Source organism: Maylandia zebra, linkage group LG6 (assembly GCF_041146795.1).
Source record: "Maylandia zebra isolate NMK-2024a linkage group LG6, Mzebra_GT3a, whole genome shotgun sequence".
In the NCBI taxonomy this organism is placed as follows: domain Eukaryota; kingdom Metazoa; phylum Chordata; class Actinopteri; order Cichliformes; family Cichlidae; genus Maylandia; species Maylandia zebra.
This window is the reverse complement of record NC_135172.1, coordinates 10,075,206-10,137,147: the sequence shown is the minus strand read 5'-3', so window position 1 is coordinate 10,137,147 and position 61,942 is coordinate 10,075,206. Positions and strand designations below refer to the sequence as shown.

The window sequence follows — 61,942 nt, the reverse complement described above, 5'->3', positions numbered from 1 at the left end:
AGAAAAGGTGAATGGATGGTCGCTACATGCATGGTTCTCACTGTGAAGCACAGAGGAGGAGGTGTGATGGTGTGGTGGTACTTTGCTGGTGACACTGTTGGAGATTTATTCAAAACTGAAGGCACACTGAACCACCATGGCTACTACAGCGTCCTGCAGCCACATGCCATCCCATCTGGTTCACATTTAGTTGGATCATCATAAAATATTCAACAGGACAATGACCCCAAACACACTTCCAGGCTGTGTAAGGACTATGTGACCAAGAAGGAAAGTGATGGAGTGCTGCACCAGATGGCCTGGCCTTCATAGTCACCAATTGAGATGGGTTTGGAAGAGATGGACCGCAGAGTGAAGGCAAAAGGGCCAACAAGTGTTCAGCATCTCTGGGAACTCCTTCAAGACTGTTGGAAAACCATTTCAGGTGACTCATCGAGCTTATTGAGAGAATGCCAAGAGTGTGCAAAGCAGTAATGAAAGCAAAGGGTGACTATTTTGAATAATGTATAACAGTCATTGTCAAACTGTGGTACGGGCTCCCTCTAGTGGTACGTGGGGAGTCTCCAGAAATTATTTTTAAGATGAAATAATACACCATGTTCTGACTAAGGTATTTCTGAAAATTTAAAAGGTACTTTTCTGCTATCACGTCTGACATAAATGAAGACAGACAACTAAACAGCAGTGACGTTTGTAGGGTTACTGAAGTTGGGCTAGCTGGTATATAATGATGTGCTGTGTGGTGGTTCATACGTCGTCACTTAAAGACCGGATATCCCGCCTGCTGTGAATGTTTTAATACAGTACAGTTGTTATTATTATCATCACTTGTCACATCCTGTTTATGACAGTTAAAATAAATAACATTAATATAAGAAATAAAATTATCTGTGTAAACCGTATATGGTGTTAAATAGGCTTAAACTACTGTACTGTCATGGATCGCTGTGTGGCAAGCAGGAGGAGGACCCAAATGCAAAACTCACAGACACGGGGATGAACTCGAGAAACACAGCTTTAATGCTGGCACGGCAGAACACAGGAAATACAAAACTAAACTGGGGAAAGTAAACCAACACTCGCAGGTAGACACAGGAAGATCCACACAACATGAGGGAGAACGCGATACAGCACTGAGGGAGACGCAGACATAAATACACCAAGGGTTAACGAGCGGAGTGGGAGCACATGGGGAACACAGGTGACACTGATAATAATCACGAGACATGGCAGGAGTGAACACAACACTGGCGGGGAGACGGGCGAGGCGAAACAGGAAGTACAGAGGTTCAGACAGGAGGAGAGAGAGCACGAGTAGAACACCAACATAACGGGCAGGGGAGACACGGAATAAACACGAAAGGGGACGAGGGCTCATGAATACACAGAGGGGCACACAGGGGGTAGAGTCATAAAGGGAAAGCACTCAGGGAACACCACAACAGGGCAACTCAGGAAACAGAGCCTAAACAGGGAACTGAATACAAAGATACATGAGAACTAAGAATACTGGCCCAACATGGCCCAGGACCGTGACATGTACTTTAATGTCGGTCATAAGGGTGGTACTTCCAGAGCCATATATTTTATGAGGTGGTACTCATTGTGAAAAGTTTGAGAACCACTGATCTATAATATAAAACATGTTTTGAGTTATTTCACACTTTTTGTTTACTACATAATTCCATATGTGTTTATTCATAGTTTTGATTATTTCAGTGAGAATCTACAATAGTCATAAAAATAAAACCAGTGAATGAGAAGGTGTGTCCAGACTGGATGTGTATATAGATCTCATTCTATCTATCTATCTATCTATCTATCTATCTATCTATCTATCTATCTATCTATCTATCTATCTATCTATCTATCTATCTATCTATCTATCTATCTATCTATCGAGATACATATGTATATTGATCAATATCTAAGGATAGATATTGATAGAGAGAGAGACCCTACCTAGAAACCACTGTTTTAAGGGCATTAAGTTGCATGAACATTAGGAAATATAGAAAAATAAATCTGGGAAACTTACTGGTGGAGGTTGATATTCAAGCCGTTCCTGAAAAAAATAAACTTCCAGATATAAGTACTTCAAACACTGAATGAAACAAAATATGACGTTTATAACTCAGCTTATTCTATTACTGAGATGTGGCACATGGAGAAGATCTTACACTCTAATGATACTTTTTTTTCCCGTCAAGAAACACAGAGGACAGTATGTTGTCTGTGATGACAGTGAAGACTCAGTGGCAATGGGTGGGCAACTCCAGGCCTCGAGGGCCGGTCTCCTGCAGGTTTTAGATGTGTCCTTGAGCCAATACTGTAGCATCCCTGGCTGAATGATGGTCTCTTATACTGATGCTTCACAGAGGTTTTATTGGAAATGTTTTTATTGAAACATTCAGTGAAGACACCGTAAGAGCTAGAAACAAATTTCTCCTGCTCACATATAGCATATACATCAAATTTACATCACTCAATTCATTATATCACCTCACTAACTTACAACTACACATAAAGGTCAAGGTCAACAACATAAACTCTATTAAACGACATTTTGATTGCATGTAACTTATTCCGTTAAAGGAAACATTAACAAACATTGTGCCACTGTCAGCCAGGTACTAATTGGCAAAGTAAACGTACATATTTTTCACTTTAAGGCACACTATTTTACCATATCCTAAAAGAAAGGTTACTAGCAGCCCTTTAACGGTTTTGTGCCAGTTTCCTGTTTCAAAATAAAAGCATGGATTTAAAAATAAAACCGAAGTGCCTTTAAAACAAACATAAAAATATTTACCAAATTTAAAGGTCATTTACACTCCCACCAAATCATGAGTGTTTTAGCAAAAGGGAGAACTATAACACGAATGATTTTTAAAAACAAATGACCTTAACCACAAGGCCTTTTACATAACGAAAACAAAGAATTATCCATGCATGAGCCTGCAGGTAATGTCCACAAGTCTTCATACAATAAAGGGTATAGTCGTTGTCTTAGACAGCCTCTAAGAGCAAGATCAGTTTCTGAATGGGCCGTTCAACAATGGATGGCTTGCCAGAACATTGACCCTCCCTTTTCATTTTCTGGTCCCCAAGACGAATCTTAACTTTCCTCACAAGCCCATCTTTATCAGCGACTGTTTCTTCAACTCTGGCTAATCTCCACTCGTTCCGTGGCAGATCATCCATCCTTTCGATGACTATGTCACCAACTTTCAGATTCTTTCTAGAAATATGCCAACGTTGTCTAGTGGCAATATTAGAGAGATACTCTCTTCTCCAGCGGTTCCAGAATTGCTCTGCTAGATACTGGATATGACGCCATCTCTTACGAGCATACATGTCTTCTCTGATGAACGTCCCGGGAGGTGGTAAGGCTCCAGTGGGTTTCATAGTGAGTAGGTGATTAGGAGTCAGCGGTTCTGGACCATTTGGATCATTCAGGTTATCCACAGTGAGTGGACGGCTGTTCACAATAGACATTGCTTCGTAAAACAATGTCCTCAAACAGGCATCATCTAATCTTCCAGGTGAGAGTGAAAGAGTGGACCGAAGTACATTTCTTACTGTTCTGATCTGTCTCTCCCAGACACCTCCAACATGGCTTGAATGGGGAGCATTCATAATGAAGTCGCACTGCCTCTCAGCCAAGAATGCAGTCAGATGATTGACATCCATCTGTTTCAGCGCATTATACATTTCATTCTTAGCTCCAACAAAATTGCTTCCTTGGTCACATCTTATTTGTCGTACTGCTCCTCTTATGGAAACAAAACATCGGAGGCCATTAATGAAGGCATCTGCTGACATATCATTCACCATTTCAATGTGAATTGCTCTACAACAAAGGCATATGAAAAGCAGACCATAACGCTTATTCACCTTACGCCCTTGCTTTGTAAAAAAATGGCCCAAAACAGTCCATTCCGCAATAAGTGAAAGGTGGAGATGGATCCACCCGCTCAGATGGCAGGTCTGCCATTCGCTGCTCTTCCACTGATCCCCTGAGTTTCCTGCATTTGACACACTGATGCACATAAGATGCAACAGCTCTGTTCATTCCTGGGATCCAGTATCCATTTGATCTGATCTCGTTGATGGTTATACCCCTTCCTTGGTGTTTAACCTGTTCATGATGATGAGCTATTATCATCCTCGTTATGTGGTGGTCCTTTGGAATGATCATTGGATGTTTCTGAGAGGCAGGGAGAGATGCATTTTTCAGTCTTCCTCCCACCTTGAGGATTCCATCTTTGTCAAGAAAGGCATCCAATCGAAACAGTTTACTCTGCCGTGAAAGTTGTAAGCCATTACTAAGTAGCTGGATCTCATCTCGATACACTCGTCTCTGTAAATCTCTTATAATGATGCGCTGTGCATCCTCTCGCTCCTGAACTGTGCTGTGACTTGTTGACTTGTCACTCTTGGTTCGGCGAAGAAGTCGCGCAACAGCTTGTTTGACCTTACACCATGAAGAAAACTTTGACAAGCGGTCTGAAAGAGTCACTTGTTCTGCAGACTCCAAATTTAGTGCTTGAACCCCATGATAACAGGGTTCATGCTGATCGGCGTTGGCCTAGCCCTGCTTTATCAGAGAAATAAGAGAGCGGAACCGGCTGTTCAAACCCCCACATGGCTGCCCGCTGGATTCGAAGCGCCGGGACGAGGTGCGACCTCTCACAACGAACGTAATATGGTCAACACCTTGGAGACGCTTACTGCTGCTGTGAAGGCTCAAAACAACACCATTGAGCGTATGAGGGGAAACATCAGAGAGAGGCCTGCTCAAAATGACACCCTTGAGCGACAGCTGGAAAACATCGCGGAACGGATCACTGCAGTTGTGAAGTCTCAGAATCAAAAGACTGACAACACCTTGGAACTGAAGTTTGATACCATCATGGGGAGGCGGCTCTCCAACGCGAAGTTGAGGGACCAGTCTCAGAGTGCTAAAATTCGAGCTGCTCACAAAACAGAAATCAACAATATTCAACATTCGGACACCACGGCGCCAGCTGCAGGCCCAAGGCTGGAGCCCACCAAAACAACTCCCTGATAACGACTGTGTGATGACTATTCTTCCCGTCCCATGAAGGCCACCTGGGTTGGCTGGCAGACTGTTTACTTAGCCTGATAGTGCGAAGGACACTGTCTCCGCTGAACTCTGGACACACACACACACACACTTACACTGACAAGCACTCACTCATCCCCCTCCCTTTCCAATGCCTTCGATGCTTGTGCCCTACCGGGGAAGATAGCAGTCAACTGGACCAGCGCAGATGCTGCAGGACCGGATGCGCTGTCTACGCCGGCTCTCTCTTACCCTTTACCCGCCCCTGTTGCTTGTCTCGTGTTTCTATGGTGTATTGATAGTCATGTGCTTTTGTGCTGAGGTGTTTTTTCTGTTATCAAACTGTTCTCCCACCAGGAGCTCAGTCTGAGTGGAGTTTTTTTTCTCCTCCTCTTACCTCATGTAGTGTTTTTTCGTTGTTTTTTCCTATCAGCCTACCTTTCTGACATGTCTCCCCAATGTGATGTTTGTATAAAGTTGGTCAGAAGGTTCCTTTGTGAGTGTGCATGCGCCATTAGCGTGCTGCCTGCTGTAACCCCTAATTTCCCTCGGGATGAATAAAGTATTCTGATTCTGATTCTGATTCTGATTAACTTCAGGGTCCCCAACTGGGATTTCTGGGATTACCTCTACCTCTGGTGATACCTCTTTCTCCCATAAGAACTTGGGTCCAGTAAACCAGTTCGATGTCAGAAGCTTGCTTGCACTAGAACCTCACGAAGCAAGGTCTGCAGGATTCTTGTCAGTAGAAACATATCGCCACTGCTGAGGAGTTGTACTGAGATGTATTTTCTGAATCCTATTTGATACAAATGTGTGGAAGCGACGTGCCTCGTTGTTAATGTACCCCAGTACAACCTTGGAGTCTGTCCAGAAGTATTCGTCAATCCCTGAAATTCCCAGTTCTTCCTTTAGAGTATTGCTTGCTGCAACTGATACAACAGCAGCAGGCAGTTCTAACCTGGGGATGGTCACAGCTTTGATTGGAGCAACTCTGGACTTTGCCATAATCAGAGCACAATGAACAGTTCCATTTCCATTCACATGTCTCAAATATGAGCACTGGCCATAACCATACGTGCTTGCATCAGAGAAGTGATGTAGCTCTCTCTTTGTGACCTTTCCAAAGTCAGCTGGTACATAGCATCGGGGTATGGTGATTTTATCCAAATTTGCCAGATCACTCTTCCAGGATCTCCAGACTGGTTGCAGTTTACTGATGAGTGGGTCATCCCAACCTGTACCATGCCTACACATTTCTTGAAGAACCCTTTTCCCAGTTAGCAGGAAAGGAGCAATAAGCCCAAGTGGATCATAAAGAGAGGCAACAGTGGATAGTATACCACGCCTGGTTTCTGGTTGGTCTTTCAAATGGGCATGAAACCTGAAACTGTCTGACTCAATGTGCCAGTGGATTCCTAAGGCTCTTTCCAGCGATGAATCACTAAAGGCAAGATCAAGAGCCTTTACTTCAGTGGCACGCTCAGATGGTGCTATACTCTCAAGCACCTTCGCATTGTTACACACAAATTTGTGTAGTCGCAGACCACCCATAGCACAGAGCCTTTGGGCTTCTTTTGCAAGCTGAATAGCCTCATCTACATCTGCTATGCTTGTGACACCATCATCCACATAGAAGTCCCTCATAATGAATTGGGAGCCCAGAGGAAACAGGCTCTCGTTCTCCTTAGCGAGATGTTTCAACCCATAGTTGGCACATCCCGGTGAAGATGCAGCACCGAAAAGGTGAACTTTCATACGGAATTCCTGTGGCTCCACACTGAAGTTTCCATCCTTCCACCACAGGAAACGTAGGTAGTCTCTATCCGCTTCGCGCACATGAAACTGATGAAACATCCTTTCGATGTCGCACATCAGAGCAACATGGTTCTGTTGAAATCTGATAAGAACACCAGTTAGAGTATTTGTCAAATCTGGGCCCGACAGGAGATGATCATTTAGGCAAGTTCCCTTGTACTTAGCCGAGCAATCAAAAACCACTCTGAGCTTCTCTGGTTTTTTGGAATGATAAACTCCGTGGTGTGGAATATACCATGTTTCACCTTCCTTCTCTTCACAGAGAACTTCTTCAGCATCATTGTTTTTAATTACCTCATTCAAAAACGTTACGTAGTGAGTCTTGTAGTTCTTGTTGTTCAGCAGCTTTCGTTTGAGATGGTTGAGCCGGATGATAGCTAACTGCTTGTTGTTGGGAAGGTAGGGTCTCTCTTTAAAAGGGAGAGGCATCTCATAGTGACCATGGGCGTTCATGTAAATGCTTTCCTTTAGCATATTGAGGAAGAGGATGTCATCTTGAGACACTGTTCTGCTGTCCTTGCTGATGTCCTTAAAGTCAGACTCAAGTACTTTAATGGCATCGGATGGCGTCACTGGAGGAAGCTCTTTGACAGTTACTCTATGGCATATGTTGGCGACAGGAGGAGATTCAAGGTGAGGTGGTGAGCAGCCTATGATGCTCCATCCTAGGTCTGTGCGGACTGCATAAGGTTCATTATCTCTTCCTAGGATGACCTGTCTTGGTGCTAGTGCCTGTGAGCAGTTATAACCTATTAGAAGACCAACTTCACAGTCTAAATGTGGCGGAATATCATCTGCTATTGCTTTGAGATGATTCCAATGCCTCGCCGTTTCACTGGTAGGAATGTGCCTTCGATTCGCTGGTATGCAGTCTTTGGTATAGGCAGGAGGGAGATCAATGTGATTTGTGGAGGTATAGCCACGCACTCTGAGACCCGAGACTCTTTCACTGTGTGTTACTGTGTCCTTTCCGATCATGGTGGTTAGCTTTAGCCTTACAGGATAGGTCTTGGTTGTCAAGCTACGACTAACATCTTCATCAATAAACACAGTGTCCCTCTGGGTGTCAAGCAGAGCATAGACAAGCCTTTCTATTCCTGGGTTGTTGGAAGAGGAAACCCAGACTGGCAAAATCATGGATGTAGTCGTAGATGTGTGCTCAGTCTCTGTATTGAGAGACAATGTCGTAACTGCTTCGTCTGTATTCTGATTAGAGGCTAACACAGCATTCATGTTGGAATATCTGTCGTCATGAAGGCAAGTTGGGTGTCGTCCCTTACAGATATCACATAAGTGTCTGTGGCGGCAGTCTTTAACATTATGGCCTGGTTTCAGACAACCATAGCAGAGTTTGTTTTCCCTTACATACTTTCTTTTCTCTTCCAGAGGCATTCCTTTAAACTCTGGACAACTATGTAGGCGGTGTTTGTTATCATGACAGAATGTACAAGGGGGCTTTAAGCTTGTCTTGGATGGTACATTCTTCTCATTCTCTGTAAGTGTCTGTGTATGGAGAACAGTAGATTTATTTTTCCTTTCTTTCAGATGATGTTTCTCTGCAGGTAAGTCTGATAAACGTAATGCATGGAGGGAAGTTACTGGGTTACAGGCAATCTCTGCTTCTAATGACATGAAGTTGACAAAGTCCTGAAAGGCTGGAAATTCCTGTCTGTCCTTCATAAACTGGGTCACCTTGCGGTTCCACCTTGAAGCTGCCCACTCAGGTAACTTTTGGACCAGCTTTTGGTTCTCTTCACAGTCATTCAGAATGTCCAGCCCTTTAATATGAGGCATGGCTTGCTGACATGCATGTAGGAAGTCGGCGAATGCTCTGAGTTGTTCTGCATCCTTTGAGTGGATCTTTGGCCAGCTAGCTAGTTTTTCTCTGAAAGCTCTCTGCAAGACGAATGGTTGACCGTACCGTGCTATTAAGGCGATCCCATGCATCCTTATACGCTTCATCATCCTCCCTGTAAAAGACACCATCAAGTGTCTTTCGTGCAGGACCTCCCACATATCTTCTCAAGTAATGCAGTTTGTCAGCTGAACATATGTTCCTTTTATCTATGAGGGATATGAATGAAGATTTCCATTCAATGAACTGGATTGGGTCGCCGGTGAATACAGGTGGCTCTGGCATTGGAAGTCTGTTCATGGCTATGCTGTCTTGTACTGCTTGAGCTAAGTGGGACACATCTGTCTGTGGAGGTGAAGCTGGAAATCTTATGAGATGCTGAACTGGAGCCAGAGACACAGCTTGATGTGGGTGCATATGTTCCTGGTTCCTTAGTTTGCTGTTAGCAGAGCACAAGCTGCCCTCCTGCATTACATCTTGGTTGTAAATTGACAATCTTGCTCGTGCTGCTCTTATATCCTTTTCAGCCCTTAGTCTTTCTAGTTCATGTTTTTGAGCTTCAAGATCCCTTTTCTGTTGCTCTACTAAGAGCTGGATCCTTTCCTTTTGTTTTCCTTCCGCCAATAACAACTCATATTCTGCTTCCTTTGCTGCTAATTCTGCTGCAGCATCTGCTCTTTTTACTGCGACAATGGAGTCTATAGTGTGTTGACTTGGAGGTGAAACTGTGGATCCATATATGGAATGAGCATAGTCTCTGTTAAGGAGCTCACGAAGGCGTTCTTTGACTGCTTCACTATCATAGTCTTCGTCTATGCCTGATATTCTTTCATATGCAATTTTAATAATGTCCTTTGTTACGGCCTCACATGCATCAACACGACGTCTCGTTTCACTGGATGGTGTGAGGTGATCTCTGATTTGTACATAAATGTCCATAATATCATTCATGCATTTCTCTAAGATATCAATGAGAGCTGCGATTTCACTTTCTGGAATGTCTAGCTTTAGCTGATTTCTTGCCTTACGTGCCTGGATCTTCCATTGATCATAAAGGTGCATGAGCCGCTTCTCCCTTTTGTATGCCTCCTCTCTCTGAAATGTAAGCATCTTCTCCGTGGGATTTCTTGGGCGATCAGATCTGCGAAGTTCCTCATCCTTGCTTGCTTGACAGATGTCTTTTATTTGATCTGAGCCTTCTGCTTCTGCAGTTAATATCTGAGATGCTTCCATTTTGAGCGAGTGTCACATTTAGACCATCACAATGAATCCCTCTTCTTTCATCATAGACTTTGGCAGTCAGGTGAAACTCGTGAGGCTGAAGCTCTTACTGTAGCATCCCTGGCTGAATGATGGTCTCTTATACTGATGCTTCACAGAGGTTTTATTGGAAATGTTTTTATTGAAACATTCAGTGAAGACACCGTAAGAGCTAGGAGCAAAACAAAACCAGCAATATTAATACCATAAGATCAAAGGAAACAAATTTCTCCTGCTCACATATAGCATATACATCAAATTTACATCACTCAATTCATTATATCACCTCACTAACTTACAACTACACATAAAGGTCAAGGTCAAGGTTAACAACATAAACTCTATTAAACGACATTTTGATTGCATGTAACTTATTCCGTTAAAGGAAACATTAACAAACCTTGTGCCACTGTCAGCCAGGTACTAATTGGCAAAGTAAACGTACATATTTTTCACTTTAAGGCACACTATTTTACGAATTTGCGTGTCATCCTTGCGCAGGGGCCATGCTAATCTTCTCTGTATCGTATCCACACTATTTTACCATATCCTAAAAGAAAGGTTACTAACAGCCCTTTAACGGTTTTGTGCCAGTTTCCTGTTTCAAAATAAAAGCACGGATTTCAAAATAAAACCGAAGTGCCTTTCAAACAAACGTAAAAATATTTACCAAATTTAAAGGTCATTTACAAATACAGCTACAGATTCAAATGGCTAAATCACCTCCTCAACATTTCTTGTAGTTCTCCAGATGCCTTTTAATGAACATTGACTGTACAAATATAGATGTATTTATTAGTTGTTAATTATCTCACAAGTCGTTGTTGCTCCTTTTAGCCACCACACGAACAAGTTCTTTGTTTACAGATGAGTTATTCCAGGTTCGCCATCAGGATCGCTCAGCGTCTTCATTGTGAGAACTAATTAAAATAAAGGCAATTGCATTTAGAAACATCACCATAAAAATATAATGCTACTTTAGCTTTATATAACAAACCATCATGTGGCATGGTTTGCAATTACACTATTATCAAAATAAACCCAGCCAATAAAAGTGTAGAACCATAAATACCTGTTTATCAGGGTTTCATTGAAAACTCAAATTAACAGAGACACATTAAACGCACCTCACTGCCTGCCATAGCCAAGCGGGCAAGCATTTCATTGCATGGTGTTCTCTGTGTGATTGTGTATGTGACAAATAAAATAAAAACAGCTAGCCAAGCTTGCTAACAGCTATGCCAAAATCTATTTTGAAATCCTGTCAGGCTGAGTTAGCAAATCAACAGATATTTATGTAGCGAAAACGCCTTTTGTTATTTCTATCTTTTTATTTGTATAAATGCATTTGAACTCTTTTATTTTGAAAAATATTTATTTTGAAAAGAGGAAGTATGATCCTTTCTCTAACTTACCTTTAACATAACTATAACAGCATAAATCGAATTAAATCGGGACTTGATGAGACCGTCTGAGTATCACTAGAAATATTATAAACAGTCGTCTCGTACCAGTTTGCTATCGGTAAACACCGAGAGCATTCACTGTTAGCATAGCACATCCATGTTAGTAGTGTATAAACGATAGTTTATACACGCCGACAGCATTCACTGTTATAGCACATCCATGTTAGCAGTGTATAAACGATAGTTCATACACGCCGACAGCATTCACTGTTATAGCACATCCATGTTAGCAGTGTATAAACGATAGTTTATACACTGCTAACATGGATGTGCTATGCTATCAGTAAACGCCGACAGCATTCACTGTTAGCATAGCACATCCATGTTAGCAGTGTATAAATGGATGGTTTAGCATATATTAGCACAGGTATCAATAAACACTTTTACTAACCTCAGGCAGATGGACAGGCGCTCTGCAGGTGGGATTGAGCGCCTGTAATTGGTGTCTAGGCGGGCGATTCTGGGACCAACGCGGGAAAGCAGGCCCTCAAACTGGCCGAGTGACAGACGATGATATCGCTGGAATCTGCCGTCATCCAGGCGCAGCTCCTGGAGCAAATGGTGAAACTCACCAAACTGCTCACGCGTCTGGAGGACCTGATGGACCCAGGTACGGCGAGGACGTCTTTTACGCCGCTGCTCTGCTCTCCACAGTACATAGAGAAGGGAGACTCTCTCTTCAAGCGCTAGCTCGACAGCTGCCATCTTGCAAAGATACCGGTCTGGCACAACTCCCTCCCACATTCCTCCCACATTTCCGGTTCACGCCTGTCAAAATATCATATTTTGACCCGCGATGGATTTTTCTTGGACACGCGTTGAGACGCGAATGTACACGCGTCAAATTAGGGGCGTTTGGGGCGTTTTATTCGCATCCATCGCGTTCGGTGTGAACACACCGTTAGAAGCAGTCCCGCCTTCCAATCATCGGATGACCATCACGCATTACTGGGTCTTTCACACTTTGAAAGTAATTGAGACAAGCGACAGGTGGTCCGTGCTGAACTGTCAGTCGCTTTGGTGAGTTTTAATACAGAAAAAAGGTGTTATAAACAAGTGTTTGCACTGTCCGAAAGCTGACTTGAAAACTTTAATGTTTTAAGTTAACGGGAGCATGAGCTAGAAAGGCCATGTGGCTGTGTTCGTGCTGATACCCCATCTTGGTGAGTTGGGACCACGTGCTTGCTAAAGAAGTATGCTAGTCTCTTGCTAAAATTAGCATTTTGCTAACGATAATTTTTTGTGTTTAAAAGCAATAGAAATGATTTTTGTGTTAGAATCTGTTTTTACCAGATTTGAATTTTGGTTCACAAGGATGTAACGAAGCAACTTTGTTCTTTATATACTATTTGTGGTGAAATGTAATGTTTGTTTGATGTAAACTTTATATTTTGGTGGTTTACTGTGTGAAAGTTGCAGTAAATTCTATGTGATCATACACAGTAGCGGTTTTTGATACGGGCGACCAGTGTTGGTCCAGTTACTTGAAAAAAGTAATCAGTAACTAATTACTGATTACTTCCCCAAAAAAGTAATCCAGTTACTTTACTGATTACTTATTTTCAAAAGTAATTAGTTACTTAGTTACTTTTTAAAAACACAATTTACAACCTGAATAGGTGATAAAGCGATAGATCTTTCAGCCCAATTCTACTTTTTCTGCATAATCCATCATACAATTTTATATTATATATATATATATTTATGTATATATTATTTATATTTATATATATAAAACATACATTTTCCTACACCAGAGGTACACTGCAACTGTGAGAGACAGAATGTGAAAAAAAAATCCATGAATTCACATGGTAGGATTTGTAAAGAATTTATTCATAAATTAGGGTGGAAAATAAGTTTTTGGTCACCTCAAACAAGGAAAATCTCTGGCTCACACAGACCTGTAACGTCTTCTGTAAGAAGCTTTTCTGTCCCCCACTCGTTACCTGTATGAATGGCACCTGTTTGAATTCATCATCTGTATAAAAGACACCTGTCCACAGCCTCAAACAGTCAGACTCCAAACTCCGCCATGGCCAAGACCAAAGAGCTTTCGAAGGACACCAGGAAAAGTATTGTAGACCTGCACCAGACTGGGAAGAGTGAATCTACAATAGGCAAGCAGCTTGGTGTGAAAAAATCAACTATGGGAGCAATCATCAGAAAATGGAAGACATACAAGACCACTGATAATCTCCCTCGATCTGGGGCTCCACGCAAGATCTCATCCCGTGGGGTCAAAATGATCATGAGAACGGTGAGCAAAGATCCCAGAACCACACGGGGGGACCTGGTGAATGACCTGCAGAGAGCTGGGACCAAAGTAACAAAGGTCACCATTAGGGCTGAACGATTATGGAAAATAATCTAATTGTGATTTTTTTGCCCCAATATTGCGATTGCGATGCGATATGCGATTATTTTTTAAGGTCTTTGTCTTCTGTATTATTAAACAAAGACAAGCAATACATCATATAGTATGGCCAATACTATATTACATTAATTTTAAGCTGTTCTTTCCTGGAAGACAGACCTCTGTTATGATGACATGAGGTGATGCATGAATTGATGACTGACATTTTTATTTAACTTCTTCAATCACAACAGTATATTTGAACATACACAATAGTTTATTTTTAGCTTACAAACATCTGAGCATAAAGTGCTGACAAGGAACCCTGGTGTAAACATTAAAATGAAAGTCAGTACAATGTGCAGATTGCAGAAATATACATAAAAAAAATCAGTGGCTTTACCACACTCAGTTTTTCGACATCTGTGAACTACTAGACAGTCATTCAATTAAAAAATAATATTAAATAAATAAAACTAATAAATAAAAAATACACACATCTTACTGATCTCTGCAGTCAGTAACATTACACATAAAGTGCAAACATAATAGCAATTGTATAAACACACACACAAACACGCCTTTAAAATTTAAAGGCGTGAAATTGGACGGTCTAGCCTTCTGATTAGCGTCACCGCTGTCTCGGTGGAGTTTAATAAACTCGGCCGTCTGCTTCTTGCTATCTAAAATATAACCAGACACTGGTGTAAATTCTCGACTGTCTCATACTTCTGTTTAATAAGTTTTCTATTTGACGTTTAGTCAGCTGTGTGAAAACCAAGGAGGAACCCACCCGGGGGATTAATAAAGTTTTATTTTATCTAATCTAATAACTTTAATCTCAGCCAAACCGATTTACTCACGAACAAACAAAACACTGAAAAAAGCCCAACAATAACATTTTTAGGTTGTCTAAGTGACTTATATATTACGTTTAACCCGAGCAGCGAAACTCCGCGGTGATCTGAAAATGATGTGCCGGGAGTTGTGCCGTTCTCGGCCGCATCAGTAACCCTCGAGCTCCCGGCTAGCTGTCGAGCTGGTGGGTAGCAGACGCCTCTGAAAATGTCGAAGCACTTTTGCAAATATGGGATATCTTGATAAACCGAGCAGATATTTGATGTTTACACAACTACTTTCTCGCCTGAAAATATGTTAAAAGTTTATTTTGTGACCCAGAAAGATTAGTATGAGTAATTTTAAAACTTAGTAGCGGCCGCCATTGCTGGAAACTGGAGTTTGGCTGGGCCGCGCTATGAATTCTGGGATATGGTAGTAATTTGGACAGCCTTCGGCGCGTCGCTGTGACGTAATCGGTCTACAAATGCGGCCTCAGGAGGATGCAGCCCATGAATTTGGACATGTCCAGAGTATAATCGCAGCCTTTGCGGTTAGAAAATTGCACTTGATCATGTCGCGATATTATCGCAAATGCGATATATCGTTCAGCCCTAGTCACCATCAGTAACACACTACAACGGCAGGGAATCAAATCCCGCAGTGCCAGACGTGTTCCGCTGCTGAAGCCAGTGCATGTCCAGGCCCGTCTGAAGTTTGCCAGAGAGCACATGGATGATACAGCAGAGGATTGGGAGAATGTCATGTGGACAGATGAAACCAAAGTAGAACTTTTTGGTATAAACTCAACTCGTCGTGTTTGGAGGAAGAAGAATACTGAGTTGCATCCCAAGAACACCATACCTACTGTGAAGCATGGGGGTGGAAACATCATGCTATGGGGCTGTTTTTCTGCCAAGGGGACAGGACGACTGATCCGTGTTAAGGACAGAATGAATGGGGCCATGTATCGTGAGATTTTGAGCCAAAACCTCCTTCCATCAGTGAGAACTTTGAAGATGAAATGAGGCTGGGTCTTCCAACATGACAATGATCCAAAACACACCACCCGGGCAACAAAGGAGTGGCTCCGTAAGAAGCATTTGAAAGTCCTGGAGTGGCCTAGCCAGTCTCCAGACCTCAACCCCATAGAAAATCTGTGGCGGGAGTTGAAAGTCCGTGTTGCTCGGCGACAGCCCCAAAACATCACTGCTCTCGAGAAGATCTGCATGGAGGAATGGGCCAAAATACCAGCTACTGTGTGTGCAAACCTGGTAAAGACCTATAGTAAACGTTTGACCTCTGTTATTGCCAACAAAGGTTATGTTACAAAGTATTGAGTTGTATTTTTGTTATTGACCAAATACTTATTTTCCACCCTAATTTACGAATAAATTCTTTACAAATCCTAACATGTGGATTCATGGAATTTTTTTTCACATTCTGTCTCTCACAGTTGAAGTGTACCTCTGGTGCAAATTACTGACCTCTGTCATCATTTTAGGTGGGGGAACTTGCACAATCGGTGGCTGACTAAATGCTTTTTTGCCCCACTGTATATACGCTGAACCCTAGAGACTAAGCACGTACAAACTCCAAAACACATTTCTAGCGTTAAGTGAACTTCCAAAACAGAGCTACCTGGATCACTTATATTACACAATTGAAAGCATATGTGTATTGTTTGTGTATTTATACACAAGCATTCATATATATTCAAATAATTTAAAAAATGTTCATTTACCTGTTACTACCACACACCAAATCCGGTCGTTGGTATTTGCTGGCTTGTGTAGCCTCTACGTAACAAAAGCTCAACACTGCGCCCTAGCGTCCTGGAGCACTTCTGTTGTGTTTTGTACGTGTTTTCAAGTTTGTACGTGCTTTGTCTCTAGGGGCCACCGTAAATATACTTTTATTTATTCACTCTACATAAAATGTAATAAATGAATCATGTAATACAAAAAACAACTATTCACATTTCAACTTTTAACTATTTAAATTTTCAGCTTTTACCTTTTAAACAAATTAAAAGGAAACAACACAAAACACTGCAAACCACAACACAATTAAATATAAATTATGAAAACAAAAAGAAGATGCACATTCTCTGTCATATGGACCTGCATGAATAAACTTTCTGAATCCTTTATCATCCGCAACTGAAAATAGTTGTGGATGATTACTATACCTTTCTAATTTGACTTTGTTGTCCCTGGTTGTTGACCCCCAACAGTCGATTATCTTGTTAATAATTTTACCTCCTCACTACATACGACTTCTTATGGCCTCTGACAGTGGACTCATCTCTGTGCTTGTCCTGCTAGACCTTAGTGCAGCGTTTGATACTGTTGACCATAATATCCCATTAGAGCGATTAGAACATGCTGTAGGTATTACAGGTACTGTGCTGCAGTTGTTTGTATCATATCTATCTAATAGACTCCAATTTGTACATGTAAATGGAGAGTCCTCTTCACACACTAAGGTCAATTATGGAGTTCCACAGGGTTCAGTGCTAGGACCAATTCTGTTTACATTATACATGCTTCCCTTAGGCAGTATCATTAGAAGACATAGCATAAATTTTCACTGCTATGCAAATGACACCCAGCTCTATCTGTCCATGAAGCCAGATAACACACACCAATTAGTTAAACTGCAGGAATGTTTTAAAGAGATAAAGACCTGGATGGCCGCTAACTTTCTGCTTCTTAATTCAGATAAAACTCAGGTTATTGTACTCGGCCCTGAAAATCTTAGAAATATGGTATCTAACCAGATTCTTACTCTGGATGGCGTTACCTTGGCCTCCAGTAACGCTGTGAGGAACCTTGGAGTCATTTTTGACCAGAAAATGTCCTTCAACGCACATATTAAACAAATATGTAAGACTGCGTTCTTCCATTTGCGCAACATCTATAAAGTTAGAAATATCCTGTCTCAGAGTGACGCTGAAAAACTAGTTTATGCATTTATTACTTCCAGGCTGGACGACTACAAATCATTATTATCAGGATGTCCTAAAAACTCCTTGAAAAGACTTCAGTTAATCCAAAATGCTGCAGCAAGAGTCCTGACAGGGACTAGAAAGAGAGAGCAGATTTCTCCTTTATTGGCTTCCCTTCATTGGCTTCCTGTTAAATCCAGAATTGAATTCAAAATCCTGCTCCTCACATACAAGGTCTTAAATAATCAGGCCCCATCTGATCTTAATGACCTTGTAGTACCATATCACCCTATTAGAGCACTTCGCTCTCGCTCTGCAGGCCTACTTGTTGTTCCTAGAGTATTTAAAAGTAGAATGGGAGGGAGAGCCTTCAGTTTTCAGGCCCCTCTTCTGTGGAACCAGCTTCCAGTTTGGATTCGGGAGACAGACACTATCTCTACTTTCAACATTAGCCTTAAAACTTTCCTTTTTGCTAAAGCATATAGTTAGGGCTGGACCAGGTGACCCTGAATCCTCCCTTAGTTATGCTGCAATAGACGTAGGCTGCCGGGGATTCCCATGATACATTGAGTTTTTCCTTTCCAGTCACCTTTCTCGCTCACTATGTATTAACAGACCTCTCTGCATTGAATCATATCTGTTATTAACCTCTGTCTCTCTTCCACAGCATGTCTTCATCCTGTCTTTCTTCTCTCACCCCAACCGGTCGCAGCAGATGGCCCCGCCCCTCCCTGAGCCTGGTTCTGCCGGAGGTTTCTTCCTGTTAAAAGGGATTTTTTCCTTCCCACTGCCGCCAAAGTGCTTGCTCATAGGGGGTCATATGATTGTTGGGTTTTTCTCTGTATCTACTGTATACAATATAAAGCGCCTTGAGGTGACTTTTGTTGTGATTTGGCGCTATATAAATAAAATAGAATTGAATTGATCGGCTTTTCTGCCACAAGTCCCGTCTTTCTTGTTTGTTTATCACCCACTTTGCAGCATGCTTAAGCGTGATAAGCTGTTGTTAGAATATATTTAACATTAATTTCTAGTATCAGCTGATGTTTGCTGGAGCCACGGCTGTAGAAGCTGCTGGTAATGATATCCGTTTGGACATGTGGTGAAAGGGAAACGTGAAGATGAAACCAGGAGATGTCCTTACTAAATCATCAGAGCTGAACAGGTGATGGAGAAACAGGTTTACCTTTTAGGTGACATGAATGAGTTGAAGGGAAGTTATGAACCGTTTCTGAGAGACAAATAACACCAGGATCCTTTTCTACATAGCTGACAGCTGGTAACTGTGCAGGGGCGGCTCTAGCAAAGTTTTGTCGGGGGCCAGGTTGGGCATTACCAGGGAAAGGAGGACACAAAGAAATATTTTTCTTTGTTATGTCATTTAAAAACTTTGAATGAATAATTATCTGAATCTTACAACAAAAGTGGTCATCTGATTAAATGTATAGAAATCCATTGTTGCATATAGTAAATAAATAAGTCTAATATACACCCTAGTAAGCTATAGTACTTTTTCTTTTGGGAAGGTACCGTCTGTGCAATCTGCAATTCTGTTGAAGAAAGATGTTGAATCTATTTAATTATTGCAGAAAAATAATTGATTTCTGTGCATTTGTTTTACACTTGCATTAAATTAAAGTTGATTACATCCATTGAGGGCAGGGGATGGTTTCCTAATATTTTTTCTGGGAGTTGGCAACCCTATTAGTTAGGTAGGTAAGTACTATTTAAAATACCAGAATAGGGAGGATGGTGTAGGTTTAAATTTATTAGATTGATCAGTGTTGCTGAACTATAAAATGTTTTGGGTGGAGTGTATTTTTTGCATACAGGTATAACAGAATAGCTTCAGTCTCTTGTTTTTAAAAACTTGAGTATGACCTTATACAAAATGCTGCAAGATATTTATAAAAAACAGTTTTATTGATTACAAAATACGCTATATCGGATTCATATCGGTATCGGCAGATATCCAAATTTATGATATTGGTATCGGACATTAAAAAGTGGTATTGTGCCATCTCTACTGCAAACCCTTGGTGTTCTCTCACTGAGCTTCATGATGTCGTCACCTGAAGTGGTTTTCACATCACAGGTGTGCCTTGTTCACTTGTGCAATTTCTTGCCTTCTTAATGAGGTTGGGACCATCAGTTGTGTTGTGCAGCAGTCAGGTTGGTACCCAGCTGACAGTCCTATGTGACAACTGTTAGAATTCATATTATGGAAAGAACCGATCAGCTGAGTAAAGAGAAACAACAGTCCATCATTACTGTAAGAACTGAAGGTCAGTCAGTCCACAAAACTGCTAAATCTTTCAATGTGCAGTCGCAAAAACCATCAAGTGCTCACATGAGGACACCCAAGGAAGGGAAGACCAAGAGTCACCTCTGCTGCTGAGGATAAAATCATCTGAATCACAGGCCGCAGAAATCGCAAGTTAACAGCCTCTCAGATTAGAGCTCAACTAAAGAGAATTGTTAGCAATTGTTAATACTTGTTGTTTTGTTTTTAATGAGGTCAGGGGGTTTGTGTGTCTCAGTGACCCTAAAAGCTAGATCAGCAGAAGCTTAGCCTTCAGATGGGACACCCAAGTTGTTCAGGTCTTAGGGTAGAGACCTGACAAAGTGCAATCCAATTACATGACAAAAACAGTTATCCAGAACACCGAACCCAACCCCCACCCCTTTTCCCACCTCGATTACCGCCATGTGCCCCCTTTACATTTCTGTCAGCTTGCAGCAGATTGGTGACACTGACGAATTCGAAGTTTTCAAAATAAATAAATAAAAGCCTTTCTTTATTTAGAGCGCATATAATTAGAGCGCATAACACGAGCGAATAGGATGCATGATGACTTTAACTACTTTATTAAATATCCGTATATTTATTGACAGCTGTATACTTTTTTTTACCCTCTTTTGAACTGCTTTTTGACACAAGATTATGTGGACTCATTGAACGTCCCCACACCAGACTCTCAGTACCTGCTTGAGCTCATCAGACACAGACACTGGGGAGAGTCTGTGTTAATAGTGGATGTGTGAGTATCTTTACTCACACATCCACTGGATCCAACAGTGGACATCCAACAGTGGACATCCAGTGGATGTCCACTGTTGCTCAGTGCTCATGTTTTTGTTGTTGTTTTAGAGGTGATGACTTTTCTGAAAACATCCTTCAGGCCACGAATAAAGACTAAAACTACAACTGAAACTAACAGAAACCGAACTAAAATGAAACAAATAACTGTATTGTACAAATTTGAAATTACAACACGAAATCAACTCTGGACCATACTCTGCATATTTTGCCTTTTATAATCGATTTCCATGCATGTTTATAGGACTGCATAACTGATTTAACAAATCAGAACATTTTCTTAATACACACAAATTATACGCTTTTTATTTATTATGCATATTATGTTATAGTCAGAGCGTGTGTGTTGATGGCTATGCATGTCTAAGTAGGTCACTAAAGGCGACAAGTTCATGTACGCCAACAGTGGGCGGGGCTACCTATAGTGTAGCCAATCCCTTTTGTTTATTTTTTGATGGGCGTGCCATACAGTCAGTGCCAAGCTAACGAAGCCAACCAGAGTAAACAACTAAGTTAGCCTATCAGCTAGCTAGCAACTTCTGGTATGCCTTCGTTTCTTGAGAGAATGTATTATATAATTCATCTTCATCAACAGTTTAAACGTATAAAAGTATGGACATCTAGTCGTCACCTCGCAGCTGTGTCGATTTATTAAAACCTCGTTTTCCCCTGTTAAGAGTGTTAAATGTTCGATGTTTGGTTAGCATTTACTAGCTGGCTCTATTAACCAGCCTAACTTTCTATCATTGCTAATGTCTAAATGTTAGCCATTGAAGCCATACACATAATTTAGTTGTTTTATTTGCTATTTTCATACTTTTTCTAGAAATGGCGTCGTTAACGGCGACAGAACCAGCGTTACACCCAGGTACAGCGCCAGCAGCAGAGTCTATAGTGCCTGCTTGTATGTTTGCACCGGACCGGGGGTGTGCCGAGGATCAGTCCGGCGGAGAGGGCTTTGAAGACGGCGAGGATACAAATGAAGAGTCCGCGGATCATTTAGACTTAAGTAGCAAGGTGGGCCTCATTGTTAATTGCGCGTTGAGTCGTTACGTTTTAATACATTCCGACTGAGCAGATTGTTCATTGGTTTTCTATATTGTCACCGTGTGAATGAGTGCCACGTAGTATGCCATAATAACTTTACAGGTGCTTAAAAGTTGTACACGGGGCATTTAATGCTCGCTGTGCATCCCAGAGAAAGTGACACGTACAGTATTTTGCACCATATCTAACTGTATCCAGCTGGCAGCATACTAGACATGTAACCTAACTACTGTATATGCAAACTTTGCAGTTCTTTTTGTATTGTTGAATGGAGAATCCTAAATAGTCAGACTGAACCAAAACAAAACACCAACAAAACTTTATTGTGTAAAATTGTTTTTATAAAATGCTGACTACTTGTTGCGGTAGTGACTTGCTGTATGTGCACTCACAGAAGACTTGTTTAATGGTGTTTGCCCTGTCTGACCTTTGCAAATGTTCAGCTATTATCTCATTTACTGTCTCTACCTTTCAGCTGGTCCTTGTGAGTCCAACAGGGGAGCAATATGATTCATTACTGAGACATTTGAGGGAGCGGATAGATGAGGGCTGCGGAGAGACAATCTATGTGGTTGGGATGGGCTCAGGTAAGAGTTAGCAACTTCCAGTGAACTTCATTAATGTATAGTAATTTTAAAATAGGATAATGTGGCAAGAAAACACACACACACACACACACACACACACACACACACACACACACACACACACACACACACACACACACAAAAGACAAGAAAAAAGGAAAGAAAGTGTTTTTTTTAAATAAAAGTCTTTTTTTTTAATATAAAATAATGTATTAGCAGTTGGAAACTGTATCTTGTTATTGAATGAGAGGAAATATTTATTTAGGGCTAAAAGTCTGAGATTATCTAAGGCAAGAAAGCTGTGTTTTCAGTCATCTGGTGTGTGTATGTTCAGGATATCCCGTAGGTGGCACCAAAGACTTTTAGCAGGCATATTGTTTTTAGACTAGGCTGAAATCTGTAAAGCAAAGGAAAAAATTGTACAGCTATATTATGTCAGTGCCTGACTTCTAAAATAAAAGTTAATTATTCAAAAACATAAATTCAAACATGTGGCTGTGGGGTATAACACCTATTGCTTCACAGCCATAGTAATTGTTAGGGAAAAGTAGTTTTATTGGTATTTTTCAGTCACTGTTGTGTTGTAGCTGTGTCGTCACTTCTGGGCCTCCCAAACAGCTAATCCCATTTGTTTGCTGTTCATTCTAAAGCTCTACACACAAATGCAGCTGGCCTTTTTGTGCTATTTTCTGACTGTTAAAGCAACTGTCTGACCCAGAGCACACATAAGGGCATGTCACTTTATCCTCGGTCAGCACAGGCACTGTCAGTAGTGCAGTGGTACAGACAGAATATCAGCACCAAAGGCTGTCTGACGAGTCAGACAAAAACTAACAGACTTTCTAATGTGACTGGCTGTAGGGCTGCTCAATTAATCGAATTTTAATCAAAATTACGATCTGGGCTTTCAACGATCATTAAAAATGACCAAGCCGATTATTAGCACCTCCCTCGTGCTTTACTCTTGTGCTGCTCTGTGTGGTAAATCGAGCGCACCTCTCTGCGTTTCAAACACGCGTCACAACAATTAATTGGACCCGAGGGAACCTCGAAAAGCTAAGCAAAAATTATTTGGAGATGAGAGGATAATGACTGCTGAAGAAAGAATGCCGTTGCTTGAAAAGAGAGGGAAAACAACTTCAGTGATGTGGAAACATTATGGATTCGCGGAGTCAGACGTGGATCAAGTAGACATAGTGTGTAAACTTTGTTAATAAACACTACAAATTCATTCAATCATTTAAAGACCGCTCACAAAGTGACACAAAGTGACACAAAGTGAAGGAGCAGCAACTTTAGTTGGCATACCTTAATGTCAGTTTGATGCAATTGTGCATTGTGTGGCTACACAGATTGTTTTGATGTTTGGTTATTTGTATGCATTAATCCATCCATCCATCCATCTTCATCTGCTTTATCCGAGGCCGGGTCGCGGGGGCAGCAGCCTAAGCATGCATTAATATTATGCAGTATTTTGAAGTTCACTAAATATTAATGTTTACATTTTTCATTTATTTTTTATATTGCAAACATTTGCACTGTCATCAGTATTTGCACACTATTTCATATTATTTTTGACAATCTTTAAAGCCATTATTCAAAACATTGTTATTGTTAAATAAATATCGTCAAATAATCGAGATCTCAATTTCAGTGAAAATAATTGTGATTATCATTTTTGCCATAATCAAGCAGCCTTAACTGGCTGTGTTTCTTTTTGTCAATCAATCATAAGCTTTTTTGTTGTTATTGTAATTTATGTGTGCCAGTTCTACTTGTAAAGCAACTGGCAGCAACCAATGGGTTAATACATTTCTTTACCTGTTAAGTGGATGAATACTGTGGGTTTCTTTGAAAATTTAGAGTAATCTGCATATATACAGCCTTTAGAAAATAAAGTCTTCTCTTAAAAGTTGTCTGAAGCTGACTGCTGGTGATTCGTTCATTTTGAAAATTGCTCTGGTCGCAGTAATTTAAATGTTCTCGTCTCTTTACACCTACTCCCATCTTTCTTTTAAAAACCACCTGTTTTACCCTCTTTCATTCTTCTGTGTGGTCTTTGTCCTCCCAGTCACCACCCTCTCATATTACATGTTACTAACATTCCTGTATTGCCCAGTTAGCAGTGAAGATGCCAATTTTCCAAGGGTGTGGCTTCACATTACTGCTGAAATTGCTTTTTCTAAAAACATCCATTAAATTGGTCCCTCACTGTCCTGCATGAGAGTGACTTCTTCCTTTCTCATACGCTTCGTTTAGATGGAGGTGATTATGGTCTGGATGAAAAGGACATGGAGGCGTCGGTAGCCACCGTGCGGTCGCTGTGTGAACAGATTGAGGCTGACTTAATCATGCTAAGAGAAAGGACAGACGCTGGAGGAAAGATTCGAGACTACCTCATCCGTCGACGCGTGGGCGAGCAGGATTTCCTAGAAGTCAGGTAAAAAATATGAGGGGAGGTTCTGGGGTGTAGGCAAAAGAATCATTAGAAAATGTACCTGCATTGTTAACTTGTTAATGTGACTGTTGGGTTTGGCTATTATTGAATGCCAGGTTATATGACAATATGACTCAAACATATTCTGTTGCATAAATGAGTTTTGATGTATCACTGGGTTCAGAAAGCTACAGAAATGGCTCTTTGGCCAGCACTGCTGAAGAGATTTATAGGCAGATTTAAAGCACAGGTTCCTGTTGTTGTGATAGTTGTTTCCACCAGGAAGAAGTATGTAATCAAACTAATGCACCTGTCTAACATTGCTTCATTTTTTAAAAATAGTGTTTTGAACGAATCAAATAAGAATTTGCGCTTCCGACAAGTCAGCAAAAAGCTTCTCTCCCAGATGTTCACAATAGCAGAATAAGACGCAATAAAAGACAAAACTGGCCACCAGACTCAAATTTATAAGAATGAAATGCATCGAAACTCAATTCACCCTTAATTAGATTTTATTCTTTTTTTTATTACATATATATATATTTGTCTCTTTTTTTTGTAATTACAGAAACCTCTTAGCAAAGGAAGCTTACAGTCTGGCTCACACTTATGGGCTGAATTTTTGAAATTCTCTTTGATTACTTTTTTAGCTGCTCTTTGCTGCAGGACTTTTGTTGATCTACATTTCACATTAAAATATTTTAAGGTGCTCTGTTGAATTCAGGTCAAGGGACATGTTGGTAAAATCCTTTCCAGCTAAGCTTTTTGAGCTTGGGAGTTCAATCTGTATTTAGATATTTAGTCTTTGCCACATGTAAACTTCCATTAGGCCAGCTCACCAGTAATTTTGTGAGTCATTTAAGAATTGTTATGTTTATGAATCTGAAAAAAAATCACCATGCGTTATTGATTTACTCATGGACTCATGACACAGACAGTCCCCCTGCTCTTATTTTAAAAGTTCATTCGCTGTTGATCTTCCTGACACCTCTGTCCCCTTGGCTGAGTCACTGGCCATGTTGTTGTGGTGATCCTCTGTCATTCACCTGCTTCCCCAAAAAGCCTGTCCGACTGCTCCAACTCCACTGTGACCAGAACCTTCAGAATGTGGAAACCTGTTGTCTCATAGACGGCAGAGCAATGTAAGAACAACTGGCACAACCTGTAGCTCAAAACAGAGGAAGTAGAGTTCATCCACAGTAGGGCTGCTCAATTAATCGAATTTTAATCACGATTACGATCTGGGCTTTCAACGATCATTAAAAATGACTGAGCCGATTATTAGCCCCTCCCTCATTTATCCGCGACACCTTAAAGGCCGGTCCGTGAAAATATTGTCGGGCATAAACCGGTCCGTGGCGCAAAAAAGGTTGGAGACCGCTGATTAAGAGGACCCGAGGGAAGCTCGGAAAGCTAAGCAGAAGTTATTTGGAGAGGAGAGTGACTGCCGTTGGTTGAAAAGAGAGGTAAAAAAAAAAAAAAAAACTTCAGTGGTGTTGCACACTATTTTATATTATTTTTTAAAGTCATTGTTAACCCTTTAAAGCCGGTCAGAGCAGCACGCTCCGTTTTGTGTAACTACTTTTAAATCCCTGTAGAATCTGAACCACGTAAGCTAGCGCAATAATTTGTTTTGCATATGAAACCGGAGGAGTTGTACTTACAACTTATGCCATCAGCTTGTCCTCGGTCACGGTTTCCTTCCACATATAGCTTTGCAAAAATTGCATAAAAAGCGCTTGCAGGAACAAAAACATAATATTCCAGAAACACGCTTTGCCGATCCAATCAGCTGTTCATAACACTTCCCACAGTGAAACAGATGTCAGCCCGAACTGTCTCATGTCCGCCATTTCCTGGCCGAAACCGGAAGTGACGTCATTTTCGCGGAAATGTAGTTTTTTACTTGTAGACCTTAAAAACCTCTACTGGTCATGTTTGACTTTTCTGAATAGTTTCTGGGATGCTTAGAACTCGAATTGCACTGCTGGAAATAGTTTATTTTGATGCACCTGCTGTTTTCTTTGCAAATTTGCATCATAGGATTGTTTTTTGTTTTTCCTGCAGTATATAAAAATTGGTGTATCTCCAAAATAAAACTATGAAGACACTCAAAATAAATTTCCTGTTGTTGTAAACTATTTTTTGCAACTTTTTTGTATTTAAAGTTTTGAAGGATAAACCTCTTAAATTTCTCCAAGTAGAAATATATGTAAAAAAACAAAACAAAAACGATTTTCAATTTTTTTGTAGTTTATTGCACTTTTTTGCAATTAATGTAGTTACTATGGACTTAATGCATACATATTATTAAAATATGGGCTATAACAGTTATTTAGCAACTTTAAATGCTCCCACAAATGGCACTACAACATTTAAAAAAAAAAAATATAAGCTCTGGCGGACTTGGTTCTATAGTAGGTCTTAAAGGGTTAAATAAATATCGTCAAATAATCGCGATCTCAATTTCAGTGAAAATAATCGTGATTATCATTTTTGCCATAATCGAGCAGCCCTAATCCACAGGATGAGGCTCACTGGAGAAGTAATAGATGATATGGGTCTGTTATCAAAGCGGCTGGTAAATAAAATAATAGTACAGGAGTAATAGCTGAAGTCTGCAGCTCATGTGCATATATACGTTATAAACCCTAGTAAATGTGCAGAAACCAAATGTAAAGCCAAAATGGTGCATGCATCAAATCTTCTAAACCTTCTGCAGTCTCCAGCTCCATTATTAGCTCACCACCAGCCCAATGTTTCACAGTCAACACTGGACAGTCACTGCAGCAGACCTGATCAGCTTCACATCAGACATGCTGGGCTCTATCTCATCCACACTAGTAATCTTAGTCATATTGGCCGAACCACCTGCTCCCATGTGTGATCTTGCAGTTGTGTGAGCAGAGTTTTTCCTTTGGCAGCGTCCACAGAGGCTTACTTTGTGCATTATCTTTCACACTGCCTTAGCACAGATAACCCTTGTGTCAGAATCATGTACTTGTCTGTGTCTCAGAGCAAGGCAGGAAAGAGGAGTCATTTTTTGATGGCAGTCACTTTCTTTCTGAACCTTCCTAGAAAAGTTGTGTACTGTTGCATTAGACAAAGCCAAGAACCAAAGGCCCAGCTGTGAGAATGCTGTGATGGTGTTTTATAGCCTTGCTCATGCAAGTTAACCCAATTTGAAAATGAATTGCACACTGCACCTGTTTTATGCTGTACTTCGTATTGTTGATGTCTGTGTCAATATTGTATAGCTTGGTTCCATTTGTCCCTGTTTATAGAGCAGCAATAAACCAGAAAACAAATACGCTGGCCTGTTTGTGACAGGTGATGATTTATTATAGCACAGGCCCTTTTGTACCTGATGTTGCTGCTGGGAGTGTATTTACTTTTGGCATGTCTTTTCTTATTGTGCGTCATTTGAGTTTCATTCATGTTCGATTGAATTTAGAAGGTTGAAAATGATCTCGTCCTGCATTTGACATAATTTTCCCTTTATTTTGCATGTTGAGCCGAGGATACTTGTTTACTTCCAACTTGTTATAATCAAACGCACAAGAACAGAAATGGACAACACCATTAGTGAAAAAGAAATAAAATATAGATGTAGGTCTTAAGCTGGATTTCTTTTTAGTCTCAATAAAATACCCAGCAGTCTCCATCAGTTTTATTTTTAGAAATGAAGATTGAGAACCTTCATATACTCAATGGGAGGGTTTAGAGGTGGTAGAAAGATTTGTAATGACTTGGCTGTAAAATTGTCCAAAGTGTTGGTGAGGGAGTCCACAAAGTCAGCCGCACGACAGGCAGTCAGCTGACTGGCTCTCTCATATAGGGCTCACTGTTTTAAGCTCCTTTAGCCTCCAACACTGTAAAGGGTCCTGACTGAAGTAACAGCTCTGCATACAGGGAGTGCAGAATTATTAGGCAAATGAGTATTTTGTCCACATCATCCTCTTCATGCATGTTGTCTTACTCCAAGCTGTATAGGCTCGAAAGCCTACTACCAATTAAGCATATTAGGTAATGTAATGAGAAGGGGTGTGGTCTAATGACATCAACACCCTATATCAGGTGTGCATAATTATTAGGCAACGTCCTTTCCTTTGGCAAAATGGGTCAAAAGAAGGACTTGACAGGCTCAGAAAAGTCAAAAATAGTGAGATATCTTGCAGAGGGATGCAGCAGTCTCAAAATTGCAAAGCTTCTGAAGCGTGATCATCGAACAATCAAGCGTTTCATTCAAAATAGTCAACAGCAAGAAGCGTGTGGGAAAAACCAAGACGCAAAATAACTGCTCATGAACTGAGAAAAGTCAAGCGTGTAGCTGCCAAGATGCCACTTGCCACCAGTTTGGCCATATTTCAGAGCTGCAACATCACTGGAGTGCCCAAAAGCACAAGGTGTGCAATACTCAGAGACATGGCCAAGGTAAGAAAGGCTGAAAGACGACCACCACTGAACAAGACACACAAGCTGAAACGTCAAGACTGGGCCAAGAAATATCTCAAGACTGATTTTTCTAAGGTTTTATGGACTGATGAAATGAGAGTGAGTCTTGATGGGCCAGATGGATGGGCCCGTGGCTGGATTGGTAAAGGGCAGAGAGCTCCAGTCCGACTCAGACGCCAGCAAGGTGGAGGTGGAGTACTGGTTTGGGCTGGTATCATCAAAGATGAGCTTGTGGGGCCTTTTCGGGTTGAGGATGGAGTCAAGCTCAACTCCCAGTCCTACTGCCAGTTCCTGGAAGACACCTTCTTCAAGCAGTGGTGCAGGAAGAAGTCTGCATCCTTCAAGAAAAACATGATTTTCATGCAGGACAATGCTCCATCACACGTGTCCAAGTACTCCATAGCGTGGCTGGCAAGAAAGGGTATAAAAGAAGTAAAACTAATGACATGACCTCCTTGTTCACCTGATCTGAACCCCATTGAGAACCTGTGGTCCATCATCAAATGTGAGATTTACAAGGAGGGAAAACAGTACACCTCTCTGAACAGTGTCTGGGAGGCTGTGGTTGCTGCTGCACGCAATGTTGATGGTGAACAGATCAAAACACTGACAGAATCCATGGATGGCAGGCTTTTGAGTGTCCTTGCAAAGAAAGGTGGCTATATTGGTCGCTGATTTGTTTTTGTTTTGTTTTTGAATGTCAGAAATGTATATTTGTGAATGTGGAGATGTTATATTGGTTTCACTGGTAAAAATAAATAATTGAAATGGGTATATATTTGTTTTTGTTAAGTTGCCTAATAATTATGCACAGTAATAGTCACCTGCACACACAGATATCCCCCTAAAATAGCTAAAACTAAAAACTACTTCCAAAAACATTCAGCTTTGATATTAATGAGTTTTTTGGGTTCATTGAGAACATGGTTGTTGTTCAATAATAAAATTATTCCTCAGAAATACAACTTGCCTAATAATTCTGCACTCCCTGTACACTCCCCTGTACTGAAACTTGTGTTATTCACTCTTTTTTTTCTTTTCTGTTCTCTTTTCTCTAGAGTGGCTGTTGTTGGAAATGTAGACGCTGGAAAGAGCACCCTGCTGGGAGTGTTAACCCATGGTGAGCTGGATAATGGCAGAGGTTTCGCTCGCCAGAAGCTCTTCCGGCACAAACATGAGATGGAAAGTGGGAGGACCAGCAGTGTGGGCAACGATATCCTGGGCTTTGATCAGGAAGGACAGGTGGGCTGCTGTCAGTTGTGAATGGGCAAAATCACTGGAGAAATGCATTTCTGTAGTGATCTTTCCTTATTTTTTGCATTTATTTAAAAGTTTTTGAGTACCAAATATAAAAAAAAAACACTGCTCAGTGAAAGACTATTCAGATAGTAATTTTTCTTGTTAGCTTTATGGATTTATGTGAAATTATAATTGTGAAAAGTTTGATCACATTTAATTAACAGCATGTATTTTTCCTGCAGGAACATTTTTAAGCTTTCTTTCAAAGTTTCATCCTACCGTTTTTTCTCACGTCCATTATAAGTAGGTTTTCTTTTCTGTCTACTCGCTTCTTTAGGTGGTAAACAAGCCAGACAGCCATGGCGGGGGTTTAGACTGGACCAAAATCTGTGAGAAATCCTCCAAAGTCATCACCTTTATTGACTTAGCTGGGCACGAGAAGTACCTGAAGACCACAGTCTTTGGCATGACGGGACACCTGCCTGATTTCTGCATGCTCATGGTGAGAGAGATTGAAAGTTTATATTTAACTATTTCCTGGCAAATCCTTTGTTACTTTTTTGTTCCTGTTTCTGCCCTCACATATTTAACCACTCATCTCTGTGTTTCTTGTCTCTCCATGTAGGTTGGCAGCAATGCTGGCATTGTTGGCATGACCAAAGAGCACCTGGGTCTAGCGCTGGCCCTAAACGTACCTGTGTTTGTTGTGGTTACCAAGATAGACATGTGCCCAGCTAACATCCTGCAAGGTAAATCCACTATCTCCAGCACAGCTGTATAACTGCTCTGTTCTACATCTTTAGGTCCCAGTTTCTTAACTTCATGCTCAGTGTGAGAGGTTTTGCAAATTCAGCATAATCTCCATTCCCACAGCAATGTTTACAGAAACACAGCCATACCAAAGACCACCATTGTGTTGTTAAAAGCAGTAAATACTTTCACGCTTCATGGCTCTGCTTTAATTATGTTAAGGTAGGAAACTGGGCTCTAACTCAAAAAAAGCCTCTTTGGGAAGAAAATGAATAATATAAAGTAAATCGCTAGAACGCTTTTAAAGTGAAGCAAACTGAGAGAGAAGTTTACAAAAACAACAAACTACTGGAAGAGCACATAAAGGAAGTGATGATAATAATTAAGAAATAATAAAACATGAATAAATATGCTTTTAAAGCAAAAGTAAATTAAAAGCAGTCTTTTTTTCCGTTTAAAGCTTACTACTTTCAGTTTCCATCTCTTTAAATATGTCATTTATTTTCACTCTCAGGTTGTTTTGTTCAGATTTTGTCATGAGTGTTGTTTTTAGGTTTAAGAAACTCAGGTTTGCTTGTGTTTGTCTGCAGAGACACTAAAATTATTACAGAGGTTATTAAAGTCACCAGGCTGCAGGAAAATCCCAGTGTTGGTGCAGAACAAGGATGATGTCATTGTCACAGCCTCTAACTTCAGCTCTGAGAGGTAAGACCAGAGAACAGGTGGGACGATGGGCGTGACTCTGCTGAGAAATAATAACAGAATGGGTGACAGTTGATTGACAGCATACTCACACAGTTAGAAATAATGTTTGATCTTTAAAATGTTCCTGCAGAATTAGGATTTATGAATAAAATGCCAAAGACGTTTAGTGAAAGTAAGTAAAAAAACACTTACGGAGAACAGGATATCATATGCGCACTCTCCAGTATGCCAAATAAATCCGACTACATCAGCTTGACCCTTAATTTTACTTAATCATACGGTTTCCTGCCAAAAATAAAAGCGTATACATTTTGTCTGTGGGGAAATTGCTGGATGAGTCCTCATATGATCTCAGTGCTTTAACGCATAGCTTTTTTCACATGGGTCATCTTGATTCTGTTTTCAAATCGAACCAATCAGCACACTGGTTTCTGTTTTTTGATCGGCCTCTGGTGTTTGTGTGTAGCCACGCCTGGGTGGTGCATTTTTATTTTAGGTTTATAAGTCAAGTGGGTATGCTGTTAAACAGCTTTCCCTTGCCTCTTTAATTTTTTCCTAAGATTTAATGTGTAAATATTCATGTGCTGGTTTATCAGTCCCTTTAAGGAATCTGCCATCCAGCCCAGTCGGTTAAACAGAATAGATTTTTTTTTTCATCATCTCTCTTTTTTTCTCTCTCCTTCTCTCCAGGATGTGTCCAATATTCCAGATCTCAAATGTGACGGGGGAGAACATGGACTTGCTGAAGATGTTCTTGAACCTCCTTTCCTCTCGGACCACCTTTAGCAATGATGAGCCTGCAGAGTTCCAAATAGACGACACATACTCCGTACCTGTAAGAAATAGAGCACACACTCAGTTATATAGCCATGGATGTTCATTTCTTTACAATTAGTGTTTCAGTGCATGAAAAAGTATGCTAGCAAGGGCAACTAGATCAAAGACATTGTAGATAGAGGTAGATTTATTAATGATCTGTGTCAGTATAGTGCCTTTTTTTAGGGTTAAAAACTCAAATATGCAATAACAAATTTGAAACTGAAAGGTGTGGACAAAGTTGTTGTTAATGGTGATTTAATGGTGGTCTTATTTTGAGCATGATGTGGCTGTGAGAGTTGCTTGTCTTATATTTTCTGAGTGCCAGTGGGAGATCTTATCAGAATGAGTGTATCGTTGAGGCGTGTAGAAGGGCCAAAAGCTGGGAGCAAAAGGAGTTGGGTTTCTTCCTGTAGTTCCTGCATGTTTGTATGAGTCCTCAGCCCCAGTGTTAAGAACCACGCCCTGCATCGCCCTGTTTAGTTTCTTTCTGATCAAGCTTTTATTTGCATTTTATTCCTCAGTCCCACCTTTTCAGCCCTGATGTGTTTCTTCTCTGTACACTCTTTTTTTTTTTTTTTTTTTTTTTTTTTTTTTTTTTTTTTTGTTTAACTTTCTTCTCTTTCCCATCAACTCCCCAGTCAGAAGGCTGCTCTTCCCTGAGCCTAGTTCTGCCAAAGGTCACTTCTGTTAAAATGGAGTTCTTCCTTCCCACTGTTGCCAAGCGTTTGCTCATAGGAAGTAATTAGATTGAGTTTTTTTTTCTTTTAATGCATAATTTAGACTTCTGCGGTGAATGTTGTTAATTACTTGTGGTCATCTCCTATTTCAGTTTTCAGTGAGGCACAGTAACAGTCAATTTGATAAATACACAGAAAGGTGAAGGTTTGATAGTAAATAATGTTCTCTGTTCTTCTGTGCTTTCTAGAGAACATTTGCAATACATAGATTTCAGATTCATATGACAGACATGTTTGTAACAAAGCAGCACGTCTCTGAGTATACTGCACTCCACATTAGCTGCCCCAACCTCCAATACTTCACACAGTCCTATCTAACAGAAAAGTCCAAAAGTATCATTTCTCTTTCACAGGGTGTGGGCACAGTAGTTTCAGGCACTACGTTACGTGGATTGATACGACTCAACGACACGCTCCTCTTAGGTCCAGACCCCCTCGGCACTTTCATCCCCATCGCAGTTAAATCCATCCACCGCAAGAGGATGCCTGTCAGAGAGGTTCGCGGTGGACAGACCGCATCCTTCGCCCTCAAAAAGGTCTGTGTGGAAATAATTTAGTTGAAATACAGCCATCATGACATATTTGAATTATTTTTACATATCAGTCCAAAAGACAGCATAAAAATAGCTCAAAGATGACTTGGCAAGAAGTTTTGAAAACTTCTGAGGAGGATAATTATTCAGAAACTTTGAGACGTTATATGCATATGAATTAGTTTCCTAACTTTAGAATCAGTTTTGTAATACATGCAAATCCCAAAGAGTGAAAGCAGGTAGTGTTCTGGCTCTAATTCAGTTTTGTCTTAACCAATCCCCCAGCTTCATTTCTTTTTCCTTTGTTCCTGCTGCTTTTTCCCCTCCTGTCTTCTCAGATCAAACGATCATCCATAAGGAAAGGAATGGTGATGGTTTCTCCCAAGCTGATGCCACAGGCCACCTGGGAATTTGAAGCAGAGATTTTGGTGCTTCACCATCCGACCACGATATCCCCGAGATACCAGGCCATGGGTTAGTAAATACAGACACTCACAAGTTTAAATAGCACCGATGGGCATCTGTGTGTCTTTGACTCCCTTTTCTAAAAGAAAAATACTGTCTGGCCAATCGGTAACTGTGCCACTCTCCCTCTGTATCATTAGTCCACTGTGGCAGCATTAGGCAGACAGCCACAATCCTGTCAATGAACAAAGACTGTCTGAGGACTGGGGACAAAGCCACGGTCCATTTTCGCTTCATCAAGACCCCCGAATACCTGCACTGTGACCAGAAGCTGGTGTTCAGGGAAGGACGTACCAAAGCTGTAGGCACCATTACAAAGGTACTGGGGCTTGTGCTTACCTTTCTGGTTCAGTGTAAACTCTTTAATTATCCTATAATTAATGTTATGTGAACACTGGTGTAACAAACACAAGGTTGTGTTTGCAATTTCAGCTTCTCCACTCAGTGAACACCCAGGCAGCTAAGGCCCAGCAGTCCAAATCTCAAGCCAGCAAAAAGAGTTCTAAAGAGGGCACAACCGCTAATGAGGACAGTGGATCAGCAGCACGGCCACCCAGTCCTACCACAGCGCAGCTACCGGTGAGTGAAACAGTGCTCGGGGAATCCTCATGAGTGCATGTTTTACAGAAAACATAAGAAGTGACAAATTTCATCGGGTTGTTTTATGTGTCCAACAGTTAATTTTCCAGTGCTGAACTTTTGTTTTCCCTTCCGGGCACTAACACTGTCTGTATGCACTTATGACATTTGTCCTTGTGGTCTATCCTGTAATTCACCCTCTGAACACTCAGGTTTTGTTTTATCTGGAGCTGCAGAAATTCTGTTTTGGGTGCTTTCTTGAATTTTTTAGCCACAGGCTTCCTGTTGGTCACAGTGACTGTCACTGACTCCCTCTCTGTGGCTGTAGTATTTCACCCTTCAGTTCTTGCCAACCAATTACTGTTGGTTGACACAAAAGTTATCACTACTAGTGCATTAGTGTGGTAATGTCACCACAGACATTAGATTTTCTATTACAGTCAACTTTGTGTTGGAAGACATCTTCTCTCTGCTCTTCAAAGTGCTTAAATCTGCTACTTAATGTCTACAACTTTCACATTATTGTTCCATTATTGTACTTTGACTTTCAATCATTTTATTGCCAACTTGCTCTCCTACCCTGTCCATCATCCTGCCTTCATCGTCAGCCACATGTACCTCCACTCACCCCCTCCTCTGCCCTCTGATCCTCACCCGTCCTCACTGCTGTTTTCGCTCTGCATTCCCGATCCTTCAGTTCTAACACTTTACTCTCTCGCTGTTATCTCTCTCTCTCCTCCCTCCCTGTCTTGGCATGCTGCGTCAGACAGTGGCAGAGGAGGAGGCTCTGTGTCATGATGGCAACAAAGAAAACAAGGTAAAGTTCCTGCAGACTGTGGGAGTGATGATGGCGTCTCCTTAGGTGTGGTTGTTCTGTTCCCTAACCCTCCCCAGGTTCTAAGCAGATGTTTTTTTTTTGCATGCATACTCTGCTTTAGTGCAGTTCTGCTTTATATTCACAAACCTTTCTCAGTCACACCAGGAAGCTGCTGTACTGCAAGTACAAGTGTTTGCTTACTGAACTGGACCCAAGTGGGATTAAAAGCTGTGGAGGTGCTAGAGGAAGGAAAATGAGCTTTTTCCCTAATTGTTCTTCTATTTTTAACTACACCCATTCTATATTCTCCCTGGTGAACGTACCAATTAGAAAAACATGACTTGTCTCTGTTAGCTTTTTAAATGTTACTTGTTACTAAAATGTTACTAAAATTTTATTTTGTCAGACAGAACATTTGTGCAGTTACAGGGTTTCCTGTGACCCCGTTTAAAACAAAGTAATTACACTTGTGTTAAATTCAACAAAAAAAGGGGAAAAGGGCCTGTGTTTGTAAGGTGTTTACCCCATCCACTAAAATATCCTGGGCTAAAGTCTGAACTGTTCACTTTCCTTTTTGTTTGTTCCCCTCAGAGAACCTCTAAACTCGTTTTTACCCTCTTAACCTTTTTAAAGGAGTTCCTGTTGCTCTTAAGTGCATCTTAACTGTTTTGGATCAACAAGCTTTACCTGCCGCCTGTGCTTTATTTCAAACCTGATTTCACCTAACAGCTGGCTCACAGTGCTGTCTGTCCATCCACAGCTCAAGTCAGGAGGCGGGGGACGCAGGAGAGGTGGTCAGAGACATCGAGGGAAAGGTGTGAATGCCACGAATACAGCAGTGCCCACAGGAGCAGCGGGCACAGCCTAAAAGCACAAACATGGGTTTCTTCACAGCCCGTCATCATCATCGTCATCATCATCATCTCTTCACAAAGAGGAGGGAGAGTGACTGTGTGGGCCTCTTGCAGGTGTGCAAAGACTGGCCATGTTTCTTCATATAAAAACAAATAAATAATTAGTGAACAGTCTGAATCAAGAGAGTGACATATTTATCAAAAATGATATATATTTTTCTTGTTGGCTGATGAAGGTGATAGTTCTTTTTTAAATTTGTTTTTCCAGGAGGTGGTTATCTCATTTGTTTTTTCCCAGCTTCTAGCAGATGGATCAGTCACTCTCTCTGCTCTCTCCTGCCTCTAATGTTTTTTGTTTCCCCCCCTCGGTCAGCCTGCTTTTTCCTTATTCTACATTTCCTTGTGTTCTGTCATTAATGGGACTTTCTGAAGGCACCAGACTTGGAGTCTGCTAACATTGGTCAGTGAAGGAGGATTGTGTTCAGTAGTTGAAAATTGTTTTTAAGCTCCTGCTTACTGAAGCCAGCAGTATAAATGTGCATTTGGGATCCATTGAGCTGAAAGGGATTTGATAGCAAGCGGTCGGCTGAAGCTGCTGCTGTGTTAGTTTAAGCTGACCACTGGTTTTGGGGTTTGGCTACAAACTGTTCTCTGGAAACCTACTGATGGATGTAAACTCTGTGGTTGTGTTACCCTGAGACTAGTTATGAATGCATCACTTATAATGAAACATCGGCTTGTACACAAAGTGCTCATGTAGCCGATGTTTAAACATGTTATAGAAGGAAATCTTCATCGACTTTTTCTAAGAGTCCGTGTTTTGGTTTTTCTAGTTTTTCATGAAGCCAAAAGAGAAAATTTCTGAATCATCCTTTTTTAACGTTGGAGTGTTGAGTAGCAAAGTGGCGTTTGTCATGGTGTAATGTACTACAAGTGCTTTTTGAACAAGCAAAGCAGGCAGAGGACCTTTGCACAGTTCCACTTTGATCCAGTATATTAAATGAAAAATCCAAAAGCTGATAAAGTCTTGTGCACAAAAACATCCATCAGGTATTTTACTAATTTAATTAAAAAAAACAAACTCTAATGATGTCAAAGCCAACACAGAACATGTTTCAGTAACTGAGGTTTTGCTGCACATTTTGTGTTTGTTCTTCATATAATTGAGAATTTTCATGTGAAGTCCAAATCAGGTGCAAAGCTTCACAAACAAACGTGGACAATCACCAGATTATGGTACACGTGTGCAAGTCATGTTGCATCCTGCCTTAACCTGACGTATACCCCTAATGACATCAAGCTAAAGTAAGCAACAGTAGACTACACCCTTTTTGCCACAGATGTTTTCCACTGGTTTTTATTAAAGTGGTTTCTCGAGTTGTCTTTATATTGGGAAGGTGACCGTGTTGGCAGTTGTCACAGTTTTGCAGCCCTCTGTTTCTTCTTTGGGGGGCATAGATCTCCCCTCACATTAGTATTAACTTAATGTTGATCAGTCTGGTCTGACAGTCCTTGAGCTACCAGCTTTATACGTCTCATAAGCACAATGAACTAAGAGCATTACTACCTTTCTCCCCCTTTAGATCTTACCAACAGTGCATGGATGTTTATCTGAAGAGACTGTTTGTGTGTACAGTTTGTTACATTTTTGGACAGTGACACATTTTTTTTCTCACTTTTACATCTTTTGAAAACAAGCTGCAATAGTAGAGCAAACCGTTGTGGTTACGCTTTGTTTCAACACCATGACTGCAGCTGTCTTCATAGGTCTTTCTGCCTTCATAGCTGATTCAGGTGATTGACTTAGACACTCCACGATATTGTACCTTTTCACCTTTAAACAGGTTATGCGTTCAGTCAAAGTTATCTTTGTAAAAAAGAGAATGACCTTAGTAACAATTAAAACTGGACCACCAAACTAAAAAAGGTTGTAAAGGTCTGCGATCATCCAGGCAGATGTTCCTACAATAGATTCACTTTGTTCTTTTCGACCACATGTTGTGCCATCTACATTAAACGCCATACTTAAAATCATCTCCAGATCTTCGACAGGCTTCATTTATGAAAACGATAGCCCATGAGTGAATTGTTCAGTCACATTTCAACCTTTAAAGTTAAAGTGAGAGCCTTCGTGTTGTTTCCATCTTAACTGTTGCAGTGGCGCGTGGAGGCCGAACGGTGGGAGAGGTGTCACTGTCCAAAAATCTGTATGTGAGACGCAAGTTGTACATGCCGTTTAAATTAAGTGGTGCCAGTTTGTGTTCTAAATCCTTTTAAATAAAGATGTTATTTAACAAAACGTGTTTTAATAATAAATAATTTAAAATAATGTCTTCAAGAACAAGTTTAGGAGGACTCTTTGGTGAAATTCAGAATTATATTTTATACTTTGTATGCTCAGAGGTGCTCCGTCCAGAATGTACCTTGCCTGTTACCTTTACCTGACAGGCTCCAGCCCCACCGTGACCCTGAGCTGGAGAAGCGGCCGTGGATGGATGGGAGAAATTGCTCAGGGTGAAAGGTTGGACAGCGTCTACACAGCGTAATCGATTTTTGGCTTCTATTACACAACCGTAAAGTTTTGTGATGAATTTGGTTACAAATATTACTCTGCTGACAAAAAAGGATCAAAAAACATTTTCCCATCTTAGGGGATGAACCAGTGCTGTATCTACACACTGTGTCTTATCTTTTGGACACTTTTACCAGCAGCCTGTCACAAAAACATAATTTATCTCATTTCTTTAGTCGAATTGACAGAAATTGCCGAATACAGCACGTTTTACATCAACAAGGTGATCCCCAAACAGCCGTTAGCTGAAAACCTGGCTCATCTCGCCATGCCAGTCGGTGTGGCCTCCTTCGGACAACATCACTGTAATGCCACGAAGAAGAATTTGGATATCCATTCAAGTTTGTTTTCAGCAATGTTTGTGTTTATGTCAGCAAGAAAAGAATTAAAAAATGCAGCATGCAAGTGATAATATACCTGCTGTTGGGGTCAAACATTCAGTGGAAGAATATAAAATAAACATTGTGAAATAGGAAACAGACACTGGTGGTGGGTGTATTGTTCTACTGTTCTTCTGTTTACAGTTTTAGAATATTTTAGTGTTTTACGGCAGTCTGAATTTAGGACATTTGTATTTTCATTTGTTGATTACGCTTAATGCTTATACACATTTGTAGCAGGAATGACCCACGCTCAGCAATGTGACTGCAAAGGTTTATTTACAGTGTGCCTTTCAGTGCTGTTGCGTTACCGTCAGCAGCTTTTCGGCTCCTCATTGCGTGGCAGCGCCTTCCTCTCACTGCTCCTGCTATGGTCTCTCCTCCTCTCTGGCCCCAGCGGCTGCACGATTAGTGTTTTCAGCCTCCCCTGAAACCACACCCTTAACCTGCTGCTCCACCCCTCCCCTGCACCTGAGCCACCAAACACAACATGAAAAATGGCTGAACAGTGAATCAGTTTCTTTGGAAATTGATTAATACTTTTTCAGCTCTTTCAGCCAAGTCTGGTTCTGCTGGCGATTTCTTCCTGTTAGAAGGGAGTTTTTCCTTCCCATGGTTGCCAGTTGTTGGGCTTTTCTCTGATTTGTCTGTATTACTGTCTTTACCTTACAGTAAAGTGCCTGGAGAGAACTGTTGTTGTGATTTGATGCTGTATAAATAAAATTGAACTGAATTTTAGAAAAACAAAAGTTGGTGTTTCGATCACCTTCAGTTTGTCAGTCAGTTTGTCACAAACCAAAACTGAAGCGTTCCATCTTCAAGTCCAGGTTATGTTGGTGAAGGCCCAATTCTACTGTTTATAGCAATTTACACTGCAAGTCACATACATGCATTCATCATTCAGCAGTCATGATATTATCTCACATTCTGTTGTGTAAATTCACTAATTTGAAAATCCACTGCACAGATTATTCTGGTCTCTATTCATGTATTGAGGGAGAAAATCGTTTACATTCTCCATCAATTTACTTTTCTCATTAGGGTGCTTTTTTTGAGTGGCCTCACTGGTTCTCATGAAGGCCTTTTCTTGTTTAACATATACTGTAGAACCTACAGCCAGCATTGTCCCACCGTAAAGCCCTCTTATCTTTCCATACAATACCCAGTGAATATGCACTTGGGCATTTTTTAAATGTGAATTGAAATTAGAACTTGGTAAGTAATACTGTAATACACCGACAGCCTCCTTACACTGTCTGTCATGCTTTCACTGTCTGCTTTAGGCTGGCTTTACTGGGACATAACTGATTTGTTAATTATCAACTAAAGCCAGCCTCCACATCCCCCTTTGCCTTGTGTACTAGCTTTGCACATGTCAGCCTTTTCCCTGTAGGCTATTCCTACTGTGTACCCCCCGCGATGCTGTCCGCTTCACAAATTAACCTCAAGATGTGGTCTCGAAGCTCCTGACAGATAACTCATGTTGGGTTATGACCTGTTTTCTTAAATCTAATTTGCCATTCAGTCCACGCCTTTAGCTCTAACTTTTTTTAATTTGTTTTTGTTTTTTTGTTGTTGTGTTTTTAGAACATATTTCAATTTTGGTGCAAATGTGTGTTAGTGCTGGTTACTGTTAAGCTTCAGCAACTAGTAATGCAAACACAGACTGTATCTCCTCATCATGCTGAAGTGAACCTTACACCTGAATGTGACGGTGAACCCGTTCCTGTTCATTTACTGAACAGGCAGATAAACAAAAAGTAAACTGCTCATATCATTAAATAATGCTGCCTTCTTCTGTGCCTTCACGCTTGCCTCGAGCTTATTTTTTGCTTGTCAACACTTTCCCGTTTCAGTCATGTTCCCTGCTGTGCCCGAGAGACTCATTTTGCACATGTAGGAGCCTCTTCTGAATCACTCTTTCAAGCGGTTTACTCCTTTCAGCTTCTACTGTTTTGCTTTGCTTCATGTGGACTAAGCATAGTCCAAAAACCACCCACACCCATTCAGAAGCTGGCTTACATTACCCATCTGTCTCTGTGCTGTCTAAGCCTGTAAAGCCCTCTCCCTCAGGTTCCACTTTTTCCCTGCTGACACTTTCTCTGAAGTATTGTTATACACAGACTCTGATAGCATCATCTCCAGCACTGCTTTAGCATCCTTGTCTTACTTGTTATAGCCACTCCAAACCCCCTTCATATAGTCAAATTCCTAAAAGAAAAAAGGAAAGCCATGAGAAAGTCACAGCATGTCACAGAAACCCTGGCTTTTTTACTTTTTGACATTATTTTGATGTGCAAAGATGTTCGCCCCTTTGAACAGTGCCTACAGATAAAGGTGGTCCTCCATGCAGACCTTTCTTCACTTTTCATGTGTATGCTGGCCATTTCAAATCCCCCGACCACATTTCAAAGGAATTCAGATCTGTTTTTTTTCTCTCTCTCTTTCTTGGCCAATTTCATAACCCTCCATTCCTTCTTTTGATCTTTTTAAATCCCTTGTCAGGCTCATAGGCATCTACAGGCCCTCTTTTTTCTGAAGGCCTTGAAGAACTCTTTAGATCTTGGTATGATGACACCATGAACTTGAGTGGCAGAACGAGTACCATACTCATACTTAGATGTCAGGGGTCTAAATAAGACAGGCACCATCTGTCACTCCCTAAGCACGGTCTTATCATGTGGACCTAACATCCCTGCAGCTGATGCTTTTGAAGATGTGATAAGTGTAGGTGCATGCTTACTTTCTTCATAGCTGTCCTTTTTTCTGATCTAAAAAAGATGAACTGTTTGATTTCTCTAATGTGATCCCATGTGGAAAAGAAATAGTAAAAACATATATGATTTACTCATGAAAGTGGCCACTTTCATGAGTAAATCATATATGTTTTTAGTAAGTATACAAAACATACAAGTTTCATTATATAATTTTTCAAGGGATCTTATATGTGTTTTCACTCTTGTATGATTTTCATACAAGTTTCATACAAGACAGATAAAAACTTTATAAGATTTATATATATCTTTTCCATATGGGATGAGAAAGTTGACAATTTCCCAGGTTTTTAATTTTTAATTTTCAATTCACACCAGTGCTAAATAAACTTGGGATTACATCCACTTATCCAATTCACAGGGGGGCTGGAGCCTGTCCTAGCTCCTATAGGGTGAGAGGCAGGGTGTCACAGGGCTAACACTGACAACGATTCACTCTTGTGGGCAATTTAGAGTCGTCAGTTGATCTAACCCTATTAACTATATGCCTTTGGGTGGAAGCCAGAGAACCCATGCTCCCATGGGAAGAAGACGCACACAGAAAGTCCTGGACCAGATGTTGGATTCAAACCCTGAGCATTCTTCCAGTGTGGCAACAATGCTAACCACTGCGCCTCCGGGCTGCCTATCTTTGGTATTTCAATAAAAACCTTTGAGTTTTTCCACTTTGTATCAGTTACTAATGTTTTTTAATAATCACACAGAGGAAGTTATGGAGTCACGTTTGAAATTCCCTTTTACCAAAACTTTGTTTTCATGGCCTTTGGACTCCTTGCATACTGTTCACCTGCTCTTGATGCAAAGGGCTTTCAATCAATTTTGCTCAATAGTTCATAAAGAGTCAGCCTCCCAAACATAATTATTTTCAAACACCCCAGGGTTTAATATTGCATTCGGAAACAACTGATTGTTTTTGTTCCAATCCAATCAAAGTCTTGCTCTCTGAACCTGTCAGCTCATTTTCACAGGTGGTGTTCTCTCAGATGGTATAAAAATGGAAATGCAAACAGGCTTTTGATGCAGAGCCCAGGGTCACTGAATGACTTGATGAATGCGGGTAGGGGCATTTCAGTGTTGTACACTCACAGTTTATGAAAGAATTAAAGTAACTCCTCGCACCGTGTCTCTCTGTTTATTCCCACTCCTCCTTTGTGTATCCATCCATCTCCATGCATAGAATTAAAGCACCAATAACAGTCTTTTACTCTGTGTCCTTCTGATCTTATTGGTTTTCGCACCATGCAGTGTGAGGGCCTCATCACCATCCGCAGGACCATTAGTGTCATCTCAAGCACGATATAAACAGACTTAATTATTTCTTTACTGAAGCGTTTTAAAAGGCAAAGACAGATTCAGGACAATAAAGCAAACCTCACACAAAAAGGTTTTGCCAAGCTCAGACTGAGACCTGAGGACTTTATATTTATACTTGTTAATAAACTATATCTTTAAATGTCTTTTTATACATGAAATGTCAAGAATGCAATGATTTGCAAGTACTATACGCCCATGTTTTACTCACAATAGAACAAAGAAACCATATTATGTTTAAACTATAAGACAGTTTGCATGGGGGCCCAGCCCTGGAGCAGGGTGCCGCCGGTGCATCGAGCCACCTGGGGGGCTCTTCAACTGGTGGGGGAGATTGTCACATCTTGCAGGAGCTTTCCTCTCTTCAGGAGCTCTCTCTGCAGGAGGGGGAGATACAGGAGAGGTGGAGGAAGATCTCAGCCTGGGTGTTTATTGTCTTATGTAGTCTGGAAGATGAGTGGATGGTCGGGTGGGTGCAGTTTTCTCTGTGGTGGGGTTGGGTGGACTGTCCTGGGCTCTGTGGGGCCGGGAGGCGCTGCTGCACTGGGCCCCGGTCTGGATGGGCCTGGGTCCCCTTTCCCTGGCGGGTCGCGGAGTATGGGGATGCCTACTGGGGTCAGCGGGGGAGCTGGCCCCAGGGAGGGGTCACTTGCCCCTCCCTTCCTTCCCTCCCCATCTCCAGCTGCCTCCCTCTTCCCGCTCCACCACAACCACCCACACATGCAGGACCTTGGAGTAGGGGTATATCACCAGGGTGCAGAGGAGGCTACCCCCCCCCCCCCCTGTCCCCTTCTGGCTGCCTCTGCCTCAATTTTATCCCACAACTTAGACATTCACATTACTCACACTCTCATTACACATACATATAGGATCTTGGGGGTGGGCACGATACACGGAATCCAAAGTACCATCAGGGTGTACACCTCACCCCTGGCGTCGTTGCCCATGATGCACATGCATCAACACTACAATGAGCGGGTAGAGGGAGGTTTGGAGTCTTCTCTCACCCCCATTCTCTGCGACCTGCTGGAGCGGGGGGGCTAGGAGGAGGTGTTGGCCGTCCGACTGCAGTCTGGAGTGTGGGGCCTCCCTGCTGCTGCGGAGTCGGGGCGGTCTGCCTCCCCCCACCGCAGGGAAAAGGGTAACACCACCTGGGTCTGGGTGCAGTTCCCCCTCCAGGGGCAAGGGTACCTAGACCCGGTTTGTAGAGTATGCTTGGGGAGTGTGATCGTGTGTACAGCGTCTCTTTATGTCTGTCTCCACGTTGGTTGAGTGTGGAGTAAGTGCATATGAGAGCATGAGAGTGGGAATGGATGTTTGTATATGTGTGTGCCTGTATTTCTGTGTCTATATGTCAGGTTGGGTATCAGGCGCCACCTCTCTGGGGACATCTCAGGCCCTCCAAGGTTTGGAGGCCTATCTCCCCCTACCACCACTTCCCCTGCCAGTGGAGGACTCCCTCAGACATCGGTGCGTTGGTGGTTCTTTGTGTCCGGGGGTGGGCGTCCAGGTACACACCGGCTCACTCCTTGGCGGCCGCTTATCGGGGCCTGGAGCCTGGAGCCTGGGGCTCGCTCCGGCCATTTCGGAGGTGGGGTGCCCCCGGCCTCTCGGCCTGGGGCTCGGTCACTCAGGCGCAGCTGGCTGCCGGCGGAGCTCACGGGCGCGTCACTGCAACCCCCCCTGGCTTCTGCTCCGCGGCTGCTGAGTGAGCCCTCATCTGGGACTCTCCTCAGCTCTTTCTGGGACAGTGGCGCGGCTGCCCCTCTGTTGGTCTTCCTTGGTCTCTTGTGTTCTGGGGGCCTCTGGATGTCTGGAGTTTTGATCTCCTCCATACCTGCTTCATGCCCTGGAGGACGGGGCTGTGGCCCCCCCACACCCTCTAGCAGATCATTACATGAAGGAACCTTTTAAAAAAAACAAGCGCGTCCATGCTCACAGGTGTACACACGGGTGATCACACCCACAAACTACACCCTTTTTGGCTCCTACCTCAAAGCACACTGTGTTCTGTTGATCTTATGTGCTGCACAATAATGTTTAATATTTAGTATTTACTGTCATATTCCCATATATCATTGTGATGTTGTTTATTCTATTACTCTTGTTCTCTTCTGCTTGTTTTCTTTTTTCTTTCTCAGCAGGTGATCCAGGTGATTGATAGATGCATTTTTTATTTCTTTTTTTTTCTTTTTTTTTCTGCTCATTCTGTTGGTTTTTGTCTTTTGCCCTTCTCCCCCTTCCCTCTTCTCAGCTGTTTCTCTTTCCCTCTTTCTTTCTCCCCTTCTTTCCCCCAGTCAAGTCTGTCCCGTATTCAGTAAGTGAAAATAAAATAAACAATAAAAGGTGAATCAAATGGACCATTACGGCAAGGCTGGGATGGTCAGTTTGGTAAAGTAAATCCGTTGGGCATCTTTCTTTGCCTTTAGACAACAATTCTGATGGCAAAAGAGCCAAACGGGACAGGCAAAAATAAATAAATAAATAAATAAAATAATAAATAAACTATAAGACAGTTTACGCTTTCATGAAAAATGGGTATAAAATTATGTATTAAAAATCAGGTATAACAATCCAGCTAATTGGAAATAGCTGGAAAAAGCTGAATGTGCACAGAATGAAATTTCAGAATTATTGTTCCTCAGTGTAAAATTGGGAAATCCTTGCATATCTCATCATCTAGATCAGTGGTCCCGAACCCCCGGGCCATGGACCGGTCCGCGCGTCATTTGGTACCCGGCCACGAGAGATGAGGGCTGGGTGTGAAATTTATGGTTTTCAGGGTTTTTATGGGTTTTTTTAAAATTGTTTTTATCGTTAACTTGCTTTCCCTGAGTCTTTTCTCGTGCGTTATGAATAAATCTTCTTTTTCTTTGTTACCGGTACTGATTTTATTTTGTTGTATTTATCCGCGACACCTTAAAGGCCGGTCCGTGAATATATTGTCGGACATAAACCGGTCCGTGGCACAAAAAAGGTTGGAGACCGCTAATCTACATCATCAAAGAGATTCAAACTGTGTGATGGATGGATCGTTGGGTCCTGAACTGGCACTGCATTAAAAACAGGCATGATTGTGCTGTCATGGTAATCACTGCATGGGCTTGGGAACACTTCCAGAAATCACTGTCTGTGAACACAGTTTGCTGTCATCCACAAATTCAGGCTAAAGGCTCCCTGTGGAAATGGTGGCCTGCACATCTGGAAGGGCACCATTAATACTGAATGTAATAAACAGGTTTTAAGAGCAACATATGCTTCTTTCAAGACTTAAAGGTCCAGACCTTTCACCATCTGAAAACACTGGAGCATCGTGAAATTGAAAACAAGACAAGCAGATCCAGGATGGTTCAGCAGCTGGAATCTAGTATTAGGATGGGACAACATCAGGATGGGACAACTTTCCTCTCTCAAAAGACCGCCAACTGCTCTCCTCAGTTTCTTGGACATTTACACACTGTTCTTTAAAGAAAAAGGGATGCTACACAGTGGTAAATATGTTGCTATTCCACTGTGTGGGAATGTGTGTGTGTTTGTGTTAATGTGTAAATTATGCTGTTGATGCTACTATTCTAGATTTTTTGGTTTTCATGTTTCTTGGTCATCCATTAAAGTCTTTTTTTTCTTTGGTCACCTCCTTTTTTAAGTCCTTTCTTCAGTCCACATCTTGACAGAACGCAAGCTGCAGTTCTGGGGATGCTCCGAAACAGTCATCTAGCAATTCTTACGCTTGCCCATTTTTCCTGCTTCAAACATAAACTTGGACGACAAAATCTTCACTTGCATGCTAATATATCCCACCCACTAACAGGTGCCGTGATGAAGGGATAATCAGTGTTATTCACTTCACCTGCAGTGGTCATAACGCAGGTGATCAGTGTATCTCTGTGTGCATGAAACAGTACATGACAGTACTTGATAATGACATTGTCTTCCTCCTTAAACTGCATAAGACACGTTCTCCTACTCTCTGCAGTAGAAACAGCGAGCTGGGAGACAAAAACTCACCAATATTAACATATGAACAGACTCAGAGTCCTATTGATTCTACCTGGAGTTGGGAGAGTGGATGAATGTTTGAAAGGTGTTCAAATGCCATGATGCCAGTGTTACTTGTAAACTGCAGAGGAAGGTTTGCTTGAGTTCAGTGTTTTGGGAGCGTTGTGTAAAACGTATATGAGGTAAGTTTTAACAAAACAAAAACAAATATACTCTAATGACATGATTAGAATATTTAACACACAATCATATGTAGTTAGTTATGTGTTGGGGGAGCAGTAACAGTAGTCTCATAAAATACAAATCACGTTTTCTTAAAGGTTAAATCAACCCAGTCACATATTTAAACAAAGCTTTTTCCACATAAACACTCTGCAGTGACAGCTTGTACACAGACTTACTAAGAGACTGAAGGATAGCGAAGTGTAAGTGAAAGATACATACTAAAGATTCCAGAGTTAATAACAAAAGCTCCATCATACTACACCGCTGAGTAAGGACAGAAAGCACAAGTGACACTTTGTGTCTAATTTACTCACCATTAAATGTAATTGTGGCAAGTTAATGAAATATAAAGCCCATTAAATTTGTCTGAGCACATGACTAAAGGAGCTTTTCATATTTGTTTTGACAAGAGCACGTTCTGGAAAAGAGAGGCCCACTTCCTTTAATTAGTCCAGGGAGTGTGCGTTTGTGCTCGAGTGCTAAATTCTCTTCAAGAATGGGATCCAATCAGTTATGAACCAACTGGCACTGCTCAGAGCCAGCCCGAGCACTCATCCTTTTGAATGAGGCTTTTGAGTATATAACTAGAAGCTTCCACATTCCTCACCAATAGCAATAGTTTGCAATTTGAAAAAAAAAAAAGTTTTATAAAATGATTTTCAGCCAGTATTTACTGTTCACATTTACAGGGAAAAGTACAGAGACTGCATGGCGTAGTTTAATGCCTCCATCGCATTATTGCTGAATGACATACACTTTTAATTTAGATTAAAGATGATGTGGTTGCCTGAATATTCCTGCCACAAGGGACAGATTTGCACTTTCCTTGCACAGTTATTTTTGCCTTATCTCATATATTTTTTTAGGTAAGGTGTTTAAATGAGTCATATAATGTGCGTGGCTGTCGTAGTGGAACGGCGCCATAAACATATAAATGAAGTGAATTGAATGTGAGTTAAGGTTAGCAGCAGTAGTTCACATCATATTGCATTAAGACATCATGCACAGAGTCACCAGTCAGATCTGATCAAATCCACTAAAAACATTTGGTGACTTTGCTCCAAATTAAGGTTTTCAAAGCTTTTTCCCCACAGTAGGTATACGAGGTGATCAAAAAACGCTATATTTTTTAAAGAAATGGACGACAGCAACCACGTGAAATTCACGAATCTGTTCTAACAGTGACCTACTGGTGAACAGCAGCAGAATTAATTCAATTCAGCTTTATTTATATAGCCCAAAATTCCAACAACAGCTAGCTCAATGCACTTTATATTGTAAGGTAAAGACCCCACAATAATTATATTCAGTAATAATAATAATAATACATAATAATAAATATATAATGTATAACAAGAATAAGAATGAATATGATTAAAACACTGTGAAATCAAACACCCTGTAATTCTAACACCATCTTTGCTCTTGCAGAATCCTTCCATAGATTTCACCTGATGATTTTGTGAATGTCTCCTTATACAGCTGGCTCTGTAAATGCAATGACACACACAACAGCACAGTTAGATCCCTAATTAAAGGAGTTTAACATAAGTGTTGTATTAAATGCACAGGTAATGCAGTGTGTATAGGGAAACACAGCATTTGGTGATGTCCATGGGTCTGTGCAGTTATTTTCATCTATTAAAAACAATTATTATATTTAAAATAATGCTATGTTGTGCAGTTACCTTTGAGCCTCTTGGAAGGGAGAGGGCTGTAGCTCCTAAAGAGTTAATGCAATACTTTAGTTAAAACTGTTTTACTTAAAGCTGAAAGTCTGCACTTCAATCACATTTTGATTGTTTGATTTAAATTAACAGGGGGTGGTCGCAGCTCAGGAGGTAGAGCAGGTCATCTACTAATCCGGTGGTGGTTCGATCCCTGGCTGCTCCTGTCTGCATGCCACATATCCTTGGGCAAAATACTAGACACAAAGCATTTATGCATGAAACCAGTCAATTAACCGAAATCTTGTGGTGGAGCAGTACAGAGACGACACTAATAAAACTGCGTGCCTGGAGAGGATTTTCTCCACATATGTTAATTTATTTTGTATGTCAGAGGAAGGTGTTGTTCTAAAATATCAATTGCCATGGCAGCCTTAATTTGCTGGAAGAAAATCAGAGATGATTTGAACCCCCCAACGAGAAAAAGTCACGTGGGACCCACTCAACCAAAACTTTGTGTAGACTTCATTTTTTGGCATCTGGTTGTTTTCAACAAGTGAAGCAGGACTTCGATAAATTGCCATGGGACTTCATGTCATGTCCTACTAACAAAAACAAAAAAGCAACGATGTTCCTCTTTTCATCGTGCTTTCCCTAAAGTGCTCATTTTGTAAAAAAAAAAAAGAATTAAACAAATCAAAAAGGATCTTACGAGCATGCAGATGTGATTTCAGCTTTGTGGGTTACATTAGATTGTGGATAGACTGTACTCTTTTTCATCCTTTTACCTGTCCAACAATTTGTAGCCAGGCTTAAATTTATGCTAAACACTGTACTTGAATCAAAAGTGTCCTGTTGCCTCATTTTGGCCTGCACTGTGTCATGCTCTGTTCTGAGAGAAACATGAGTAAAAATCTATGATTAGACTGTGTTATGTTTGTCACACCGAACTTCAGTTTTGCTTATTGCATTCTGTAATTTCTGCAGCATTTGTGGTGGTCACTATTAAAATGAATTGTCCGTGTTTATAAATGCACACACTGTTTGTAGATCACGCACAGAATTTTCCATTCAGTAAACCCATTCCCAAACTAATTTGCCCCACTTAGTATATCTGACCCTAAATGAAGCTCATCTGAAATCCCGTCAGAACGCAGAGGCGTAATGGCTTCGGAAACCCAAAATTCTTTGTGGATGCAGGAAAATTGGTTCCTAAAGCTGCCTCGTTAACTAATCACTTCTCCTGCAGCAGTTTTCTTCTGCTAAAGGGAGAATAGGCTCTTTGGTAGAAATTGATTGATTGATTGATTGATTGATTGATTGATTGATTGATTGATTGATTGATTGATTGATTGATTGTGGTATGCCAGACTTAGTTGTTAGTGTTACCTATAGAGCCTCATTCATCTGCCCTGTGACCATATTTTGATTTCCAAAAAAGAGGACACTTGTCCCAGTCATGAAGAACTTTAACAATACTGTTTGCTGTGCAGTTAATGAATGGTGAAATAAAAAATGCCATACAGGCTTTTACAAGTCAACAAGTGTAAAAAAGAGGACGGCTGGTCACCCTACTGTTAGCCCCTGTCTTGGATCCCCTTTCTAAAAGATTTGTAGGAATTCTAGGAGGTGGTTTACTTATACCAAATGTCCCTTTAAAAGCCGGTTGACTGGTCCGGTTTTAGTTCATCCTAGAACCAAACCACTGCAAATATTACTGTAGAAAGGAGACAAAGCAAAGGCAAAACCTGGAAACAAACCCTGAGTCTCAAGGTAGCTACATGCCCTTGTGTTCTCTCAGCCCGAGATGATGTCACTGTCACTGTGTTTGGCAGCATCCTTGTCCCTCCATCATTTGACAGGGCTATTTCATTCCAGAGCATCTTTGTCCGTCTAATATTCCTCTTCCGTCGTGCTCCCCAGGTCATTTATTCCCATCCTTGCTCCTTTACACATCCCTTGTTGTATTGTTTTTTGTTTCCCAGCAACCACTTTCCTCTGTTTAAAACTTATCCACAACTCAAGATTAGCCTTTTTCATTAAATGTTGCCACTCTTTTGTCTATATTTTAGAGAGAGCATTTGTTTTCTGTTCCCTGTGGAGATCCAGAGGTGCAAACAATCGCTCACGCTGACAGTCACTCAGCTCAGTATTGATCGGCATTGTGTGCTCTGGGCCATCATAATGTAAGTTATTTGTGGATAGCTTTAGCACAAAGCCTCAGGACTTGGGCTCTAGCTCCAGGGAACTGACACTTAACGCTGTTAGTGGGCCTACCATGCTTCATTTTGATGAAGGAGTTCAATTCTTACACATGGAAGTTTTTGCTTTCCTTGTGAAGGGTACTTCTGAACAGTAAATTAAGAAGGCAGGAGTAGAACATCCTGTCTAAGTGAATATTTACATCAAATGATCCTTAGAAAGCAGTGAAACTGACCCTGATCGTTAAAGGGAATGTAATGGAAATGATGCAACTGAAGAAAGCATGGCAATATACTACTTCTAAACTTGGGTAAAAAAAAAAAGTACAAAGACAGTAAGTCAGCTCCCATGTTAGCCATTGTAATTTTAGTCCATTGATATTTACAGTCATTTGACTCCATCAAGGTTTAATTCAGGCAATTACACGATTTCTGGCTCCTTTGAAAACTGCTCTCAGTGAATGTTTGTATGACAAACACGACAATCTGCCAGAGATGAGCAACAGAGATGGAAGGTGAGTGAGCCAACTCTGGTATATGTTGTACAGACAGGAAGAACAAACAGACTGATAGACAGATGGAGAGGAATAGGCTGGCAGAATAACAGGCAAAAGGAGTAGTGTATTGAGTGAAAACATGGGTGGGCGGCTAGAGGGAGACAATGAGAAAGTGAATGAGTCAGGAAAAAAGAAAACAACGGAGAGCACTTGACTGTAAAAAAAAATATAACAGAATGTGCTTTATAAAATCAGTCGCAGACATCAGATATGAAATCCAGGGCAAAATGAGTACAATGAGAACAAACTTTAAAAGGAATGTAAGATTTTGGAGGGAAAACATCATGCTACATTATATTAGATTCAGTATAGTACATGCACATGTTACAGTACAGTTAAGCCTATTTGTGATGTTAGATGATGGATGTTGATACAAAGCTTTTATAAGGCATTGAAGGTGCATAAATGCAAGAACTCGCTCATTTCAATTGCTAAGATAGACAAGAACCTTCAGGGGCCCAAGATGTACACGTGTTGGTGGACAAAGATGTCTTCAGTGGTGTAGAGTGTAGAGTCTGATAGGGTCCTCCAACCAGTGTTCATTACATTTATTTAATAGATAAGCTGACAATGACAATGGCAACAACATTATTACTTTTATTGGTAGTAGTAGCAGGAGTATTTACATATAAAATAAGTTTATGCTTTAAAATCAAGCAAATCAAATAAAGTTCATCCAATAATTATTTTCCAACTTTTTCCCCCCAAATGTCTTGTGTGCCATATAATATCTTTTTCAGTCTGTGAGGAATATTTCCTTTAATGTTATGCTGGTTTGCTGTGTCAGTCAATGAATCTAATCTGCTGATTTGAGAGGAATGGCCGATGAAAGGGGATAAAGACTGGGGAAATTAGCCACTCAGCACAAAAGCCAGCAGGAGTCACATTCGCACAGTCAAGGACAGAGAGCTGGTTCTTTAACAGAGAAGGATTTCACAACTTAAGCTCTGTAAACTTTAAGCAGATTTATTGCAAAATTGAATCATCCAGGCTTACAGAGCCGTTAACCTGAGATGAATTTCATTAAGTTTGGGTCTTCCTTTGAGGTCCGTATTTGCTGAAATCCTGTTTTACCAGCTGTAATGAAATATCAACATTTTCCAAATGAATCTCACCATAGAAGTTCAAGAAAGTTCAATCCAAATGGTTCTTAAAGGGTCAATTTGTGTAAGAGATTAAGGCAGTGCATCCAAATGGAAATACTAATGCACTCACTACCAAAGTGATGAAGCTGCCTTTGTTTTTTATTCTACTGTTTGTTAGTTTTAAATCAATATTAATACACCTCACATTAGCACTTATCACAGGCATGCATATGTAATTTCCTCCTATTATCTGGTGGATTACGTGCCAGAAGAAATTTTCTTTGACAAGTGCAACATCTTAAAATAGATGAAAACATACAAACTTAATTAGTGAGGAGTTTCAATAGCTGCCGGGTTGGATGAAATGGTGGGAACATAACATTGACTTGATTCAGAAAAGGTAACGCGTATCTCTAATTTCATCCAGGCCAGATTGTTACATGAGGTCTCGGCTGGCCAGCAGGTGTCATTGTTGCGTTGGGGTTCACTCAAATGCAGCCGCCAGCCAAAGTAATCAGTCACAGGGTATTTGTGTGTGGCTGTAAAGCAACATGGCATGTTTCCATGGAATACCAGGAAAGTAAAGATACTTTTGAATATAGATAACTTTTTAGTGTGTGTTTGTGTATGTGTGCGCTTTCTCAAAGAAGAATGCACTTGCATAAAGAATAAAGAAAAAGGGGTAATGTATTTTGTCTGTTGTATTTATGGAGTTTCATTAGGTGAGCCGGGCCCCGACTTTGGCTCAGTTTCTCCCTGATTCAGCTGTTATCTCCTCTCCCGGCTCGCTTTCCTTTCGCTCTTTCTTTTAAACACACACGTAGAGCTGCCTGCTGTCTCCCTCTCCTCCTCCAGCTGCATGGGTGCATCCAAACACAGGGAAAAAGGAGGGCCAAGAGGACCCAGACGCTCCGGCCAAGATGCAACTCTGCATCCAGTACTGTCTCTGTCCGAACCAAAGTCTAAATGTTTCACTTTCAGTCTTTTCTTTTCCTGCATCCGTCAGCTTGTTTGTCTCGTCTCTCTCTAATATGTCAAGTGCTCTGCTTTTGTTTTTCAAAGATTCCATCTTCAGCTCTCCTCCAGGATTGCTGCACTTCAAAATATTTCCCTTGCAATAAGCAAAACTGAAGTTTCCCTTGTATCCAGGAATCATAGTTCTAGTGCCTTAATACAAAAATAACAGCTTGAAAACTGATTTACTGCACAAATATCCTTCCAACCTCTAACTTCTAAATGTGTCTGGCTCGTCAAAAGAGGACTCTGCATCAAATATTACTGCAGCAGTTTCAAAGGAGTGGCATGTGATGCCCTGGGATGGGAATCAGTTTACAAATTCGTGTGTTACAGGAGAACCTTTAGTAATTGTTATTTCTTTGTGATATTGTTGGTAACATATCTTGTCTAAAACTGAAATATCTCACCTATATTATTTACTGCCACGACCATTTCTTCAGAGGTTCTTGGTTCCCAGAGGGTGAATGCTGCTGACTGCCATGATCCACTGGTCTTTTGTGGATGCTTGAAAGCACTGGATCGTCCATGAAATGTAGCTGTTGTGCCATGTGTGCAGAATACTGACACCACTACTGACAAAATTAATTATTTTTACACAACAGCTATATCCAAAATCACTCGCCTGGTATCCTGTAAATACAATATGGAGCAAAGTCTTGATCACCACTTTTTCCTTTATGTTTTGCTTGGAAAATGGTGAATGGGTGCAGTGATTTATTGAAATATGTCCAGACCCCAATGGAAACACAGGATGTATTGCAAAAACAGAGAGCAGAGCCAAACCGTGACTGATAGTGTTCCACTGTATGTTCTTCTGTCCAGGTATGCTTTTGGGGTATTAGCAATGTTTTTTCACTTTCGTGCTGAAAAATGAATGCTAATCAGATGCAATAAAAGGGGGAAAATATAACTGTATAACTGTAAATCTGAGATAACTGTATATCTCAGATTTCTGTAAAGTTATTTATTTCATATTCTGTATAGTTTTTCATATTTATATCCTGTTCATATCCTGTACATAGCTTGTACTCACTACAGCCTGTACATACCTATAGTTATAGAATATTCACAACATACTTCATACCGTGTACATTATAACATACCATAATAGACCCATTTCTGTAATATACTCACATATCTATACTATTGCTAATATATATTGTAATATATCTATATCACTAAAGCACTTCTGGATGGATGCAAACTGCATTTCGTTGCCCTGTACCTGTGCATGTGCAATGACAATAAAGTTGAATTCTAATTCTATTCTAAAAATGTTTCCAGGTGGTAATGAATGGTGGACCAAACTCTACAGTGCTTCCTGTGCTCCTAATTATATCCATTCTGACAAGATGAAGTAAAATGCAATCTCAAGCCATGGCAGAGCCTCAGCTCTCTAAATCTGGATATATCACTGCATAAGACCTCTTGACACAGATTTTTAAATCCCATATTTGTGTCATTTGGCATGTATCAGTCTTTTCTTCAGGCCTCCATTCCTTAAGAATGGCTTGCTGACAGCCACTCTTTCACTGACCCACAGTTATTGAGGCCTTGGTGTACTGTAGATGGATCAACTTGACTTTCACATAAGGGTCATCTGCTTGATAGTCTTTTAGGCCTGGTACTTCTTGTTTTGGTCTGTACTTATCCAGTTTCCACAATCTTTGAAGTACACACTGCACACATGCTGAGATATGTCACGTTTTTCGGCTAGCAGCTCTTTGGGAATATTTTATTTCTGTCAAACTGCTGAGCTAAAGACATTGGAACAGCTATTGGTGTTTGTACACAATTTTAAACTGCATCTCTAGTCCAGTGCAATTTAAAATCGGTTCTTGCTGTTTGAGTTAGATGCCTTTTGTCTGTTGGAATGACTCATAGGTCAGTGTTAAGTGGTTTAACAAAGAAACAAATAAGCATTGTCCTGAAAATAATCAGATACAAGGACTGGATGGCAGCCAGCGTTCAAAGAAACATTTTGAAAGATCTTCAGAAAAGACTCGAGAACTATTGGTCAAGGCCACAAAAATTACAGACATGTTCGTTTAAGATTTTTACGCAATACTAGTTCACAATAGAGGGTTTGCTATTTTGAAGGGATTTCTAAATGTATACTGAGTATTACTGTAAGCTATCGTCACTCAAAGTGTCACACTCACCTCCTGAATAGTAGTGTCCAACTGAAGGTCAGCATCCATGCATTGTTTGTCACCCGGAAAGAATTCATTATTATCAGGATGTCCTAAAAACTCCCTGAAAAGCCTTCAGTTAATCCAAAATGCTGCAGCAAGAGTCCTGACAGGGACTAGAAAGAGAGAGCAGATTTCTCCTGTATTGGCTTCCCTTCATTGGCTCCCTGTTAAATCCAGAATTGAAAATCCTGCTCCTCACATACAAGGTCTTGAATAATCAGGCCCCATCTTATCTTAATGACCTTGTAATACCATATCACCCTATTAGAGCACTTCGCTCTCACACTGCAGGCCTACTTGTTGTTCCTAGAGTATTTAAAAGTAGAATGGGAGGGCGAGCCTTCAGTTTTCAGGCCCCTCTTCTGTGGAACCAGCTTCCAGTTTGGATTTGACAGACACTATCTCTACTTTCAAGATTAGGCTTCAAACTTTCCTTTTTTTGCTAAAGCATATAGTTAGGGCTGGACCAGTTGATCCTGAATCCTCCCTTAGTTATACTCCAATAGGTGTAGGCTGCCGGGGGATTCCCATGATGTACTGTTACTTCTTCAGTCACTGTTTTTGCTCACTATGTGTTTATACACCTCTGTTTAATTATTTGTTGTAATTAATCTCTGTCTCTCTTCCACAGCATGTCTTTATCCTGCCTCTCTCCCCAACCAATCACAGCAGATGGCCCCGCCCCTCCCTGAGCCTGGTTCTGCTGGAGGTTTCTTCCTGTTAAAAGCGCGTTTTTCCTTCCCACTGTTGCCAAAGTGTTTGCTCATAGGGGGTCATATGATTGTTGGGTTTTTCTCTGTATCTGTTATTGTAGGGTCTACCTTACAATATAAATCACGTTGAGGTGACTGTTGTTGTGATTCGGCGCTGTATGAACGAAATTGAATTGAATCAAATTGAACTAAAAGAGAGAAGCACATCACTACATGAAATGTTCTCAACCAATTTTTGGACAGATTACTGTAAATTCTGGCACAGACGTTCAGAAAAATTGTAATTACTTTACATCTGTTCAGATTTTTAACTTATCTGAACATCAGTATGTTTCCACTGTGTGCATAGTAGCATGCTGACATTAGCTTTGAGCTCAAGGCACTGCTGTGCATAATTATAGGCTCACAGCAGAACAACAGCAAAAACAAATAAACTTTAAAGTAAACTATTCTTTATAGAAAAAGTAGAAATTAGGATCCCGTTGCTTTTTCTACTAAAGTAATGAGAAAAATGTTGATTTACAAATATAGCAGGTCGCAGGCATGTGAATAATGATCTTACTGCAGCTTTTCTCCACAGCTCACAAAAGGAAGGACGCACCCATTCCTCAGAACCATAAACACCATTCCTCTGTTTTCTCATGTGATGTGAATTCTTTTTTCAAGTTCAGGAACACACAAATCCCTTCATGTGTCACTGACTGCACGGTGGGCTTATTTAGCAAGCATTGGCATTCAAGATCATCAGCTCACGTCATCACAGCTGGAGCCCAGTTAACAATCAATTTCCCAGATGGAAACATAAGCAGTCAGAATCGTTCGCACACACCAATCAGAGCCTCCAAACAGATAGATAAATGAGCCATGAATCAGCTCACCTGTTTCAGAACATTTCCCCCGCTGCCAGGCTGCGGCTCTGATGACAGTCTCTCGAATTAGGCAGACCCGAGGTGGGACACTAAAGTAAAATGAATGTTTTAGCGTATTTTACATTCCTTTGTGAGAATACCTTTTATTACAACATTAACTCTGTTTGCTCAACTGATGATCAGAGACTATCAGAATCAGAATACTTTATCAGTCCCTGATGAAATGATGTTTTACGTATCATGTGTCAGTTTATGTTCATTAAATAAGACAGGCTTAATCGTCCATGTATGTGTAGGTTAACCATGAATTTGATACGCTCGTACCAGTATATGCAGTATCACATACTTTACTCTAAATGACAGTATCATGATTTATTTGACAAACGAACTCTCCTCTCTGATCTCTGCCTACCATATAACCTGGTCGGTACACTACTCAGTCTGTGCCACACAGTGTGCTTTATAGTGACAGGATAATGCAGCAATAACCAACTTTTAAAAAAGCTAAAAAGTTTAAATCTCTATTCCCTCTTCTGATCTTTCGGGAATTGGACCTGACAACAAGCCTTCTGGCTAAAACCCAGTTTGTCCGTCCGTTTACTAAAAATTATAAAAAATATCTCTATTCCATAGGGAACAAGCAGTAAAAATTACTGTTACCCACTACTTTAATTATTCTTATCATAATTATTACAGTCTCCTCCTTGTCATCAGTCTTAATCTGTTTTATGCCACCAGCCTTAATCCTCCCCATGTTAGTCCTTTACTTTCTCTCTTTTCTTTTTCACTCCAGCATTATTTCTTTTCTTTTCTCTCTCTGTCGCACACACGCACTCAGAGCAAAGAAAACTTTTAAAAGTGTGGTGATATTTGCATTTTTAAGCAAATGCGATTGTTCCTGCATATCCCATTTCATTTCACAGTTCGGTTTATTCAGTTTCACAGGGATGGTGCACAACACTCTGCCTCAAATTAGTTGATTCAAACATATTAAAGTAATCTAACAGTAGCATGGCTCAGTCAATAATTTAGTGAATTTCTCTTTGATAAAAATGTGGATGGAAAATCAGCAGGATGCCATCCTGAGGCCCTGCTGCGTGTCCTCAGCCTACAGAACTCTTAACAATGCTGCTCTAAGTTTCCCCGCTCAGTTTTTTTTCTTTGAAATTTATCTTCAGAACCAGATGTTTCCAGTCAGGGCTAACAGCAGAACTCTGCACAAAGTCTTGTTAGTTTAATTAGGATCTGGACGGTGAAGTTATATCTTCAAAGCTTGTATTGTGAGTAATAATAATAGGAAGTATTTCTTGCATTATTATTTAATGATCTTACAGCAGATTCCAACTGCTAAAAACATGTAAAATCCAGACTGTCAAAAATATCAGCCAAACCACACTGACTCAAGGTCCCAGCATGGTGCAGCTTTGGTAGTTGGCACATGCTACAGAGCTCTGTAGACCCATGTGTACATGCTGTAGCTGTGTATGATTTTTCCCAACTTCTTCTTTATGAGGAGCTCCACTGTCATTCCCTGTTCAAGCAATTTTTCCGCCACTCAGCATTCTGCATGTGCAATCGCAAAAGCATTGCTGCGAGACTACTTTCAGGGGGCTGTACGCTGTTGCGTCTCTGTAGCCTCTCAGTTGGTTGAATAATTTGCATAATTCTTCTCCATGTGTAGCCAAAAGGTAAGCAAACACACACAAAAGTGGGATTGTGATCGAAAAGACGTCCTTATTTGATGGTAACCTGTCCAGCATGGATGATGGCTATGCCAACCCTGACATGGACATTTAAGAAAATGTAAGGATGGTATCAGTATATTATATTTACATGTGCATATACATATGTATTTTATTTGTTCCTTTAAATCTTTAGTTACTATTTGTCCTGTTGGGATAATGGGAATGATTAGACTCTGTATAATGTTACTTGAAAGCTTTGAGTGGTGTGGGTTGATGCTGAAAAGTCAGCTTATAAAATAAAAGCTCTATATCTTCTCTGCAGCAGCATGAGCAATCTCTTGCTTGCAGGAGTTACCGCCATGCTCTCATACACCGTGATGCTGGTTAAGGACAAATCTGCAAGCAAGCATACAGAAAGTACACCCTTGAAGTTAATGAAACAGGAAAAGCTGCGTGTGATGGGTACATGCTGTCATTGTACAATGTGTGTGTTGGTGTTCCCTATAGTTTCTTCCTCAGTCTGTTTTTGCTTTAAAAATGCTCAAACTCTCTGGCTGCTGGTGCTTTTGAAGGCACTAAAAAGAAGTGGTTGGCTTTTGTTTCTGGCATTTTATGACTATAAAAGCAGGACTTTGAGGAGGCTGCAAAAATGATAGAAAATAGTCATCACTTATCTGTTTTGATCTCGAACTTGAACTAAACATTCTCCTGTTCCAGTCCAGGAGCAAAGGTTAGACCTCTGCAATGTAGGGTGAAACCTCATTACAGCTGTCTGTGTGTGTGTGGGTGTGGGGGCAGCCTGTAGATATATTCAGTGTCACTCAAAGGACAACAGTTGCTGACTGCAGTTTCCTGCAGATTAGCCAAGACATGCAGTTCACACCACTTCCTGCAATACTTTGGAAAGGTGAAGTACTTAAATGACATTTAGTCTTCCTGAAAGTCATCAAAACAAATCACCAACAAGTGTTTTCTGGATTAAATACAGTGAAAGGGAGCCTTCATCATAATACACTGATGTACTGTATCTCTGATGGATGTTAGAATAAGAACTGTAAATGAATGCTTAATGATGTATCAGTAATAGATGGTCAAATAAAAATATTAGTGTGCTTCTCATATTTGTAGATATTTGATGTTTAATCAATCAACAGACCAATCACCTCATCCATCCCTGTGACTGACTTCACAGCAATGTATCATTAGCACAATAGTTATTACATGGGCATTGTGTTGGTGTAAATATAAACGGGTGGATAAAAGCTCGGAGTAAATTACACACACATTTCCTCTGATGTGTCAGAAATGCTGACTGGGACAAGCTCTTCAGGAGTCATTAACAATCACACTGATACATACAGTCAGCTTTGCTGACAGCGGCAAAAACAGTTTCTCTGCTTGATTGTAGATTAATCAAGAAAATGTTATTGGAGTGAAATTATTGTTGTTTCTCTGTGGGATTGATAAGGTGGGACTGACCCCAGAGTTCTGTGTGAATGTTGGGTAGAGGTTTCACATCCAGCTACATGGTATAACTGCAAAAACCCGAATACACATGCTGAAGGTATCACATGACTCAACATACTTTCAATTTAAAGTACATTTATTACTGAAAGTCAACATTTTTATGTTGTTTGACCTTCGGGCCAGATAGATTGTTTCAGGATTATAAATGTATTCTTTATCTCAGCTATTATTAAAAAACATTAGGAAAGACAAGGACTAGGCTAAGCTCCCATTGGCAAATATCAGTGTGAAAGGTTGTTTTTAGACAGATCCGTTAAGAACACTATGAACACTCAATTCTGATCATACTTATAACAACGTGCCTTTTAGAGTTGATATTTTTTAAAATCCCCATTTATGAAAATTGCTTTTTTCAGAAAATGACCAGAGTCTATACACAAACAAGAGGTGACAAAGATGTGATGGAATCG

At 40.8% G+C, this 61,942-nt stretch overlaps 1 protein-coding gene and 1 non-coding gene across 4 annotated transcripts; one reads left to right on the top strand and one right to left on the bottom strand.

The window, feature by feature from the left end:
• Positions 1–10,478: 10,478 nt before the first annotated feature.
• Positions 10,479–10,582, bottom strand: LOC111501721 (U6 spliceosomal RNA). The gene has a single exon (XR_002721633.3). It is a non-coding gene; the product is annotated as a U6 spliceosomal RNA (small nuclear RNA).
• Positions 10,583–21,140: 10,558 nt separating this feature from the next.
• On the top strand, positions 21,141–39,054 carry gtpbp1l (GTP binding protein 1, like). Of its 3 annotated transcripts, none has more exons than XM_004571285.5 (15): positions 21,141–21,273; positions 21,558–21,748; positions 22,254–22,365; positions 24,625–24,805; positions 30,316–30,499; positions 30,834–30,998; positions 31,122–31,245; positions 31,837–31,951; positions 32,642–32,786; positions 33,861–34,043; positions 34,379–34,514; positions 34,646–34,824; positions 34,938–35,084; positions 35,851–35,901; positions 36,662–39,054. In XM_004571285.5, the coding sequence occupies exons 2-15, from the start codon at positions 21,560–21,562 to the stop codon at positions 36,767–36,769; spliced, it is 2,019 nt and encodes a 672-aa protein (XP_004571342.3). In that variant the 5' UTR covers positions 21,141–21,273; positions 21,558–21,559; the 3' UTR covers positions 36,770–39,054. The 3 variants fall into 3 exon arrangements, with proteins under 3 accessions (XP_004571342.3, XP_076740748.1, XP_004571343.3); XM_004571286.3 differs by having other exon boundaries at positions 21,226–21,341; XM_076884633.1 differs by lacking the exon at positions 35,851–35,901.
• The last annotated feature ends 22,888 nt before the right edge of the window (positions 39,055–61,942 follow it).

What these genes read in the sequence shown, in the direction of transcription:
- gtpbp1l (XM_004571285.5), top strand. Translation starts at nt 21,560, where the DNA reads ATGGCGTCGTTAACGGCGACAGAACCAGCGTTACACCCAGGTACAGCG. An exon ending in CATCCTTCGCCCTCAAAAAG is followed by an intron (nt 34,044 to 34,378) that starts GTCTGTGTGGAA and finishes CTGTCTTCTCAG; the next exon opens with ATCAAACGATCATCCATAAG. An exon ending in ATGGCAACAAAGAAAACAAG is followed by an intron (nt 35,902 to 36,661) that starts GTAAAGTTCCTG and finishes GTCCATCCACAG; the next exon opens with CTCAAGTCAGGAGGCGGGGG.